Source organism: Cydia fagiglandana, chromosome 25 (assembly GCF_963556715.1).
Source record: "Cydia fagiglandana chromosome 25, ilCydFagi1.1, whole genome shotgun sequence".
NCBI classification, from domain to species: Eukaryota; Metazoa; Arthropoda; class Insecta; order Lepidoptera; family Tortricidae; genus Cydia; species Cydia fagiglandana.
The window spans coordinates 6,538,879-6,597,447 of NC_085956.1; the positions used below are offsets into that span (position 1 = coordinate 6,538,879).

A 58,569-nucleotide genomic window follows, 5' to 3' on the forward strand; every position below is an offset into this window, starting at 1 on the left:
TAAGCAGTTGGGTTAAAATCTTATAATATTTTGTTAACTATTAACCCTTTCAACGCCACGCCGCTTGGCGTGTCATCTTGAACTTTATCGGAATGCACGAAGGTTGATATTGGGCTGTATAGTTCGTTTTCTTAGCATTAGAAAGAACTTGGAAGAAGATAAGCGATTTTGACATGTCTTTTAATTCAAAAACGCTTATTAAAAATCAGTAACTATTACTTATGAAAGCAGAAGAATATAAATGATCGTTTTAGATTCATAAATGTTACATATTTGCCGTAACTTATTTTTAAAATGTGTTATTCAATTAAAAGACGCATCAAGATTGTTTACCTTATTTCTAATGCTAAAAAAAAAACGAACTATAGCCGCGCGCGTCAGATGGCGCCTTTGACGGCAAGGGTTAAATAAATCTAAATTGTAATGCTTTCTTCATGTTCTGAAATGTTCTGGAAGATACTGGATGATTATTACATTTATTACTGTAGAAGTGTACTAAAATACAATATAGGTGATATCTGCACATTTTTATTCTAATTTCATTTCTTAAAAAACAACCTGTAAGGGTTATATTTTTTACAAAATGGCCGCTCAAGTGTGTCTTCGTTTCATGTACCTAACGGCGTATTTTGATTTTACATATTTAGAAAAATCTGTATATTAAATACATATTACCTAAGTATGTCCCTCTTATGCAAGAATACCCACTCAAAATAAAATAAAAAATATGAGTTTGAACATAAGTTTTGATCTTCCTTATAAAAAATGTGATTATAATTTTCATTTCCACTTGAAATATGTATAAAAATTTAAAAATGTAATTATATTACATTCCATTAGTTGGCTTATAAATACACAAACATAAATATTGTTAATATGAGAAATAAATTTATATAAAAACAAATCTAAAATGTCTATGGCGTAAGGCGACGCTGAAATGCTTAATTAGTAAATAAAACGTATAAATAATTGTATTTAGCTTATAAGAAATATATTTTATGTTACAATTATTATTCGTTTATTTCATAAATAAACCTTTTAGACTTCATTAGATCATTCAGATTTATATTGGTTTGATTGGAGGCATACAAATAACAAAAAAATCCAAAGTAAAGAAAATTATGATCCAAAAAAAACACCCGAAAATCGAACAGACCAGCAAAACCACCCCAAAAAATTACACAAAAGGGTTAATTTGATGTCATACTAGTAACGCCATCTATGTGTCATCTTTCAAACTATTTTTTTTTATAAAAGCGCCATCTTTTATCAGATCATCGAACTTGCAAGTTGACAATGTAAGCAATCTTAGGAAAATCAAATAAGGCTACACCACTAGTTTCGTTAGTTATGCTACTGCCCGCTAGATGGCGTTATAATCAAATATGTTACAGCTTAGAATAATCACTACTCGGCAATAGATGGCGTTACTGGTCACGTGCAGCGAAGGAGTTCATGTATTTTATTTATAATTATTTTGTTAGTATTTTTGGATTTCTTTACGTTTTTGTGATTATTATACAAACTCTTGTGTCGCTTTACTGAGAGGACGCCAGAAGTCCGCCAGATTCATGTCGTGGCCAGTCGCGGGGCGAGGTAATGTGAGTCGGGGCGGGGCGGTGCGTGGCCGTTCTGTATGATCATACTATTACTTATTCTGTGGCTCTTAGTAAGACTTGGTAAGACTTATATATAAGTTCAGAGATTCATTCTATAGATATCTGCCTCCGTCCACAATGTTTCTTGGACCGTGAAATAAACATTAATTTAGGAGCTCATCATCATTTAAAACAACATTACGGGTAACCGCAACTTATTTGCATTTGTAAACTGTTTGTAAGTAGGTACTTGTACCTACCTACAACATGGATGCCTAATCGAGGATGACGTTGCAGGCCACGTAGCCAAGATGCCAATCGCTTACGCTCCGTAGCGATCGAAACGCAACTGTCACTGTCGCACTAACAAGGAAGAGTGATAGAGAGACAAAGCTTTTCGCTGTCGAAGCGATAGCGATTGTAACCTTGGCTAGGCCGGCTGGTATTTTATTGAGCGATCGAAAAAGTCTGTCAGAATCCTGGTGGTTTGTACACTGTATACCGGGTGTGGCCTGTATCACGAGCAAATAATTAAAACATAGATTGTACTCCTCAAACGGTGACACTTTTGTTCAACAACTTTTAAAAATTATGAAGTATTTAGCCTCCTTATTTTTCATACAAAATAAATATTATCTTCAATGAACGACATCGCCACGCCATATCATTGTGATTGACCTTGCTTGTCACGCCTTAAGACGAAACAGGAGCTGAGTTTTAAATATTTTAGGTAAATATACCTACCCGTGTCGCTAACGGAAGCGGCACCTAAAAGTTGGCGATAAGGATAAGGCGAAAAATCCTGCGTAAAAATCTCAAAAATCGAGGTTTCGTACTCCTCTGTTTCCTCCTCCAAAACTTAACCAATCGTAACCAAATTTGGAAATCTAAATGATTATGAAATTATCTGTGTCAGACCGTTTTGCTTTTTTGGCTAATTGATATTTGATATCAGTTTTGAATGCCACGCTTCTCATTGCGGCATAGTCAATTAGGCCATTTTGGCCATTTTTGAAGGGCTCTAGAGCGCCTTAAAAAACAAAAATATCAAAAAAAACAAAACGGTCCGACACAGATATTGACAATATTAATCTGTGTTGAAAAAATCATTGCTCTAGCTTCAAAAACCACGGAGGAAAACGAGGAGTACGTTTGTATGGAGAAATGACCACCCCTGTTGGCTCTTAAACATAACAAAATTCGCAATACATTGTGTCTTAGAAATAAAGAAATAAACAAACCACAAGTTATTTATTTTTAAAAGTTGCTGAACAAATGTTGGTCAGTATGAGGACGAGTACAGCCTACTGTTTCATTTTTTGCTCGTATTACAGGCCACACCCGGTATAGTATTGCTAGTAGTAATAGTATTCATAGTACGTAGTCTCAATAGGAACTGCGCCTCAGTATTGAAATGAGTAAATATTGAAAGAAAAAAATTGGTGACTACAAAACTCTGCTATTGTATATTTTATTCTGTGTTTAATTTAATTTATTTTATTTCTTTGGAAAACTTACAGATATAGTAACAAAACTAGTAAACGTACTAGTGCTCGACATGCTAATGCCCACTAGATGACACCTTGCTGTCACCTCTATTGATAATGACTTAAGTTTCAAGATGACGTGTACTGGGACCCAGTGGCGGATTTGCAGTCTTTGCCGCCCTAGGCCCCAAGCCCTGTAGCCGCCCCTTTCAAGGCACCCATAATATTTACTACATATATTCAAATAAACTATATTAAAAAAAATCTAATTATATTTACCTACTTATAAATTATTAAGTATTACAGATGTAGTGCAAGTGCTATTTATACGTCATAATTTTATAGAAGATTGACGTTTAAAATAACACTTGCACTACGTGTGCTAACAAAATCGTTGCAGTCTTTTCTTCGTCTAAAGCCCGCTCCACACTCGTGCGCGAATCGCGGCGCGAAGCCGCGAACGCGAGTCTGGAGTCGATTTCGCATATCAGCGAACTAGACTCCACACTCGCGTTCGCGGCTTCGCCCGCGATTCACGCGCATAGTCTGGAGGGCGCTTCACTCTATCATGACATGTGCGGTGTTTCTACAATGTATATTTTTGCACTCCCTTACCAGTAAGCAAAATTCACAATATCACATATAACATTATTGAAATTACTAGGTATTCTCCGTAATAATACAATAGGACATGACAATATTCCGTTTTGCAAATACAACATTACTTTTCGTCGGGTGACAAGCAAAAGTCACTAAGTACTATCAAAACATTTAAGTAACAATGCACTTTATTACAATTGTAACACGGTTTATAGTCCAATAATTTCAATGGTGTTAGTTAGTGACTTTTGCTTGTCACCCGACGTTTTGTCAATGTAACCCACAAATGACCGACCATTGAAATGACCGTCCGCATAATAAGGATCATTTGGAGAAACTTGCCAATTTGGCTCAAGTAAAATTATACGAAGGAAGTGGTCAATATGTGGGTCATATTTAATTTCTGAGCAAATACTTCGCTTGGACAGTTTGGGTTCGGTTGGAAACTTTTACAGGGACCGTGTACGTTTTAGGGTCTGCCATCTTGTGGCCTGAATCGGAAACATATGTGCACATACATTGCCAAAGCAAGTGCTACCATCTACCGTTCCCGTCGATACATTTCATTGTGCATAGTAGGTTCTGCAATCTTGTGGGCTACATCGGAAGCATAAACGACACATTTACGCCTCGCGCCAAAAATCTGACGGCTCCTATGCTGTCTCCCATAGTTCATGCACGGGGCCTATAGAAACTAGTATAAACATGGGAAATTAAAATATAATAAGTATGAATATGAGAAGTTATTGGAAATAATTTCTACAGAACCCAACCCGCTACGATAATAAGAATAATTCGCAATAATCAACAAATACGGTGACCACAAGCATCCGAAGCATTTAATACCCAGTCCGGTCGCCATCTGTGACCACAGCGCTGACCAATAATTTGAGGACATACCTTATAGCTATTATTTGCACGACTTCTTTTATACTTGTCTGGGTATAAAAGAAAGAAAAAAAATTCATTTTTTTACGTGAAACAAAACCAGTTAAATTAAAAACAAGACATAGATCAGATGGATGTTGAAAAGTACCCCCACTCAGCGTAATGCTACGGTAAGCCTCAGCGCTGATTTTCAGTGGGGACCTAATAAAGACAGTGGATCAAATAAGCGGCCAATGCAGCCTATTCATGCTTGTAATTTTAGTGCAGTTAGTTCTTCCTCTCGTTATCCCGGCATTTTGCCACGGTTCATGGGAGCCTGGGGTCTGCTCGACAACTAATTCCAAGAAGTGACGTAGGCACTAATTTACGAAAGCGACTGCCATCTGACCTTCCAACCCAGAGGGGAAACTAGGTCTTATTGGGATTAGTCCGGTTTCCTCACGATGTTTTCCTTCACAGAAAAGCAACCAGAAATATCAAATGATATTACGTACATCATCATCATCATCATCATTTCAGCCTATATACGTCCCACTGCTGAGCACAGGCCTCCTCTCATGCGCGAGAGGGCTTGGGCTATAGTCCCCACGCTAGCCCAATGCGGATTGGGGACTTCACATACACCTTTGAATTTCTTCGCATTTCGTACATAAGTTTCGAAAAACTCATTGGTACGAGCCGGGATTTGAACCCGCGACCTCCCGATTGAAAGTCGCACGTTCTTGCCGCTAGGCCACCATCGCTTTTATTTCTAGTAGAGTGGAGCTTTATTGAGCTTACTGTGATTAGATAATATTATTATTTATTTATATGTCTTTCCCATCACGGAACAATGGTGTCCTGGACCTTTAGGTGTGCGCGGAGCAGAAGCCAAAACGTAGAGTCCCTTTTGACACTTTAAAGAAACGTATTTTATTACGTAATGCCAGTTTTTTTTAATCACAGAAGAAATGTAAATATGGGAACCGAAAGCGTATAAAAAATGCTACATGTGTTAAAAATACTTCGCAGATAATAGTCTGTGCGGAAAGAGGAGTCATGGAATATAAGGGAGCCCATATATTCCACAACTCTTCTCTTTCCGCACAGATTCTACGAGTATATAGGTAGATAGATAAACATAAGTACTATAGGAAGGATGTACAAAAAATAATAACAGCCATTTTGAAACTCGCAGTATTTAGGTATAGGTACCTACCTACAGTAGTAGGTAACCTAAGTAGGTAGTTACTTTGTACTAAATAAAATATGTTAAATATGTGCACATATTGACATCTTCTTATTTTGTATGTTTACAAACGATTACCTTTGTCTGAACTACAGAATGAATTATCGTCGAGTTAGGAGTTAGAGGTATTAAATAGTTTAACTTATTGCTTATCGCTATAACTTAAGAAGAATTCATGTACCTAATAAATAAATATTATTTGAAGAACGTAAAGCGCTACATAGCAAAACGCTTTTGTAATAATCTCTGGCTTTACTTAATTATAAAATTACATAAATGTCTCAGGGCTCGATTCGGATTTTGAAATAGATATCTATTAGATATCTTTTAGACATCACCAAGATACGATAACGATATGTTTAAGATCTAACCTGTCAAATTTGACATTTGCACGATTCTGGAGATACTCTTGAACGATTTCCACAGGATATGACTTAGAGATCCAATTCACATCTAATAGATATCTTAAACTATCTTACGTAAAAGTGACATTGGTTGCCCGAATTGCGCTGCAAAAGAGAACTAGTTGATATCTAAACTATAACGTATCTAGAATGGATCTAGTACGTGTCGCCTCTTGTGAATATCTTGAAGTTCGAATACGGCAGTCAGTGGTCGTAGTTCAAATCAAACTTTAGTCCAAAAAACTGTTCTCCGCCATTTCAAAACTACCTTTTCCCGCAATAATTCCACATCGTGCATAATTACAGCCTGGCAAAAAAGAGTAGAAATTAATAGGGGCGCCACTGTCGCTTACATGGCAACACAAATAGTACGACCTAGAGATATTGATACTTGGGCCATGGACAGATTTAATGTTCTTGTTTGTATCGACTCTTCCCAAAAGTTATGACTATTGGTTATTCGAATGCCAAATTTGCACACACCCAATATTTGACAACGTCGGAACCGATTTTGGATAATATAGGTAAGTCAAGAAAGTGGACTCCACTCTCATCAGTCTCATCAGCAGGTAGGTACTGGAAATACAAATTTTGAGTTTTTGTTATGTTCGTTTTTGTTAGCATTAGAAATAAGGTAAACAATATTGATGCGTCTTTTAATTGAAAAACACATTTTAAAAATAAGTAACCACAAATTATATCTAACAGTTGTCAATCTAATATGATCATTTACGTAGGTCACTCAATAAATTTTGACATAAAAAAAGCTATTGATATTAGTATTATTTAGTTTAAATTTTTTTTCAAAATACTCTCCATTACTCTCTATACAAAGTTCCATTCGTCTGAACCAACTTTGGAAGCACTTTTGCCAGTCTTCATCAGATAGGTCCGAAATTGCTTCTTCATATGCAGCCACGGCTTCTTCAGCACTTGAAAAAAACTTCCCTGTTATTTTTTCTTTCACCACCGGATACAAAAAGAAATCGCAGGGAGCTAAGTCAGGACTGTAGGGTGGATGTGGTAAGGTTTCTATCCCAGCTTTCTCAATAAACGCCTTTGTTCCGAGGGACGTATGTGAAGAGGCGTTATCGTGATGCAGCAAGATTGAACCGAAGAGCATGAAGTACTATTCTCAGGTGTTCCCGGCTACCATCAAAGCCCAGGTCTTCTTTCACTATCGGAAGCAGACTTCTTAGAGTTGGCACCTGTGTAACTGAAAAAGGTATATTTTATTATATTATACTACATTGAATGCTATAATTTTTATTTAATATTTAATACAATTATGTTTACACGGCATTACAGTAAAAATACCAATGCGCCGAGAAACGTATAATAGTGTAGATACATATTAATTAAGGTTGTAAGGTTTTTTCACATACCTGTTTTTTCACCTTGTAAAAAAATTGAACCTTTTGCCTAATGGCACACAGGTCGAAATTATCCAGTTTCTTTTTTGGACGCCCCTTCCGGCGTTTTCCAGGCGTTGCAAACACAGCATTGTTAAGGTCATCTTCTAATACAATTCTGCTTACAGTAGTTTACCTGATTCAATAAACAGATTTACCTGATTGAATAAATATAAAGAAGAGTTAATTATAATTTCTAGTTAATACAGTTATAATAGTCACATGTTTAATATAATTTACAAAACATTTACATTATAACGCAATATATCGCAAATCGCAAGTACCAAGTTGGTTGGTTGGTTAACATATTACACATAACCTTAAAAACATAACCTTTGGGATTGATTGAATTTTCAAGAAAACAGTTATTAAAAGCTTGAAAAACATGGGGATTTTGTAAATTACGCCAGAGTTCACCATTTTTAGTATTCTAAAATCATTACAAACCTGTCATCTCAGCCGTTCTTTGGTAAACATTGTCCAGTTCCGACAACAAGGTTTTGGCTTCAAATTCTGCCAGAAACCGCCTGTAAACGTTATAAATAACCTGGCGGGTGCCACTTCGGATCGTCCCGTTCATCATTTGCCACAATAACAACAGTTTACTGACGATAAATTTAAACAATACAATAAATACGAAAATAAACTAACACTGTTGACAACATAGATACTAACAACTGACATATTAAACAGTGTTGTAAGAGCAAAAAAAAATTAGTTCCATATCTACTCTTTTTTGCCAAACTGTACGTTACCTATGTCTATGTAAATCTTTAATTTTATCTAAAAAACACCTCAACCATTAATTTGCATCCATTGAAGCCTTCAAAATCGCAAAACTGACACCACAATCAAAACATTTTGACTCCGCGACAAAATTTATAGAGGCGGCGCGTTTGTCCTTTTTTCGCCCACTTTTTCACCCACTGCTGGGCTTTTGTGAGCTGGGTGGTCGCAGGCGCCAAAGTGACATAAGTCACAATAACGCCGATGGTGAATTATGGCTAGTTTTGAGATGTGCCGCTTCGCCCCGGCCTTTTATTGTGTTTAGTTGTGATCGACGGATAAGATTGAGAAATTTTGATAGGGATTATAAAGTAGATTTTTAAGGGTTTGATGTTTGGAGGGACTATTAGAGATGACATAGTTGCGGGGTCCCTTTGTTTCACATAAAGTTTTAAGTCATAATGTATTTTTTGTCACGTTATTATTAGTCCTAAAACTGAAACCGTGAACTTTTCAGGATTTTCGTAAGGTTATCCTATAGATAGGTTAGGTTAGGTTTGCTTTATGGGAATCCTGAAAAGCCGTAACAGCTACTGCGGGCTCAGCACGGTTCCATTTTTATCGACTATCACTATGCGCGTCCCTTTCGCACTTCCATACTTGTTAGAACGTGACAGGTATGGTGACAAGGGATAAAAACGCCACCGTGCTACGCCGCCTGGAAACTCATTAAATTATTTACCGTATTTCGTGCAATAAAAATGAAAACTAGTATTTCTTCAATATCTGTTGCGGCTGTAGAGTAATATTTCTTATGGAAGTTTTTCATGATTGCAAGTTTTTAACTTCCTCCATGTTTTTCAAATGGTAACTAATTGATTTTTCAAACACTTCCTGAAACAATTAGCATTGACTTGAAAAGCAATCGTTTAAATTAATATTAATGATAATGTTAAGTTTTTTTATGTGACTGTCGATTGTCATGCAACTACATAAGTTTTATAATTGGACTATTTAACAGTCCATATCATGAATTACTAAATCGGTTTTAATGAAACTCGCGCAAGATCGAATCATAATTACATAAAAAGAGAATTATTGTAATATATTCATATTGTATGTAACACCGTAGCTTCTGAAAATAAGTGGACACCATACATAACAGAACATTATTCATATACATATAATGAATATTAAGCAATTCTAACGATGTTTTACAAAATTACATACTAATCTTATGCATAAGCAGTGGTGGCCGAGTGGATATGACGTCTGACTTTCAATCCGGAGGTCGCGGGTTCAAATCGTACCAATGAGTTTTTCGGAACTTATGTACGAAATGTCATATGATATTTACCACTAGCTTTTCGGTGAAGGAAAACATGTGAGTGAGGAAACCTGCATATATCTGCAAAGAAATTCAAAGGTGTATGTGAAGTCCCCAATCCGCATTGGGCTAGCGTGGGGACTATAGCCCAAGCCCTCTCGCGCATGAGAGGAGGCCTGTGCTCAGCAGTGGGACGTAAGTATATAGGCTGAAATGATGATGATGATGATGAATAGATATAAGTACTTAAATAAAATAACATAAGAAGTATCTATAGTCTGTATCTTCAGGTATTAAAAAAGAGTAAACAAAATCTACCTATCTATGAAAACATAACATGTTAACATGATCAAATAATGTAGGTTAAAGTCAGGTCGTACAGTGACAGATCCAGGTGGTTTTGTATTTGGTTGGTTAGTCAATAAATGTTATAAGTACCCGAAAATTTACAAATTATTTGTTTACTTTTATTTAAGTACCTAAAGATACAGAATATGTATAGTGTAGCATATCATTAATTGTACTTGTGTGTCTATGTCTATTACTTGTCCATAAAATTCGTTTTTTTTTGTTGTGTAGGCTGCATCATACACGATAATTATGACATAAATTCCTTATGCTTTGTGTTTCTGCTTTCTAACATAGACTAGGATAATTTCTTCCAATAATTTAACCCTCACATCATTCAACTGTAAGCCCTCAAAGATCATAACAATCTCGTCTAATACATATTGTAATCATCATTTCCAAAAAAGTAAAATCCATCCGAAACATCCCGCGTTAATAACGCAAGGCGTGCCATAGATAATATAGATCGTGGCCACAGATCATATAGAGTCATCCCGCGGCGGGTCATTACGGCAAGATGGCCGACACCATTGACAGTAGGGTGACCAGGGGTAATGGGACCGGATTGTGATAAAACAAACTAATGATCAATAGCATAGTCTAATAAAACATGGTCTTCTCTTCCCAGAGTGACACAAGCCTACGTCACAATAACATGGCCGCTATATATAGCGCTATCGCATATTATCATATACCTCTGTCGCATGATGACGTAGGCTTGTGTCAGTCAGGTGACCTAGAAAAGACGGGAAGAGAGTACCAGGCGGAGTATATTATTATACCATGATCAATAGGAAAAAACCGGTCAAGTGTGAGTCGGACTCGTGTTCCAAGGGTTCCATAAGTCCATCTCACGCTTGACTGCATATTTCTAATAGGTTTTCCTGACATCTATGGGTAAAGTGCTATTTTGTGTATTTTTTTCAAAATTTTAGGCTCAGTAGTTTCGGAGATAAAGGGGCGGGGGGAATGGTGACAGACGCACGAGTGATCCTATAAGGGTTCCGTTTTTTCCTTTTGAGGTACGGAAACAGTAGGTACAGCCAGGGTCACTAGAGTTGGACCAAGAAAAGTCTGCAGCGGATTTGATAGCCCACGCATTGGAAGTGTCATTTATACGTCATAATTTCATAGAAGTTTGACGTTTAAAATAACACGTGTACTGCGTGGGCTATCAAATCCGCTGCAGACTTTTCATGTACTGACTCTAACCACTAAGCCAGACTGGTCGTCAATATATGTAGGTACCTACTATCATTCCTGAATACTGCAGAATAGCGCAGCAAGAAGCGCTGGTGGCCTAGCGGTAAGAGCGTGCAACTTGCAATCTGGAGGTCGCGGGTTCAAACCCCGGCTCGTACCGATGAGTTTTTCGGAACTTAAGTACGAAATATCATTTGATATTTACCAGTCGCTTTTCGGTGAAGGAAAACATCGTGAGGAAACCAGACTAATCCCAATAAGTTTACCCTCTAGGTTGGAAGGTCAGATGGCAGTAGCTTTCGTAAAAACTAGTGCCTACGTCAAATCATGGGATTAGTTGTCAAGCGGACCCCAGGCTCCCATGAGCCGTGGCAGAATGCCGGGATAACGCGAGGAAGAAGACCTACTATTATTCCTCAGATTTGTCCTAGGACAGCCTCGAGCCATACACACCCTACCCAATTGACAAAAAAGTAAAATTGAACCCAAAAGATAATTATTATTTTACGAACCCGAAGTAAATTATATGTATTCTGGCCTAGACCCTTTTCCCACCAAATATAACTAGACCCTGGGCCCTATTTGAGACCCATATAACCAGAGGTCAAACTAAACTGGTGCATTTCGAGTTATTAATTTCTTTTCGGCTGTCCATTTTGGGCGTGAAAAAGACAGAGGTAGGTTATTAGATAGAGTTAGAGGAGGACAGAAGAGTTTTTTAAGGTGAAGTGTATGGGCGGTGTTCGTTTGGTGATTATTGTTTTTTCTATACATGGTGTTTCTAATTTTTAAATGTGTTTTTTTTGGTTTTTTGTATTTTGGTCATGGAGGAATTGCAGGATGGTAGTATGTATCTGGTTTTGTATTTATGTATTTGTATTCAGGCTTTATAAATAAATTAATATTATAGGACAATTGTACACAGATCGACTTAATCCCAAATCTGTGGGATCCCACAGTAAGCTCAATAAGGCTTGTTTTGGGCATTAGACAACGATGGGGGGTGGGGGGTATAAGGAAACCACACGTGTATTTTTCTACAGTACTTAATCGAAACAAAGAAAAAAAAACCTACCACATGAGTAGATACATACTTTTTCTCGGTTTCGTTAAACATAAATCTTCACTCTGTACTTAAAATAACGAGTCTATTTAACGAAAATATAAAAAATAAACAAGATTTTCTATATACAATACTATTAATCTTAAAAAAAAATATTTATTTGTTTATTTTATTAATTAAGTCGATTGAAAAATATTAAAAAAATACACGTGAGATTGTATGTGGGCGGTGGGGGGGTAGGGTAAAAACCTCACCAAATATCACCAAGGAGGAGGGGGTGGGTCAAAAAGTAGTCGAAAACACTTCGCATGATTTGTGTACAACCCCTTACATATTTGCCGTGACTTAATTGTTTTTCAATAAAAAGACACGTCAAGATTTTTTTTACTTTTTTCCACCTTTTTTCTACCTATAGGTACTGCTAAAAACGGACTATAGCTACGATAACAAAGGTATCAGCCATTATAATATAATATATTACGTAAATGTTCATTTCAATATAATTAATTTTTCGAATGTATTTTAAAAATGAGATCGTAGCGTAATACCGTACAATGGCGGCGTCTAGGTCCGTATGACTCTAAGCATTGTACAATGCTACTACCTTGTACTTACATTTGGTTATCCGGTACGCGATACCGATCAAGGTTTTAAAAGTTAGACTAGCTTTTTACGGTATTTATCTACTGGCCACGAATTGCCTAAAAATAAAGTTTTATTACGGCACCCTGTATAGAGAAGATGAGCGCGTCACGGCGAGTAATGTTTTTATTTATCGCGCCGGTCCGATTTATCAATTATCCCGGCCCCGAGGGGCATGGGTAAGTAACTTGCATTGTGAACTGGTGAGCTCTATCTACACACAGATACCTACCTACATAAGAATCATAACCAAGGGCCCATTTTTCGAACGATATTAGGCCCCCCCCACATCTAGCGTCTTTCGAGCGTCGGCGTCTGGTCAGCGCTATGGAAATTGACGTCGCTGCGCAGTTGCGTCGACGTTGCGTCGAGCAGCGGCCATAGAGTTATAAAAGCCGACGCTCGAAAGACGCTAGATGTGGGGGGGCCCTAAGTCTAATATTATTAGTGTGTTGTCATGACAACCCATACGATTTTACAATTATTCGTGGACTAATAATATTAGTCTAATATCGTTAGAGAAATGGAACGTCGTCCAGACGTCGGATTCTAGGAGGCAAAAATTATCGATAGGTTAGGAGTTTCTACCTATAACTATAAACTATATGTTTGGACCAGGATTGTCTCATTTCAAACAAAGACAGAGACAGAGAAAATTATAATGTCTGTATCTTACGATTTTACTAACATCGGAAAGGAATGAGTATAATTTTCCTGGTTTTTACTAACTGACAAGTTGTGTTTGCCAGACTATATCGATAAACACAATTATCGATATTTTTCTCGTATACTAGTGATCGCTGTAAGTTGTTTGTGAAAATATAATTTTGTTGAAAGTAAGTATATAATTGAATCCATTGTCTGCATGATAAAGCGACGGAGCCGACAACTTTCAACGCCATTTATAATATTTATTATTTTATAAAACAATACAGTTCTATTGAATTTAAAAATATACATACTTTCTTATTTAAACTCGAAATTTTTTAATGAATAATTACCTGCTTTATGTAGGTAGGTACCTACATATTAGTAAAACCATACCACTAATACCTAACGATCTGTACTAAACCTGTTTTACTTTAGTAAGAATATTATAATTAAGTATACTAAAGTTTCTTTATTATAGATCGAATAATTTGACCTATAGTTTTATCCCATGCTCTTACAACCAAGTATAACCAGAATTAATACTTTTATTGAATTCTTTATCACTTTGTCACATAGTTCTTTATTCCGTGACTCAACTACATATACAAGTATCTATGGTCATATAGAGTTATCTTATCGAGTCGAGTAATAAAACATTAAAACAATAAAATAAACGAACATAAATAACTTCTAAAATTGAGTTCTTTTTTGTGTCAACTTTGTAACTTCTATAAAATAATTAGAAAAGTTTTATTTATTATATTTTCGTTTCACATAATCATGAGGCACTTAAGTAAAATATGGAATGCAACTGGTAGATAGTTAACTTTTTTCCGTCAGTAAAAAGAGCGGCAAATTTAAAAAAGGTAGGCGCGAAGGATTGTCCTCCCATAGAAAAATTGAATTTAGCGCCTTTTTCTACTGACTAAGTAGGTTTGCCAGAGTATATAATAGTAGTGTACATATAGTTTGTCTTGAAATTCTTCGTAAGTATTTAAATAAAAACTAAGTATCCACTTGATCAATAATCTTTCACAATTACAAAATAAAATAAATTAGAAAACATTTTTAGCTCAGAAACATTTAATTGTCATTTAAGGCAATTTGATACACTCACCTAAAATCGACAACATAAAAAAAAACAAAGTGAATTTACGTAAAACTTTGAGAGCCAAATAATTTGCTCAATTTATTACGATAAAGCACTGGCCGCAAATAAGTCGGTAAACACTTTATCGCACAAGCCGTCGTCTTAAATTAAAAAAAAACGACCCCAACAAATTTATATACAGCGGCGGGAGATTTGAATTCGAACGTTCTTTTTTTGAAAACTAAATGGTTTTCGGCGGCGATATAATGTTGGGATAGGGAGTGAATAGAGCTGACTTCAGTGTTATTTAACCGATTTCAAATTCAAGAAGGAGGTTCTATAGTCGGTTGAGGCTTATGTTCCCCGATTATTTACTAGGCTACTTCTTATATTTGTTACAGCCACTGCTAGGGAGACAATTACTCTTAATTTTTTTTTTCAAAACGTTAACTAGTAGGCATGCAATTAACAATTTACAAGTTATGATATACATGTTTTTCAACTCATTTCACAAGACAGATACAATGTTGGATTGGAAAATTGGAATACAAGTTATATTACAGGTTCTCGATCATACCATTAACTCTTTAGTCATCTTATATTATTTATAAAATAAAGAAGATAACCATCATTCCAATTATAGCTTTCAGAGGCTTGTCTTTAGTTTTTCTTTCCCCATGTATCGCTTAAAAAATCGTAATGAATACCCTTTAAAATTAAAATGTTAAAAAATTAACGTAACAAAAGGATGCAAATAAATTGGCTCCACACTTTTCGCTGTTCTAAATCGTTTCTGATTTCTAAATCCGGTAGGGCCGCGCGTATCGACGCGATTTTTCATTGGCCCCTTTTAAAAAAGGAACAGCTTTTTTTTCAATTCGTTTTAAGACCCCGGCACCAAAGGCTCCGGCCAGGTATGTTTTATGTATATTTTTTTAATCACAAAAGAGGTTTAGGTGGTTTTAAGGTTACATAACTAAGGAGTCACTTAAGAGTTTAGGTAAATGAGGGAGATCACCTGTTTTATGCTGTTTATTTTATAAAAAAAAACCGTTTTTTTTCAGAATTGGTATTTTTTTAGCTTTAAAATATATTTTGGTGTAGGTACCGTAATAAAAAGTTATCCAAAATATTACAATTTTTTTTTGATGCTACTTTTTAATTTGATTCAAACAAATTACATACACTTTACATCATTCCAATAACTAAAATCAAATGGCGAAAAAATGTAAACATAGTCTGTCAGGCCATTCCCGTCAGTAGAAAAAAGCAGCAAATTTAAAAAAATGTTGGTGCGATGGGTAATCTAATCGCCCCATAGAAAATTTGAATTTCGCGCCTTTTTCTACTAACAAATATGATTGAGCGGCTATATTATGTAAAGATTTACATCAATTTTATTAAAATAAGGGAATACACCTCCTAAAATATTTCGTCGAAAGTTGTGCCGTCTAAAGAGAATTTGGCGTGAAATTCGGCGTAAAGGCTTTCAATGAAATAAAAAAAATGTTACTTCATTTTGTTTACGGTCAGGTAAGAATAGTTAGATTGTTTATGGTCTCCGTTGACATGTTTGAGGTAAACATTAAAAAACGGAAAGAAGCGTACTGCTTAGCTTCATATAAATATGTTTATATGTAATCCCAGATTAATAACTATGTAATTAGTTCTAGTTAGTTATTCAGGTCAAACCAATAGGCCTTACTAATATTCGATTCTTCTTCTACTGCCATGCCCTAGCGGGCGTCGGCGGCCACTTTTGCAAAGTCTTCTCTATTCTCGGCCAGTCTTGTTAGCGTGGCCGCGTCTTTGATGTTTGTCCATTTTTTGATGTTGTCGAGCCAGTTCATCCTCCTTCTTCCCCTTCCCCGTTTTCCCTCTATTTTTCCTTCTATTATAACTTTCAGCAGATTATACTTTTCATTTCTATGTACATGTCCAAAATATGCAATCTTTCTCCGCTTAACTGTGGCTAGTACTTCCTTCTTCTTCTTCAATAAGTTTTAAAAATGTCTACATAGAACATTTTCGGAACCTTCTTACATTTTTGTATGTCGATTGAAAGTTTCCTTTATTTCCTGTAAAATGTTCCTGAACTTTTCCGCAATTTGCACATCTTTATTTGATGGTGTGTATTATCATGCCGCGATCAGAAAGGGATTAGAAATAACAGATTTCCATACACTTACGTCAAAATCAATATGGATTGACAGCTATCTCAATCCCTTTCTAATCGCGATTCAGTAATATTGTATGTGTATAATTTGGTAAATGGTGGTAAATTAGGATGGCACATCTTTATTTGGTCTCTCCGGTTTGGGTCAAAAACAAAACTGTGTTCGCGTCTTTCCTGTAGACATACACAAGAGTTAAGGACTATTAAGGTTAATTTTCTTATTTAACCCTTATCCACGTGAAAAGGTCCTCCTTTTATTTAGAGAACTATGATAAAATCATTACTTACATGCCCACAAGCTGTTAACTATTGCCCACAGGAGAGAAAACTAGCGTGTTCGCGCGAACTGTACATTTTTCTCTCCTGTGGGCAATAGTTAACAGCTTGTGGGCATGTAAGTAATGATTTTACTTGGAGGACCTTTTCACGTGGATAAGGGTTAAATAAGAAAATTAACCTTTATAGCCCTTAACTCTTGTGTATGTCTGCAGGAAAGACGCGAACACAGTTTTGTTTTTGACCCGTTTGGTAATTAGAATGGTATAAGAATACAATTTGTAGAAGTATGATCTTGTTTTTTCAGAGTCAATGCATTAGGCACATTTTACTTAAAACCTAACTTTAAAAACAACAGCAAAATAGTTTTTAATTGTTTGGTGGCAACATGCAGTGCGTGACCCATATGGCTTATGACCGCACACTATAGAGATGGAGCATCAATAGTCGTGATCCTCAGCAATGAGGGACCGAGGAAGAGACCTTAACGGCTCGGCCACGACATTGAGCGACTAGCGACGGCGGCAGCGACAACCATAGGATACGAAAGGTCCAATCGCTGTGCCTCGCTCCAACCTATGGTTATCGCTGCCGCCGTCGCAAGTCGTTCAATGTTGTGGCCGAGCTGTAAAAAACAAGATCTTGTAAGTATATCTAATTAAAAACGAATATCGAAAAACCCTAATTACAACCTATTCCCTGCACAATTACTTATATCTTTGACAGATGGCGCGAGTGTTGCCATTTGATGCGCTCGCGCCGGCCTCATTTAAAAAGAATGCCGATAAACGAAATTAAGTCCGCGGTTTTCACCGACAGAATTCGTGATTACGAATCGACAGTTCGTTATATCGCTAAGAAATATCTGTATATTGTAATAACAAGGCTTGAGTATATTATATTAACTTGATATAATATAAAGCAGATTAGCAAGATGTCCATTTTTTTATATTGTCTTAATGATGTTTTTCGGAAGCCGTTAAGTTATCAAAACATTTGAAAATGATTATTATATTTTATAATTATTCTGGAAGACGAGTCTCAAAAAAATTGGCAAACTTTACGAGAAAAATACTTCGAAAAGTTCTAAATTACACCATAAAAATATGACGTTTACGTTCTTGTGTATTAAATAAATAGCCACATGGTTGTCATGTCACGAAATATAGTTAAAACAAGCCGAATCAGCTCCCAGGCGCCCGACGACGTGTGTGGCCCGCTTTAAAGTTCCGAATTTGAATTTCTTTGGCATTCGAAATTTAAATAAAGATTCGAATGTTTTGTGTTCGGTGTTAGTTTTTAACGGTCAATTAGCTTTGTGTAGATGTTGTATGTTTATTTGTAAACATAATATCATCATTAGGTAGGTATATTTTGATTGATTCCTGTTATGTTATGTAAGTAGTTAAATAATAGTTATAGAACTTATATACCTACCTTCCAACATTCTATATATAAATTCGGTTTGTTTTCTATTTTCAAGCTTAATGGGATTTTCATTAAGCATTCAAAGTTATATATCAAAAAAAAATATTGAGTGCACATTATTCGGAATATAAAATGGAGGCCATTTTAGGTATATGCCGCTGGCTATTTGTGCATATTGATTTTGTGTAATTTAATTTTGCTAAAACAACTTCATTTTTGTATACATTAGGTATAATATATACGAATCTAGGTACTATCGCCCAAAGCCAAAGTACCTACTAGAAGGAACAGAGGCATACATTTCTTTTGAACATTGGCCTGAGAGGGTTTCGAGTTCAACTATGATAAATCGTGTAAATTGTAATAAAAATGATTTATAAATTTATTATATCGATAAATGAGGTTTGATCACGCAAGTTTGCCTTCTTTATAAGATTAGAATGATTATTAATTAATGTTTTAAAACCCTAATATAAAGTTTAAAAAAGATTTCGTGCACGTATTTTATTATAACAAGATTAATTGCTAAAAAGTGTGACAATCAATTAAATAATCATGATTAAGCATATTCGTTCCTTATTTCCGTTGTCATTATTTACTTTTTTATATTAATCAGAATCAACGTGCCATTTCGCTAAACTGTCACGCTGACATTCGTTTTCCCGCCACTGCGACCATAGATAACGGGCTTATTTTTTATTGCAAGGGTTGCGTTCTGATTTCAATTTTAATACTTTCATTCCTATTCTCGTCACAACGGAAGCTAGTGGTTTTTGTATAATCGGCCCATAATACTAGTTTATAACATCCGGTTGTTCAAATGGTCTCGGTTCGCGGGGTTGGCATTATGTAAGAATTTTGTTTTGTTAAGTTTAAATTGTCTTTATTGGTTAATGTGTGTTCTGTGAGTTGGCATTGGAATAAACGATTAGATGTTAGATAGTGGTTTTATTATCTGTATTTTTGCATTACTGTTCGTGTTTTTGAATATATTTAATGAAATAATCATTTACATTTGTATTTACATTGATAATGTATTTTTAAGTGATTGTGCATGGATGTTATTTGTGACTTTGATTCATCCAATGTTAGTTAAATACCTATTCCATTGTTGGCTTCTTTGTTTGTTTTTCAAACATAAGTACCTATTATATTTAATTTATTAATTGATTTTCACTACAATGTTGAACATACCTAAATCGGACAAACATTACAAATACCTACTGTTATTTTTTAGTATATTTTTTACGCCCTAGATATGTGTCAGTGATATGTTATAAAGCTTAGAATCCACTTCCATTGTCATCAAAGCTTTGATAAAGAAATCTAATCTCAATTTGAAAATTCGAACTGACTTATTACCTAAATTAACTGACAACACATCTTTATTTTCCGTTAAAAATCGTATCATGTATATAAATCTTGGTTTATTCTAAGCTAAACTAAAAGCAAATATAAGTTTGTCAAAGACACTTTGATCACAGGGTTACGGAAAGATTTAAGTTATTGTTAATTCAATGTCGCTTGAGGCAGTTTGGAACAGTGTCAAAACACTTGACATGCGTAAAAATGGCTGTAATTAAATTTGGAAGAAAAAACCAATTTTAAATTTGTTCCTTTTTAAATTTCGAAACAATGGGCCATTAGAGGCGTAGATAAGTATCTAGAGGACACAATTCCTTTTTTGAATTTCGGTGTTCGGTCGGTTGGTGTATTTGGCGCCGAAATAGTGACTTTTTGTGATTCTGTTTTGAATTCTTTGATAATAGGTTAGCTTAGGTCATTTAAATACATATATTTTTGTAGAAGCCATATTAGATAAAATGTGAAATTATTGTAGGTATTTTTACGAAATTTTTATTTAATCACACTGTCAATAAAACAATAAACAAGTAAGTACCGGGCTTACTTTTATCGAACTGACGAATTGCCTAAACCTTAACTTACTTCAGAAATGCAATAAGTAACGCGTTTTAGTCATTTTACGGAACCACTGAGAATTTTTATTTTATTTTATTTTATTTATTTTAATAACCTTTACTCTTGCGATGGTGTCGATTTTTACGTAAACTTTGCTCCCAGACCAAAAGAAAGACAAAGTAAAACTAAACCAATACAATTTTAAGCTCAATTCACTTGCATTAAGAATCAAATTAGAACAACACTGTTTTTGATTTAATACTTTTGCGCTTATGTGATAGCGTGGAATGGAACGCAGCCAATTATTGGACACAGTCATATGGAAAGCCATTTTGAATTTTCTAAATCTCATATTTCGAATGCCTGTAATTAAATTCGCGATAGCTCTATTTTTTGTCTTTTTGTTGCTTAATTGGTAGAGTTTGTGTGTGAAATAATTCGGGTCAGTATTATAAATATTATAATCTGCAATACATGCAAATACGATATCAATATTATCAATGATTGTGACGACCGGTCTGGCCTAGTGGGTAGTGACCCTGCCTATGAAGCCGATGGTCCCGGGTTCGAATCCTGGTAAGGGCATTTATTTGTATGATGGATGATAGTGGATGATACAGATATTTGTTCCTGAGTCATGGTTGTTTTCTATATATTTAAGTATTTATATATCATATATATCGTTGTCTGAGTACCCAAGCCTTCTTGAGCTTACCGTGGGGCTTAGTCAATTTGTGTAAAAATGTCCTATAATATTTATTTATTATTTATTTATTTATTTAATGATTGATAAAAACTATCCTATATCCTTCCGGGGATCTCAAACTATCTCCATACCTACCAAATTCATGTAAATCGGTTCAGCGGTTAAGCGCGTGAACAGGCAACAGACGGACATACAGAGTTACATTTGTATTTATAATATCAGTAAGTATAGAAATCAAATTTAACCTAAATAGAAAACTATATACAACTGTAACAATTACTGACATGAAATGTGCAGGTCACTTCGAAAGTGCTACACTAAATACAAAGCAACATAAAATCATAAAAGCACCAAAAAACATTGTATGGACGTTCCCCGCTGACCGATGTCACCTGTGCCATAAAACTCCGGAAATAAATACAAATTGCACCAAACTGACGTGAATAACAACAAATATACCGCCTCTAAGCGGTACCTACTGCCAAAGGAGTCTCCCGCTGCTCTGAAAAAGTTAGCCAAAGGTGTCTATGGGCCATGGATGTGAAGAAATTGTATTTATGAAAAACTGTGTGCGCCATTCAGTTCAGTTTTAAAATGTAAGAGAAAGGTGAGAAAAAGTAATAGTTTTTTTTTCTAATGCGTTACTAAACTAGTATCTACTAGTACAGTAGGTAATATGATCAACAAATACTAAAAGTAGAAAAAATATCGATCTGTAGTGACCGCAGTATTAAAAACTTCTAAGGCTAAAATATGGATACCTACTTATCTATTTCTAATAATGTCAGATGTCTAATTTGTACGTCAAATCAAAATTATACCAACAAAAAAATCTGATAAGTATTTTAATACGAATATGCAATAACCTTAAAAATACGACACAAGGAAAATCACCCAAAAAACCATAGGCAAAAACCTTTTTCGCAGACTCAGGTAAAGGTAACGGCCACACAGCCGCGCGGCGTGTCAAAGCGGCGTTCCATTTTCAAAATATTTTGACGTTAATAGCCACTTTTGTGGACCAGTGACATATTGATTTTTTTTTTCAGATGCCGCCAAAAGCAAAGGTATCAATGCAAAGTGACTTGCGCGTTGATGTGTTGTTGCTATTATGGTTTTCTTTAATTGTTAGTATTGTGGGCGGTTAAGTTTTGTTTAATAAGATTTGTCAATGTAATGGATACTTGCGAGTATGGGTGGTATGTTTGGTACAATTTTTTTTTAACTTAAAAAAATTGCTTTATTTAAACGAGGATCGTGTAAGGGAATTGTGTAAGATTACTTATGGGATTTAGTACCTAATCTCATATTGGTTAAGTGAATTTTATACAGAGTCAAGAATGCTTAAGGGATTCGACAAAGAGATGAAGCGACTGTTAGTGAATAACATATAAATGCAGGTATTTTGGAGAGTAAGAGTAATTTAGGAATTAAAAAAAAACTAGATCTTCAGTCTTATCTTACCATAGCAAATTATGCCGTAAAACTGATTATTGACTCATATAACTGCTAACTATATTCTGAGAAATTCACCGTTTTAGGGTTCCGTACCCAAAGGGTAAAACGGGACCCTATTACTAAGACTTCGCTGTCCGTCCGTCCGTCCGTCCGTCTGTCACCAGGCTGTATCTCACGAACCGTGATAGCTAGACAGTTGAAATTTTCACAGATGATGTATTTCTGTTGCCGCTATAACAACAAATACTAAAAACAGAATAAAATAAAGATTTAAATGGGGCACCCATACAACAAACGTGATTTTTGACCAAAGTTAAGCAACGTCGGGAGTGGTCAGTACTTGGATGGGTGACCGTTTTTTTTTTTGCTTTTTTTTATTTATTTTTTTGCATTATGGTACGGAACCCTTCGTGCGCGAGTCCGACTCGCACTTGCCCGGTTTTTTGAGATTGAATAGGCATAGACATAGATATCGTCCTTAAAAACTTAGCCCTCTCTATAAATCATTTAAAACCACAGATAATAAAAAAAAACAAAGACAGTAAATACGGACACGCTTAAAATTCAAAACCGGTAGCAAATCGCACCCCAAAAGTGAAGTGCTCTTATACAAACAATTGTTTATTGTTTAAACAACAAACAGAGCAAACCGACTTACACTCGTAGCACGCGCTCAAACAGACCAAAAACCATTTAAAAAAGACCTCCAAATGCTTGCATTTCAATTGTTTCATAGTTCTTTTTAAAATGGGTGCTTTATACTGCCAACTTTAAAAGATCTACCTTAAGTTCTAGCAGCCATATCGACAAGGTAGCTATGTAATTTGGTCGCCGTCTCCAGTTTAGCGTGAGCCGTGTAGATTTTCAAAAGAGAAAAGGAAGGCGTGTTTAAATTAGACAAGGATACAATAGGATTCTTTGTAGCCGTCATTACTTTGGTCAGTTTGCGGTTGACAGCTGATGTCCACGTTCTTTGTAATTAGACTTTTAGGTTATTTTCTCCAAAAGCGCGGGAAAGCTGACGGATATTTTTTTTTACTTTTTTCTTTTGTTAGTGGCCAGTTGTGGCTTGTATTGAACAAAAGTTGGACACGTGTTTTTGAATAAAAAGCCATACCAGGTGTTACTCTCGGTAAATAATGATGATTTTGAGGCGTTTGCATTTGTTGTAGAGATTGTACAAAAGAAATAAGTGTAAACATAATGGAAACATGTGTACCATTTGACATGGCTCGTGGCCATCTTTGATTGATGTTCAGTTGGCAGTCTGTAAGTATTGTCTTCGGTTACCGCGATAGTTGCTCATGAAATAAAATTATGTAAACTGATTATATAGCGTATAGTGAATTCAAAATTCATCCTGACGTTTCGAAACCTTTACAGCGTTTGTGGTCAGCGGAAGATGTATATACAGTTCTGTTAAAATTACAATGTGTATAACTACTAACATACAAATTTAATTAAACAAAAACTATAACAACAAATACTGTAACATGACTGTAAGGTCTGTAAGTAGTAAATAAATTTTACAGTACATATGGTCCTATTTTTCCGCACTAGTGCATAAAATAGCACTTTTCGTGCGATGTCAAAAGTTTAAAGGGCCATATGTACTGTAAAACGTTGTACGATACACGTGCGAATAGATAATTCGCAACTCGTGTCGATTTAAAACACTCCCTTCGGTCGTGTTTTAATTTGTCGCCACTCGTTTCGAATTTCCTCTTTTACGCACTTGTATCGTAAATAACTATTGTTAGCTGGTAAAATGACCTTTAAAGAATACCTACTGCCTAAATGAATATAATAGAGCTGTTGATTTGTGTGCGAATTAAATTTTGTATCTATTTTAAAACACTTACTACCTAACCAAATTTTACGTAGTATAAATAGATATACTTACATACCTAGATACTAATACATACCTATACAAAAGATGTTATTTACTATACAAATACATCTTTTCTTAGTCCCTACATAAAGTTAATCAAATAAACACATTTGATTTGATCTTTTAACTTTTATCTTGGCAAATTGAAAAAAAAATCGTTCCTCACTTGCGCCTGAGAGAGCACAAAAAATGCTATGAGAAAAAAATATACAAAAGAGGGCGTAAAATAATGTTCTGTATCTTCTAAGGTACATTGCCAAGAAGAGGGAGACTACACCTAGATTTTTAATTGGTCACAAAATGCATTGTCTAACTACCCGATTCGAATTTTAAGATACTTCAAATATTACGGCTAGATACGATATGGATTAGATATGTCAGTGTCAAAAGTGACGTTTTTGTATGAAGAAACGACACTTTTGACACTGACATATGTAATCCATATCGTAAGTATCTAGACGTAATATTTGACGTATCTTAAAGGTCGAATCCGGCCATAAAATACCAACCCCAAACACCACCAACACCATTGGATTATGAGTTTATGAGGGCAAACATAATAAAGCAAAATAAATAATTAGTCTATCCCCCTTGGACCATCATTTAAAACGACACAACCTTTTTGGTCTATTAATGTAAGTATTTTTGCGGGAGGGCACAATGGCCACCGTTTAATGGGTTTCAGAGGGACTAAGGGATGTTCTAGGGGTTGATAAATAAAAATATAAATATTATCAAATATTTCACTATTTAACGTTTCAGGAAATCGGATAATTTACGACATTAAGGCATTATTTATTTGTGTATGAAATCTGGCCCCACTAAATATGTATATTTTTATGTTAATAAATCAATAAATAAATAATAAAACCACTTTATTATATTTGTAAATTGTGTAATTAATCAGTGGTAAACAAGAGTCTGCCAAATTTCATAAAAAAAAAATACACAGCCACTGGCAACACTGTTACCAAATGTCAGTTTTCTGTTTCGCGCCAACCGTGATTCGTGAACGTATCGTGAAACCGTTTACGGTATGTTTTCGGTGTGATAAAATAGGTTTTAGTTAATTTAGAGCAGTTATTATGTCTAAAAGGGTAAATGGAAGTTTAAATTACTACAAAAAGAAAATGTCATGAACATGAAACACGATCAAAATTAAATATGAGCACTACTTTGAAAAAATCTCGTATTCTACTCAAATTTGGAAACTAGCAACTCTGTATGCACCACATACTTACAATTAGATACTACATTTTTCTTTTGATTGAAAGATACCTATCAGTATTTTTCAAAGTAGTGCCGAATGCCGATATATCTAGGTACCTACTTATGATGTTACATATACCGGGTGTGGCTTGTAATATGAGCAAAAAATTAAACTGTAGGCTGTACTCCTCATACTGACCAACATTTGTTCAGCTACTTTTAAAAGTAAGTTGTAGTTTGATTTTTAATACCTGCACTTTAAAGTTTATTCTAAGACAATGTATTGCGCATTTTGATATGTTTAAGGCGTGACAAGCAACGTCAATCACAATGAATTGGCGTGCCGTGGCGTCCATAGAAGATAATATTTATTTTGTATGAAAAATAGCGAGTTTAAATACTTCATAATTTTTAAAAATTGTTGAACATAAGTGTCACCGTTTGAGGAGTACAATGTTTTAATTATTTGCTCATGTTACAGGCCACACCCGATATTTACTATAACTGACATTGCCACACTCGGCGCACACACAAAGTCAATACAATGGCTATAGCGGGCGCTGCGGGCGTTGTATATTGCCGCGCCCGGAGGCATCTAATGGATTTCCGAGGGCAGGTCAAGGGACGTCCAGCTGTAATAATTAAGGTGCGATTGTAGGTACATGCTGTGTATAAATAGGTAACAATGCTTAACACAAAACTAGAAAGTATATATTTTGCCAAACACATTTAATTAGTATGTCGGCGGCCGATCGTAAGATCAGGCGGATCGTAATGTTCCTGTGTTTTGACCATAGTTACATTAAACCAATAAATAGGTAGGATAGGTTCGTTAGGTTGCTTCAGATGCCCGAAGGGCAAACTGCCCAGAAATAGTCGACTCAGGGGAAGAGTTAAAGATTTTCACGTTTCACGATATGCCTAGGAATTTCACGATATGCCTGATCGTACGATCGACTGGCAAGTATATTACGATACAAGTGCGAAAAATAGGAAATTCGCTACGAGTGGCATAATTTTAAAACACGATCGAAGGGACTGTTTTAAATCGATACGCCATCCGGGCTCATTCACATACATAGAGTTATTTAGTCCAAGAAAAGTTTGCAACGATCATAATAGCACACGCAGTGCAAGTGTTATTTATACATTAGTTATAATTTCATACAAGTTTGACGTAATAACACTTGCACTGCGTGTGCTATCAAAATCGTTGCAGACTTTTCTCGGTCTGATTCTACCAGTAACTTAACGAACAAAATTACATGTTTATATTACCTGTGCTATTTAATTCATAATAATTATTATCATAATTCAGCCTATATACGTCCCACTGCTGGGCACAGGCCTCCTCTCATGCGACAGAGGGCTTGGGCTATAATAGCCATTTAATTAAATTGTAGAAATACCTATTACATACATACAAGCATGTTTATTTACTCGTAATGTAACATATTCCAAACATGTTCAGGAGAATATGCTATGAAAAAAGCCAAATAAAAACCGCAACCCTTGCACGCAAGGCATCTTGGTCGCCATCTTGCAAAAAGTAAGACAATAGTTTCGATGTCCAATCATCGTCATGTGTACCAGTACATGGATTCTTTTGCTTTTGATACAACACATCGGGTAAATTCAACTTGTTTTATTTACAGCTTAAAAACATTTTTTTTTAATTGAACAAACATTAATTTAAAATATAACGGGCGTGGCCTGTAATATGAGCAAAAAATTTAACTGTAGGCTGTATTCATCATACTGATCAACATTTGTTCAGCGACTTTTAAAAATAACTTGTAGTTTGATTATTAATACACTTTAAAGGTTATTTAAAGACGCAATGTATTGCGAATTTTGTTATGTTTAAGGCTTGACAAGACAAGCAACGTCAATCTGGTCAATCACAATGATATGGCGTGGCGATGGCGTCCATTGAAGATAATATTTATTTTGTATGAAAAATAGGGAGTCTAAATACTTAATAATTTTTAAATGTTGTTGAACAAAAGTGTCACCGTTTGAGAGTACAATCTATGTTTTAATTATTCGCCCGTGTTACAGGCCACATCCGGTATATGTGTAGTGGTTTAATCACGAAAATCTTGCTCTAAATTAAACTAAATAACATCCAAGGTAAACACATTCAAAAGATTATTCGCGAAACTCGGCCCGCTGGAGGGGTATCAGAATATATGAAAAAAAGTCTATCATGCTTGCAGCGTTGAACTGCGCTGGACCTACCCATCGTCAGGCGTGGCTCACTCCGCGATTTCGTCGCTTTGCTACAGGTAGCTAAAAGTACATCCGTTCCACCCGAATTTTGGGGAAAGCCATAAGCCGCGCGTGGCGCTGTCGCCACCTAGCGGCCATATCTGTGCTGATCGTAACAGACTATTATTTATTCTGTGCCATCGTGAACGACCTGGAGCGAAGGTCATGACAAGCGTCTGTCCACTTCCTCAACAAATGCCTGAAGATCAATATTCACAACAGGGACAAATAAGAAACGAACAGGATACACTTTAAGGCCATATACCGGGTGTGGCTTATAACATGAGCAAATAATTAGAACATGGATTGTACTCCTCAAACGGTGACATTTTTGTTCAACAACTTTTAATAATTATGAAGTTTTTAGACTTCCTATTTTTCATACTAAATAAATATTATCTTCAATGGACGCCATCGCCATGGCATATCATTTGTGATTGACGTTGCTTGTCACGCCTTAAACGTAACAAAATTCGCAATACATTGCGTCTTAGAATAAACTTTAAAGTGTATTAAAAATCAAACCACAAGTTATTTTTAAAAGTTGCTGAACAAATGTTGGTTAGTATGAGGAGTACAGCCTACAGTTAAATTTTTTGCTCATATTACACGCCACACCCGGTATGGTGACCAAAGTCACAAGTTATTATAATAACAAGTGTAATGGGGCCCCGGGTTATAATTGTCGGACACCACGGGTGGTGGTTTTACGTGTTACTTATAGTCATAATTAAAAATCGACATTGTTGCGCACATGCTGACATACATACTAATGTATCAATAACTGACTAAGTGCGTGACGGAACTACGAATCAACCTTTCATATTTATTTATTTATTTATTTTTGCACAAAAGAAAAACCTTATAGTAGTACAAAAGGCATAATAACACAAAGACATAGAGTCAGACGGAGAAAAGTCTGCAGTGATAGTCCAAGTGTCATTTTAAACTTCAGACTTCTATGATATTATGACGTATAAATAACACTTGCACTGCGTGGGCTATCTAAGTTGCTGCAGACAGTCCTTATTATATAACAATAGTACAAAATCTGCAATACAAGGCAAGTATTTTTTTTTCCATTTTCAATGGGAAGGACACTTATTATTAAATTTTAAGCTAGCATTGAAATATACAAAAATGTCAAAAACCAATGGGTACAGATTCGACGGATAAAAAAAGTTTTTTTGTGTACTTATTATTGACTTATCATTACCAATACTGTTTTTGTTAATTAAGACTTAAGAATTAAGAACCAATTGATTAGATTCCATTGTGTTTATTAATTATTTTTCAATTGATCGCGAATCGATTTTTCGCTGAGCCTAGTCTCTAAGCATTTTAAATCATTTAACTTCTGAACGCAATGAAACATCTTCTTATTTTTATATTGGTAAGTTTTAAAAAGTTACTTTAAGTCGGATCAAACATTTTTTTTTTGATCCTAGGGCGAGAGCGGATTAACGAAATACGAATAGTAGGCGCAATAACGGCTCGGCCACGACATTGCGCGACTTGCGACGGCGGCGGCGGCAGCCATCGGTGGGAACGAAAGGTTCGATCGCTATGTCTCGCTCCAACCTATGGTTGCCGCCGCCGCCGTCGTAAATCGCGCAATATCGTGGCCGAGTGCGCGGATTTTAAATGGAGTGTGCCCGTTCCGTGTTCTCGCATTTGTCATAATCTCATAGAAGTTTGACGTTTAAAATAACACTTGCACTGTCTGGGCTATCAAAATCGCTGCCAATTTCATCATCATCATCATCATTTCGGCCTATATACGTCCCACTGCTGAGCACAGGCCTCCTCTCATGCGCGAGAGGGCTTGGGCAATAGTCCCCACGCTAGCCCAATGCGGATTGGGGACTTCACATACACCTTTGAATTTCTTCACAGATGTATGCAGGTTTCCTCACGATGTTTTCCTTCACCGAAAAGCTAGTGGTAAATATAAAATTATATTTCGTACATAAGTTCCGAAAAACTCATTGGTACGAGCCAGGACTTGAACCCTCGACCTTCAGATTGAAAGTCAGACGTCATATCCACTCGGCGACCACTGCTGCCAATTTAGCTTGGTCTAACTATAAGTTACTATTGTTACTTAATAAATAAACATACATATTTAAACAATTGCAGGCAATTCCTTTAACGTTAAGTCATTATGAGTATGGCGAAAAAAGGAACAACATTGAACCATATAAGTTGAATGACAGTAAGTACCTATTTCCATACTTTTATAAAACTTGCCAGTAGCTTGTCATACGTCGCCAACGCTTACGGCTCGGTCACGACATTGAGCGACCTGCGACGGCGGCAGCGACAACCATAGGTGGGAACGAAAGATCCGATCGCTGTGTCTTGCTCCAACCTAATGGTTATCGCTGCCGCCGTCACATGTCGCTTAATGTCGTGGCAACAGCAATCTCATTGCTGCTAAAAATTACTGTCGTGGGTGAGACTTGAACTCACGGCCTCTGGATCTATACTCCAGCGCCCTGCCATCTGAGCCACCAAGACCTCATCCATAGCCAGCAAATCTTTCCACCATATTATGGGTCAAGGGGATGCTAGCGACATCTACTGTAAGAGTGTTACACATCTTAAACGGCTACCGGAATTCCAAGTCATATTGGAAATTCACCAGTTACAATGTGCTAGCTACCCATACTGATGATGATGTGATGTGGCAGAGCGCTGGAGTATCGATTCAGAGGCCGTGAGTTCAAGTCTCACCCACGACAGTAATTTTTGCGTTTGCGTTAGGGTAACATTCCATTTATGACCGCTGCACTACTAGTACGAACGCGACACGAACGTTTTGAAATAGACATCTATTATATATCTTTTAGTCATCACCAAGATACGATAACGATATGTTTAAGATCTAACCTGTCAAACTTGACATTTGCGCGATTGACATACTCTTGAACGTTTTCCACAGGATACGACTTAGAGATCCAATTCACATCTAATAGATATCTTAATCTATCTAACGTAAAAGTGACATTGGTTGCCCGAATTGCGCTGCAAAAGAGAACTAGTTGATATCTAAACTATAACGTATCTAGAATGGATTAGTACGTGTCGTCTCTTGTAAATATCTTGAAGTTGGAATACGGCAGATTGTCAATTTCCATAGTAAAATGAATGGTGGTGCTGCTGTGGTTGGAAATGGACTGTCACCTTTAGCCCGCTCTTAATGAAAGCAATGTTTTACGATGTTTTTCAGGTAAAGACAAGAAAGACAAAAAGTGTACAGCAAAAGGTCGGTTTAAGGGTGACGATGCCTGCAATTGGTGCTTTTGTGATAAAGGTGCAACCATGTGCACTTCGATGCGTTGTGCTAAGAAAAAGGAGAAACTAGGTACCTGATTAAATTTACTTTTGGTTTACCTTTTCTAAAGTTGCTATATAAAAAATGGTATATCCTGACAAAAGTGTGGACATCATCCTAAAAGCCCCTGTTTCACCAACGTGACAGGTGCGACGAATTGTAAAATCACTGTTGCTGACGTCACAGGCATCCATGTGCTACGGTTATCGCTTACCATCGGGCGGGCCGTATTCATGTTTGCCACCATCATTGTATTATTAAAAAAAACTTTATGATATCGGAAAAAAACACATATTTCTCTTGCTAAGTTTATGACAATTGTCACAAGAAACACTATAATTCACGAAATTCCGACATATAACTCATTACCTGTCAAGAATTACCTACAATTCTTCTAAATCTTTGACAATTGTCAGAAACTTCGCAATCGCACCTGTCACCGATGTGAAATTGGGGCCTGGTTGGTAATTACTCCTAACATTGGATGTCATTTTGCTCCCCTGTGACACAATCTACTACATAGACTAGGAATCCTCCAGACGGAGCGGAGTTTAGAGCAATTATTTCATGAAACCGATGCTGCCAAAAATACTGGGGTGCGGGGGGACGAGATGAGCAAGTCCCGTGCCGTCATTGGTCCGTTCAAAGACACGGACATCACACAAAGACACTTTTGACTCGAAAATGGAGTAACACTACCGTATATTGTAGCAGAGCAGAGCTACTATGTTGTCTGGAAGATGTCTTGTCTGTGATTTACTAGAGTTAGACCGTAAAAAGCAGCGATTTTGATAGCCCACGCAGTGCAAGTGTCATTTTAAACGTCAAACTTCTATGAAATTATGACGTATAAATAACACTTACACTGCGTGGGCTATCAAATCCGCTGAAGACTTTTATTGGTACTATATTACAATGTTCTACGTTCTACACCACAGTGTCAAATGTTGAGGCCTGTAAGCAGAAACCGATGGGAAGATTCAAGGCCGAAGACGGGTGTAACTGGTGTTACTGCATAGACGCCAACACACCTATCTGCACACAGATGGCCTGTTACAAACCGAAGAAGCTGAAAAGGTCGAAGGGTACGTTCTTCTTCTTGTTAGGGGCTATATAAGGCTCCACAGTAGAGATGCACCGGATATTCGGTTACTATCCGGTATCCGGCCTGTCCGGCCATTATTTTACTATCCGGCCGGATACCGGATAGTAACAATGCTTGATTTTGGAGTAAACAAATTGGATTTAAGAAACAGACACGGTCATAATCGTACTTGTTTATTATTTTAAAACATTTAAAACATTCCACTGACATGCACGCGCACTCATTTCGAACCTAGAAATGTATCCGTGCGAACGTTCACTAGGAAGCAGGTCAAACCTGCAGAATGCGCACCTGTAAAACCGAAATGTAGGTATAATTCCGCTGGCCGAATATGCGCGGCCGGATACCGAATATCCGGTATCCGGCCAAACAACTATCCGTTGCATCTCTACTCCACAGCCTATATATGTATCACTGCGACCATCCCTGATATATTGTGATCGCCACCTACTACAACTCTCGATCCAAACCTGCAACTTCAAACAGCTGCAGGATCTTTTTGATCTCGAGACTTTAACTCCTCTGGGCGCAATATGTGGGGCATTGTGGACCCAGGATTAAGTCATGAGTACGCATTAGGCAAGGGCACTCTGTGAGGATGTGTAAGGGCGTCTCCTCTGTCTCCATACAGAGTCTGCACCACCTTAAGGGTAAGTACGTTAAAGCTGTGGGCAAAAATTAAAGTACTTTTCGCTAATATTGTCTTCAGTTACCGCGATAGTTACTCATGAAATAAAACTATTGAAAACGGATCATATTGCGTATATTGAATACATACCACGAACGCTGTAAAGGGTTCGAAACGTCGGGATGTAGTGTATTCAATATACGCGATATAATCCGTTTCAATAGTTTTATTACTTTTTACTAGCTTAAGAACTGTCTCAGATGTAATCTTTATCTGTCTGCCTGTCATGTCATAGAAAGTAAGCGCCGGAAGCTTCAGCCCGGCCACGGCCCGGTCTAACGTGAGTCATCCTTTACTTATTGCTGGATTAGCCATAGATTTCAGTAAGGCGCATATTTATGTTTGCAGATTCCAACGTCTGTGAAGCCAAGGACAGAAAGCCAGGCAGAGTTCTGCACCCAGACGGATGCAATTGGTGCTATTGTATCGGTTCCAAACAAATGATGTGTACTATCATGGGCTGCCCCAAACCGGCTGGACAGACAAAAGAAGGGATAAGCACGCAGTTCGTGTTCCAAAGTGGAAATTTCCGTTTTGTCGATAGTGGAAATTATACCATGTGTATACGAGTACCTGGGAAAAATAAAGGTAATGGTTCATTGGATTTTACCGTTAATTAACTGCTAGATAGATTGAATACTCTTCATTGGCACACCTCAGTAAAAGATACAGCTTAACCTCCTGAGACCCAGAAGCAATTGTTTCGTTCTTGAAATTGAAATCATTAGTTACACAACACACTCTTCTTCTTCCTCGCGTTATCCCAGCATTTCGCCACGGCTCATGAGAGCCTGGGGTAGCAATGTACAAATTGCAGAACATTCCCAAAAAGCGGAAACGTTCTCGAGAATGTTCTCAGAACATTCCTGCAACATGGAAATTATTGTTTAAACAAGAGAATATCCTTGAAATAAAGTTTAAATAGGCATAACTTAAAACTAAATGTTATTATGCATATATTATTGTCTATTACAGTTAGCTATTTTGTTGATGTGATAAATTTACCAATAAGTTGCTTAAATTCTCACTGTATATCAGAGAACATTTCGACTTTCGCCAATATTTTCCAAATATTTTTTTTTGTTTAATTAGAATCTAGAGGCCTCTATCTCCCGCCGTGCCAAATCTCAGCGCGCTCGGACCAACTTGAAAAAAATTAAAAAAAAAGTCGGCCGTTTTGATTTTTTTTTAATGCAGATTGTTTTGTCTCGGGGCCCTCTATGACATTTGGTCGAGCACCCCCCACCTATCACGCACCGTTTAAAAGTTGCCATACAAAATAAAAGTGGCCTGTTTTCCCACAATTGTAGCATTTTTCCAAAAAAAAATTTTTCATTGGTGTCTAGGGGACCCCGAGATTCCGTGACCAAAATTTCAGCGCGCTAGGACAAAATTAAAAAAGTTTAAAAAAAATGTCGGCCATATTGAAAAAAAATGGCGGCGTCAAAAACTGCCAGGGTCCCTCTATGACATTTGGTCGAGCACCCCCCAGGTAAGTCTGACCGTTTGGCCGGGCCGTCATACATTTTTCTGACCGGAAGCGGACGACCAAAAGTCGGAATTTTCTGGGGGTAAGGACTACACCTAAACTATCGTGAATATTCATGGTATAAACAACGATAAATAAATAAATTCTCGTTCTCGAGAACATTCTCAGAAGTTACCGAGAATTTCTCATGTGGAAAGTTTCGCAACTTTGGAAAGTTCTCGTGCGTGCATTGCTAGCCTGGGGTCCGCTTGACAACTAATCCTATGATTTGAAGTAGGTACTAGTTTTTACGAAAGCGACTGCCATCTGACCTCCCAACCCAGAGGGTAAACTAGGACTTATTGGGATTAGTCCGGTTTCCTCACGATGTTTTCCTTCACCGAAAAGCTACACGTTACAGAACACACTATACTTTTGTAATTACGTTTAGATATTGTGTTGTAATTACGTAATTAAATAATATATTTCTGAATAAAGGGATAAAAACGCTGAAGAAAGTGACAGATTATTTCACTGATTATGTTAACACGGATTATACGGACGATTTGTTGCGGCCTAAGAAGACTAGATTAAACAAGAAGTTAAAGAAGGAATCATTGAAAGGTAAGATTTCAGTAATAAAGTGATAGAATGACATTAAAGCTCTCAAAGGGGCCTCTGCTTATTGGATCTTTATCCCCACGTAAGCCTATCAAAAGACCGGGATTTATAGGCCCGTGAAATCAAAAAAAAAAGTATTTTTTTTTCTATTAAAGGAAGAAAAGTTCACCGCATTCGGCCAAACTCTTGCGATCTTTTGGAGCACGTGGTGAAACTATTTTCACACATTTGTATGCAGAGCTAATAGCTTTATACAATACAATACAATACTCTTTATTGCACACCTCACATACATGTATTCATCATTCATTACACGTATTCGTCATTTATTTATAATGTAGTAGTTGATATTCATTACATAATATACAACGTGTCCCAAAATTCAACGATAAGCTGGCACCAGGCCCCAATTTCACATCGGTGACAGGTGCGACGAATTGTAAAATCACTATTGCTGACGTCACAGGCATCCATGGGCTACGATTACCACTTACCATCGGGCGGGCCGTATTCCTGTTTGCCACCATCATTGTATTATTAAAAAAAACTTTATTATATCGGAAAAAAACAGATATTTCTCCTGCGAAGTTTCTGACAATTGTCAAAGATTTAGAAGAATTGTAGGTAATTCTTGACAGGTAAAGAGTTATATGTCGGAATTTCGTGACAATTGTAGTGTTTCTTGTGACAATTGTCATAACCTTAGCAAGAGAAATATCTGTTTTTTTCCGATATCATAAAGTTTTTTTTAATAATACAATGATAGTGGCAAACAGGAATACGGCCCGCCCGATGGTAAGCGGTAACCGTAGTTCATGGATGCCTGTGACGTCAGCAACAGTGATTTTACAATTCGTCGCACCTGTCACGTTGGTGAAACAGGGGCCAGAAGTTGGACCTGCCCATGACTACTGGAGGAAAAAAAATAAAAAGATATATAACAGAAATATTTGAAAAATTGTAGACATGGTCGTTAAAAATACCATTAGAGGTGATGATTTTTTTTTGTAATTCCATAATAAATTGAGATATCTTTTTTTCATTTTTTACCTCGAGTAGTCATGAGCAGATCCATCTTCTGGTGCCAGCTTATCGTTGAATTTTGGGACACGTTGTATTATTCAGTCAAAATAATAGCCGCAATTTCGCAAAAATGCGGTATTTCTGTAAGATCCCCACGTTACAGGCCTAGCGTGGATTACTGTACCTACTGCTTTTATTGAAAATTCTGCATTTCTTGAAATCATTTTTTAGGGTTCCGTACCCAAAGGGTAAAACGGGACCCTATTACTAAGACTTCGCCGTCCGTCCGTCCGTCCGTCCGTCTGTCACCAGTGTCGGTATCTCACGAACCGTGATAGCTAGTTTTTAATTTGAATCTCTCATGGAATTATTTATTTCAGAAATGGCGCAAGCGTGTAAAGCGGGAAGCAAGTTCAAAGACCCTTTAGGATGCAACTGGTGCACTTGCATCGAAGATGGCGTCGTTATTTGCGATCATGACGACTGCAAATTTAAAAAAGAATTAAATAAACAGCCATCCTAAGAGATCCCAAAGATCTCCTTTCCTAAACTGAAATAAATGTCATATACTAAGAAAAAATGACCAAGGCACCTGCCGCGATAGCAGAGGACGCTGGTTCGATTCCAGCCTGGGGCACTGGAGGCCTTGGTCATTTTTTCTTAGTATATGACATTTATTTCAGTTTATAATTTATATAGTAGTGTTTCTACTTGATAAAAACAAATTAAAATATTTCCTGGAAATAATTTAATTTGTTCAAATAACTACTTCATTGTACCTATCTCCTTTCCTAACTTAGAGTATAGGTTTTTCTGAGGATAGGTCTAGGCCGAAAATTATCGGTCGTTGTGGAGCTAAAAGAATTGTATTGTAACCCGTTGTTTTTAGTTTTTGCTGTAATTTTCATGTTTTGTTTAATAAGTATATATTTAATATAATGCTATGGCAAAAAAAAAATACTTAACATAATTATATTCTTTATTTTTTTACCCCAAAAATAAACAAAATTGCGGCTTACACACAGATGGCAAAGTGGTTGTATAAGAACCTTTATAAGATAAATTTACTATAAAATTCGACACTTCACTTAAAAAACCGGCCAAGCCGAGTCGGACTCGCGTTTCTAGGGTTCCGTACATAAGTCCGACTTACCCTTGACAGCACATTTCTTATAGGTTTTCCAGTCATCTATACGTAAAGAACTATTTTGTGTAGGTATTTTTTTCAAAATTTTAGACCCAGTAGTTTCGGAAATAAAGGGGGGAGGGGCGATGGTCATTTTTTAGCTATTTTTTTAAATAACTTTTAACCTATGTATTATAAAATTATAAAAAAAACATGTCCATCTTTGGGTTACTAATTTACATATGTGTACCAAATTTCAACTTAATTGGTCCAGTAGTTTCCGAGAAAGTAGGCTGTGACAGATGGACAGACAGACGCACGAGTGATCCTATAAGGGTTCCGTTTTTTCCTTTTGAAGTACGGAACCCTAAAAACAGATTAGTTTATGGTTGCTTAACCGTTTCAAAAAAACCCAAAGCCTAATCTTTTATTTCCCACAGCATTGCGTAACTATAAACCCAACTTTAAGCCAAACTATAAGCCACCAAAGTCAATTACAAGATCCAACGACAATAAACTTTTTTTTTTTTATTCACGAGTTTAACAAGACTTGGGTCAACAAAGCCCTACCGCGCTCAAACGCGCCGCAAAAGAAAGTCAAAATTGTTTATGGGCGAAAAAAACGTATTGACATTTTAAAAGTGAGTGGATTTACTTACTTTTTTTTATGTCATACTTTTTCTTACTCTCCTTGCCCCATTTTGTAAGTACATGTCTCTGTTTGACCTGAAAGTTGACTTGTAGATAATGCCGTTAGGCAATAGGCATTAAGTCCGCCATTTGTAAACATATTTTCGTATTTGTGCAGTATAGATTTATTAAATAAAAAAACCGGGCAAGTGCGAGTCGGACTCGCGTACGAAGGGTTCCGTACCATAAAGCAAAAAAAAAAACTGAAAAAAATGCAAAAAGAAAACGGTCACCCATCCAAGTACTGACCACGCCCGACGTTGCTTAACTTTGGTCAAAAATCACGTTTGCTGTATGGGAGCCCCACTTAAATCTTTATTTTATTTTGTTTTTTGTATTTGTTGCTATAGCGGCAACAGAAATACATCATCTGTGAAAATTTCAACTGTCTAGCTATCACGGTTCGTGAGATACAGCCTGGTGACAGACAGACGGACGGACGGACGGACAGCGAAGTCTCAGTAATAGGGTCCCGTTTTACCCTTTGGGTACGGAACCCTAAAAATTAAGGATTAAAGTAATCGTGATTCAGGATTTTGAATACACAGAACAGCGACATCTAGCGTACAATAAAACAAACTTTTGATTATAGCGAAGCGCAGTTTTCACTACATATCCATTTCCTTCCACACAGCATTTAGGGAAACATGTCCATAAAATTTACATTATATTTTAATCACCAGCGGACTTAGACAAAACACAGCCCCAAATTTGAGGGATTAAACCGCCCAAACCCACAATCAGAGGACATTAGGCAGAGCCACGGGATTGTAGTCTTTATGTGCTAGTAATAAGACGGTGGGTATTGAGTTATTTTTATGAGTTATTGAGCGACAAAAACGGCCAGTGAACACGCAAGTATGTTTATGTTTGATCTGTTTTGTCCAGGCGGGATTATGATATTCAGTATTCATGAAAACTAGGTAAGATGATAAATAAGTACAAATATGTCCGATTAACAATACAAAATAAAGAACATACATAATCACAAGGTAGCTACATTTTTCCCGTAGATGCCTCTCAATAAGGCAATTTTTCTATCATGTTAATATTCAGAGAGTTACGTTTGTATAGAGAAGCAATCGTCCGCTTTCTTTTTTAATTTACTACTGAACTGAGAATGTGTTAAACACAATACGTTCTATACGTGTTTTAACAAAGTGGAAATTCTTATAAAAAAAATCGGCTCTTTTAAAATATACAAAAAAAATGACCCCCATAACTACCTAGTCATACAACTGTACAAGTCTCAATTAGATAATTACTGACTGAGGTAAGCTTTTAATACCTACCTAGCTAATTGAGGCTTATAGCTCGATTATGAATAAAGACAGAATAAGAGTGACATTCCATTTCCAACTGCAGCTGCAATACTGTTCATTTTACTATGGAAATTGACAGTGATAGCGACGCGTGTCCATAGTAAAATGAACAGTATTGCAGCTGCAGTTGGAAATGGAATGTCACTTTACATGACTCACGCTAGACCGGGCCATGGCCGGGCCGTGGCCGGGCCGGAGCTTTCTATGGAAAGCACCACGTGGTCACCGATCAGCCGTCATAGAAAATGACATGTAGGACGTCCCGGCCCGGTCTAGCGTGAGTTATCCCTAACGTTATTAGACAGCCTGGGTCCAGCCGAGATGCTAATCGTTTGCGACGCGCGACGTAGCGAACGATACGGTCATGTCTCTCTATCACTCTTCCATATGCCACAGAAATCACAGGATCATTAGCGTTTCGTTTGCTACGGGGCGTAAATGATTTGCATCTTTGCTAGGCACCCTCAAGTATGAGGCTTTTAGCAATGAAATTCTAGCCTCGGCTAGTCTGTGGCCATGAGTAAGCCCATTCATAATAAAAAAAAAAAAATTCTAGACATTACTGAAAATTGCTCTTTTTTAGTCATCCCGACCCCTAGCCTCAATTTATGCATAAGTAATACGCAATATACAGTTTACAGTGTAATTTGGAATAATAATTTAATTCCCACCTGGCCCCAGAGGAGCGTGCCGTATCGCGCCTCGCGCCGCACAAAATCAATTTGCATGGTAATGCCACTTTTACGGCCAAGGGTGACAAGTGGCTGTTTTGGGGCCGGGGTAATGCTTCAAAAAATGGAAATAGATGTTGCGATGTACCTATATGTTACGGAAATACGTGGAAGCATCAACTCCATAATAACGCTGGATATGTGTTAGTATTAGGTCACAGAATAAATACAGAAAGTAACCTTCCTACAAAACCAAAGTTTGACAGCGGTTCGGGGTCAAATCATGCTGTCCCTTTCTAATACAGGCTGTTACTGACCATGGGGCTTTAAATCCAGGGCTCGATTCTACTCGCTAAACTGAGCTACTTTTATTATGGCACCAACCCCGAAATCCCAAAAAGAAATTTTACTTTTTCATACATTTTGGCTGATCAGATGTCGACGTTTTCTATGGAAAAGCCATAAATTTTTCCCTGATTTTGTGTTTGGTCCCATAGTAAAAGTAGCTCAGCTTAGCGACTAAAATCAAGCCCTGGAATTAAAGCCCAATGGGCAGACACATACTGTATATGGCACTATCCTTTTCGATTAATTAGGGTTGTCAAAATTCAAGCCATTATCTTATCTGAGGTCGTGCATGCAAAGGGACGTCAAATTGTGTCAATCCTAATAGTTGCTCGGAGCAATGCTGAGCCGAAGGAGCCGTGTCAGCCGAGTTTGCCCGAAGGGAGGAGTTTCGCACCCCTGATTAGGTGTAGTGTATGTAGCGCTTCTGGTCCAACTAAGTAAAACAATAGGTAAGTAAGTACTTTAATATTAAAAACACCAAACGAAACAAAAGTAAAAGAAAATCCCAATCAAAACTTACCTAAACCAGAGATATATATAACTACGGATAAGATAAATAAAGTCTAAGATAAAAACCTGCTTCGGAAATCAAGAAAAAGTCATTCTCGAATAGATGGCGCACACACCTTTGGCCTATTCTCAGCTAGATGACGACACCGTTTGATATTTAACAATTTTAACATATATCAGTGAAAGAACATGGGTCAGTATGGAACAATAAAAATTAAAAATCATTTATCCATAAACATATTTTGATTAATTAATACATTTTCAAATTTTTTTAAGTTTTAATCGTGTGTCGATAGATGGCAGTAAATGTACCGTGACTACAAAATTTACTTTGGCAATAGCCCTCTATTCTATCTATTCTCTTTGGCCAAACGAAACAAAAGTAAAAGAAAATCCCAATCGGAACTTAAACATATGCAGGTATGGACATAATCACCTGACATCAGTCATCCCCGTACATTTTTCTATTGTCCGACCGAAATCGGATTTTTTTGCCGAAATTAAAACCGAAATCGAGAATTCAGTTTTGTTTTAGTTTGTTCCGAAATCGAACCTTTGACCGAAACTTGATTTTTATGCTGAAACCGTAACTTCGGCTAGACGGAAACTACCGAAATACAGTTTCGGTGCGGCCGAAAGGTTCGGCTATTTTTTGTCCGAAATCGAACCTTCCGCCGAAACATGAATTCCTGTAGAAATATTTTCTATAATGTTAATATCCAAAGAGGAAAATGGGAATTACGTTATAGAGAAGCAATCGTCCGCTCTCCTTTTAATTTACTACTGAACTGAGAATGTGTTAAAACACGTTTACGTATAGAGTGGAAATTCTTATAAAAGCTGAATTGACGGTAGAGTCGGGATCACATAAAACCAATTGTTTATGGTATCGCACGATTGGGGCTCTACTTTATTCTAATTGGTCCCACTTTTAGGGACCCGTTGTCTTTTTTTTTAATTTACGTAAATAAATAAATTTTAATTAATATTGTAGGACAATCTTACACACATCCACCTAGTCTCAGAGTAACCCACTGATTAACAGTCCGCCGGACGGCAACGGCCTGTCAGTTGTTCGGAACTGTCAAAATTTTGTTCTAACTGACAGGCCGATACCGTCCGGCGGACTGTTAATCAGTGGGCCCCTGTCAGTGTAGATGAAGTTATGTATAAATATTTATGGTATTGGTTATTGTTGGTTATAAATATTTCTTCCTGGGTTGTGGATGTTTTCTATATATTTAACTATTTATCTATCTATTATAATATACCTACATATATCGTCGTACCTACCTACCTACCCACGACACAAGCCTTATTGAGCTTACTGTGGGACTAGGTCGACTTGCATAAGAATAAGATCGACCGATAATATTTTATTTATTCAAATAATAATGTCATGCAATTTAAAATATTTACATCACAACGGTTACACTCATTTGTATTTTAATCACTATTGGCGACATGTTTCGGGCCCGTCGGGGGTCCTTCTTCAGCCTCGATGCTCGCGACAGTTCTTGCAATTGGGCCGCAAATGTGCCGACGACGGAACCCTGAAGGACTTACGTACAAAACCTCCCAGTACCATCGTCCTCACTGTTAACTGTGGACCTTATGCCTTTTGTAATAAGGTCCACCGATGTACAGTCGCCATCAGATATATCGGAGCGGCCAAGGTGTTCACAATATCTGAACACGCACTCTAACGCCTTGACAATAGAGGCGCGCTCTGATATTTGTGAGCACCTTGGCCGCTCCGATATATCTGATGGCGACTGTACAGTTGAGTTTTGCTGTTTGTACATAAGCCATTGACACGATTGTATCCACTCGTAAAGCGATATAATTAACCGGAGTATATAAAAATCCGTTTTTACGCGAATTCTTGAAGGCAGGTCGGACGAAACTAATTGAAATTTAATAAAAATTGAGTGTATAACACTTTTACGGTACATTAAGAGCTTCGCCGGTAATTGGTGGAGTCGCTCAGGGTCGGATACTTGGGCCCAATTTGTATCACATGAACATTTCAACGCATTTTTTTTACAAAAATGTGGTAAGTGTTATTTATAATTTCTTTCTTAAATATCCTCATGTAAGTACTAACTGTCTGTTATGAACTAATAATGTAATTTTTCTATAATACCACACGTTTTCATAACTCAGTGGAAGATTTTTAAGACATACTGTGACGTCCCACGAGTAAAGGAACCTTAAGGCGGTTGGCGCTTACGCTATTATTAACGCCGCTCCAATTATTGCGGCGCTATGCGACGTAAGCGCCAGCGGCCTTATGGTACCTTTTGTCGTGGAACGTCACTAGTGAAATTGCGATTATTATGTACAGAATAGGGATCTAATAACAAATAGGCTTTTTAAAGCTCAAGATATATTAAACAGGTACCTAGTTTCATACATAAATAGTCCGGCTCATGAAATTTCCACCAAGAAAAATACGGTTAAGTCTAGATGGGGTAAGAAAAGCACTGGGGCAAGAGAAACACTTGTAGGAAAACCTCATTCTGTTTCTTTTGCCACGTGCAAAATAAACTGTTTCTTTTACCTCACATGATATAGCAAAGCAAATTTATTTATATAACTTAGCTTCATACAATTTTAAACGAGTATTTTATTAAGTACGAGTATGTATATAATTTTGACAACAAATAGCCATAAACATTGACTATGAAAATATATGAAATAAAGAATATCAAAAGATGAAGACAGCGCAATTAAAACAAACACTACATTGAAAACAAATTGATTTATCCGCGCACAACGAGCGAGCGATTATTCTCTTCGGTACGATAGCTGGGGTGAGAAAAGTTTTTGAAAGAATCCAGTTTAAGGCGAGGAGGCGTATGCTGATTGTAATAACGGGTTATGAATTCGATCAGGATTTGTTATGGATATGGTTTGTCAGAAAAACTATACCTACCCTGGATATTATGTTATTTCAGAATATCTTTTTAAAATGAGAGCGTAATTACGATTGAATGGCGGCGGCTAGGTTCGTGCTCGAGAATACTGTTACTTGTTGACTATACCCCTATATTTATATATACATGCAATAAATAATTAAAAATAATATTACGATCATTGTTCCTATAGTCGTGTCAGCGAACGGTCTCATAGCGAAGAGTCTCGACCAACACCTAGTGAGACTCTCGCTGGGTGGTTGGATCATGGGTCAGATGCAGAAGGCGGTAATTTTGGAGACAGCGCGTATAGCATACGTCGATTCCTCACTCTGCGGCCCTGACCACCGGCAGCTTGGGCCCTGCCCCGCTGCCGGCGGCACCCTAGGTTAGGTTTTTTATAATGTGGTTATATGTATTTTTTATTGTGTTTTATGTGCTTTTGTATTTTACTTTTATATTCATGTTATAAACAACCTAACTTAAGATCAAAAATAAATAAAGGGAATATTACCACTGACACTGGTTTGCCTACGCCTCGCGATTCCTCACCAAGCGCGTAAAACAGAATGGCGGCACACAAAAAACATGGCGACAAAGGGGCTCACAAATTACAACGCGCATTTACATAGAAAAAGTGACAACAGCCGACGCAAAACATTTGTTAGTCTCCATTGTGTTCGAGTATTATATCCTCCCTTATTTATATTTATAAGTGTACTTATTTGGTGCGACTAACAAGACGGTGTCAAAGTTACAGACTTGTAAAGTGTAAGAATATGTTTTTTCACGGATCTTCTTTAAGGTTTTGTTTGTTTTGTGTATATATATATATATATATATATAAACGTGTATACGTTTATACGTATACGTGTATACGTATTTACAGTGTACGAAGGGAATGTTTTGTGTGGTATGTGTGTGTATTCGTCTTTATACTATACGCGAAATTCAAATTTGCTATGAGACGATAATCCCTCGCGCCTACATTTTATTAATTTGCCGCCTTTTTCTACTGACAAGATTTGCTTGACCAAGTATACATAGATAGTAGTTTGCGTCAAACTGAGAACTCGCGGTTCGCCAAAAACTGTAATAAAATAGATTCATAGACGTCTATTTAATTTCGACGAGAGTCAATTTAAAATGTGTAATTTCGAATATGTATGTAACATGTTTTATAATATAAGTACCGTCAACCTTCAATAAGGATAGCTGGAGTGAATAGGGACAAAACTTTAAATGTAATTTACCTGACAATTTCTAAAAAAATACCCACAAAAAATGTATAGCTAACTATTAAAATAATAGTAGATTTTGCATGACAATTTGTGTGGGTAGTTAAGGAATTGTCAAGTAAGTTATAAGTTTTGTCTCTATTCACCCCAGCCATCCCTATTCACCCCGGTTGACGGTACGCTACAACTGATGCTGACTGTAGTACCTATATATCTAAAGTTAAACCCAATAACTAGATATTACACTTTTAGCCACATTCAGCGGTTTGGGACAATTTCCGAATCCAATAACGCAAGAAATATGAGCTAAAAAAAAAGGTTCTATCTTATATGGAATATTATGTCACTTACGCCCTTCTTCTATATTGCGTTGTCATCACAGCTCAAAAAGGACCTATAGTGTATAGAATATTATGGCACTTATAACTTTGTTTTCGAAGGCATTGCGTTGTCATCGTTCACACGTGTGGCATAATGGATGTTCGCTTTATGTCATATCTTCTTGATTCCACTTCTGAAGTCCGCAAAATTAGGTAAGATAAGAAGTTATTCCTTTATTGCATCTAATATATATCAGTTCTAGATGGAAAGCCACGAGTAAGCAGTTCTAGATCTGAGGTTCTTCCGCGATCTGCCTCTTTATCACTCTCGTATATGCGAGCGATAGAGAGGCAGTTAACGACAGTTTGCATTTCGATTTTCGCGGTAGGTCCTCTGATTTGTTTCGGCGAAATTAACAATATGGTAGCTTACGAAGACAAGAAATCAATTTGAGTAGATTTTATATTTAGGATAATTCCTATGTACTGTGTTTTCTTGGTTACCCTAATATTGTGTAATGAGTTAAGGGGCCCACTGATTAACAGTCCGCCGGACGGTATCGGCCTGTCAGTTGTTCGGAACTGTCAAAATTTTGTTCTAACTGACAGGCCGATACCGTCCGGCGGACTGTTAATAAGTGGGCCCCTTTATAATTATAACGCGAGTAACAGTGGCAATATATAACTTAGTTTATGTTTTATATGGATATTACATTAACAAGCAAACATTCCATATAACAATTCACGCTCACCCACTAAACTATCATCGCAATAACACGGCAATAAACAAATATGGCAAATAAAACTTTATCTCTGCCCCATACATATTGCACAAACTTATCAAACACACTGACCGCAGCAAAAACTAACGTAACTCCTATACATTTACTATGAATTTCCAGTCACTACCAACGGTAAATATAACTTTGCAACAACTACACATGTTACGTAATACTAGACAATATAGACAATATTAACTGACAGATGCACGGAATGTTCCGGCCATTCCGCGCCGACCAATCACAGGCCACTATTTTTTTTTCTAACCACAGACAACAGCTGCGTGTTTTCGTGTATTAACGCATGTTATTGGGCGTTTTTATAAATACATTTCGCGGTATGTTTTTTCAAACGATGATTTGTGAACGATGACGTTGGGGGATATTGTTAATAATGTTAATTTTGGGGTTTGGGGTTCGGGGGCCATCTTTGGTGTGTGGATAACAATGGATTTGTTGATTAACTTATAAGATAAAAATGTTGCTTAATTGAATCTTGTAATGACATTCCTTTTCTATTTTGTTAAGTTTTTTATTTTATCTCTTAGGTATCTAAGGCTTTTTCAAAATTCAAATATGGTCTACAAATTCAATATTTAATTGAATATCAAAAGCAACGTCAGTTTTAGTATTTATCTCTTGGGGTGTTTCTTGTATTTTATAAAAATTATTTGCATTAGAACTAAGTCATTTAAATAAGATCCACACTTAAATCAAGATATTAGAGTTAGTTTTGACCCATAGTTTTGAAATTTAGGGCTATAGTAGGATGGCTTCACGGTACATATTTCATTTCCAATAATGTTATAATCCGTCCAGTAATTTTAGGGCTAAGTTAATCGCTGGGAAATCGTTCAATATCACGGTAATCATAGACCCAAAGCAAAGGCGTGGGAAACCGGTTTAAAATTTACCTTCATTAAAGATACTTCCCTTAAACTTTTAGCTCAAAGGAAATTAAACCTCTCTATAGGAAGCTGGGGGCTGACGAGTGACGACGCCATATTTAAAATTTTAGAAGGTATTTAGTGATTTAAATGGGTAGATATTATTTCATTAATTGTATCTTATCCAATATTTCAGCTACCTAGCTGAGGGTGGTATTCCATCTGTCCAAAATCTTTAAAAAAATTTAGGCACGAAGGGTGAATTTTTAATTTTGCGCCTTTTTCTACTGACAAACTTGTTTGTCCGGCTATAGTTTAGACGGACTATAGATATTACAAAAGGGTGAAAATAATATCGAATCTTGTCAATACAAATAAAACATTCAATCTCGAAGAATGCACTCAGGTGTAATAGAAAGAAATTCTTCTGGAGTCGGCTAAAAGAAATCCAACCTCTCCCTTATTCAGATTCGAACCAATAGACAACTATTCCAATACCACTTGGTTTTTAAATGCAAATCTCTGAATATCCTATTTCAAAGAGTCAGCACGTCAAATCTACATTCTCAACCCTCAGGCGAAGTAGTTGTATGTATAGGGACCGTGCGCGTTGGAGGGTCTGCCATCTTGTGGCCTGAATCGGAAACATATGTGCAGGTGTACATTGCCATTAAAGCTAGTACTATGTTTCCTTGTGCATAGTAGGTTCTGCCATCTTGTGGGCTACATCGGAAGCATATAAACCTCACATGCTTACGCCTCCTTTGCTGCCATAAGCATGCACGTCCATAGTACTATCGGGTGCAGCGACGGTTGAGCATTTCTCAACGAAAATCGCTTGCACCCAAAACTTTAAAACGTCACGCCTTCTTATATTACAAGTATTACAACCAATCACAGTCGTGCCTTAAGTATATTGCATCGATATTGTTTTTGGGTTCTTACCTGACCAACCCAAACATGTGTTGACCATCGTTATCAAATGCATTTTAAAGGGCATTCTATGTTAGAAAGATTACACATCTGGTGCCCGTAAAACAATTGTGCGACCAAGAATACGTGGAAACTTTTTTTAATAGCCATAATGTTTGTCCAGAATTGTTAAATTTTGCGCACTTTGCGTGCAGAGACCGTGCGGCGTCTTAACTTAACATCTGCCCGCTTGAACGAATTTTAAATTGTTTAACGACCCTTACTTTTTTGGGCACGTATTTAACCGGTCAACTAATTAATCGGATTTCAGTAGCTTAAAAAATAGAAATAGGTACTAAAATGAATACCTACTTTGGCAACAAAAGCGTTAAAACATTTCAATATGAGCAAGCTACCAATTATTTATTTGGCAACTGAATTATTATGACTCGCGCACGAAGGATTCCTTACCATTGCGCAAAAAACGGCAAACAAGTCACGTTTGTTGTATGGGATACCCCACTTAAATATTTATTATAAAAGTAGTTAAGTATATTTTATTCTAACCTATATTATAATATAAATTAAACACATCAATAGTATTATTTATTGATCTTTGTTGAACTCGTTAAGCACTCAACTTTTTTGAGACTTAGATAAAAAAATGTGTCTAGAAAAAAGGAAAGTCGTCAAGAGATTTAATTTTACAACCGAAACTGCGAGGTAAGGAATTTGAGTTGGGTCATTAGAATGCATTCAATTTTAAGTGTTACTAGCCAGATGTTTCTTGGTGGTTTACTTATAAAAAAAGGTAAAAAAAGCTACTCCTTTCGATTTCATATCCGTTGCAAATTGTACCGTATTGTTAGGCATGTTACGTTTATATTAAAAATTTAGACTTACTGGTCAAAAATTTTGGACTGTTCCCATTGGTGGATAATGTAAATAAGTGACCGCGTCTGGGGTGCATTTGAAATCGAACTGTAGGATGCTCAACCGTCGCTGCACCCGATACATAGGTGCATCATCAACACCGCATTTTACTTTTGTAGAGCTGAGCGAAACTGTGCAACAGTAAGTAATCTATATCTTTAGAGGTATTTAAATAAAAGTAAACAAAATCTACCAACAAATGGCTTCTTAATAAGCCAGTTGAGGGTAGATGAAAACATTACATGATCAAAATAATGTAGGTTAAAGTCAGCTCGTTCAGTGACAGATCCAGGTGGTTTTGTATTGGGTTGGTTAATCAATAAATGTTATAACTACCCGAAAATTTACAAATTATTTGTTTACCTTTTATTTAAGTAGGCTAAAGATACAGAGTATAGCTAGAGTCAAATGTTTGGTAAGCAGAGACAATAACGCTCAAGTTATTTCGGGTCAAAGGTGAAATTTGAGCGGAACTTGAAAGAAAAACGTGTGTTGTCTATGGATTTTCTTTTTTAAAGTGTCATTGTGTTTTCGATTAAGACATTGTTGGGTTTGTTTGTAACGAAAGGCTTTTTGATATGCGATTAGGTGAAGAAACTTAAGAAATGTCTTGTATCCTAATAGAGTTCTCTCCTAATAGAGTACACTCCTAATAGAGTTAAAAGGTATTATCCCCCTATTTCTGTTCCCTTTGCATCCTCGAATTACAGACGTAACAGTTTCCTTATTCGTGCGGGTAGAACCCTTAACAGTCTGTCAAGAGAGCATGATATTGATGTGTTTAATATAAATACGCAGTCTATACGACGTATTTTAACGCTTAAATTCTTTGAGTGAGCTTGACCTTTCTATCTTGTCTGTAATGATTTTTGTCCTCAATAGTTTTTATTCTTAATTTATGTATGTACTTGCTTAGTCTACGCAGAATTGTAAACTATATATACTTACTTAGCGAAGTTATCTTCTATGTAATTTCTATCTGTGAAAACCTATAATTGGCCTTCGATTTTTATACATAGTGCTAATATGTTTCATGTGCTGTTGGTTTTCCAATAAATAAATAATAATAATAATAAATAATAAAGTATATATGTCGGCGGCGGATCGTAAGATCAGGCAGATCGTAATGTTCCTGTGTATTGTTTTGAGGATAGTCACATTAAACCAATATATAGGTAAGATAGGTTCGTTAGGCTGCTTCAGATGCCCGAAGGGCAATCTGCCCAGAAATAGGAGCCCCGCGTATCGGGGCTCCGTCGACTCAGGGAACGAGTCAAAGATTTTTACTTTTCACGATATGCCTAGGAATTTCACGATATGCCTGATCTTACGATCGGCCGCCGACATATATACTCAGTCAAGCAATTTCCGTCAATAGAAAAGAGCGTCAAATTTAAAAATGTAACTAAGTATAGGTATAGGCGCGAATGATTATCGTCCCATAGAAAATTTTAATTTTGCGCCTTTTTCTACTGACAAGCTAGTTTGACCGGCTACACCTATTACCTAAGTTTGTTTTTTTGAACTACAAAGTACTTACGGTACTGCCCATAGGAATAAAAAGTATAGGAAGCTCATTTCAATCAGTCTCTTTACCAAAAGTAAGTAGCATGACAATTACGAACGTTTCCGAGAAAATACGATGGAACACAATTATGCACTATTCTTTATAGGTACTCGTCTCGTATCATAAATATAATTTCGTCATGTTGATAACGTGATAAATAATTAGAATAAAACAAAATCATAATAAATGCTGCACGAGTCCTTCTCAGAAAAACACGAGCGAAACTTCATAATTCTAAATAAAAGATAGGAACCTAAGGAACCCCTTTTAGGATTCCTTATAGTGTTCGACCGCAACCGAAATTTTTGCCTAAATTGACTCCAAAAACTATAGTTTCTAGTTTCGGCTGAAACCGAACCTTCAGCCGAAGCCGATACTTCCGACGAAGCATGATTTTTATTTAATTGTACAACGGGACTTAATCGCGTATTTAAGTTTTAAGATTTACCTCCGACGTTTCGAGGACGGCGTTGTCCCCGTGGTCTCGGAGAAGACTGGCTAAAGTTGACATCAACATCTAGCCGCACGAGTTTCTCGAACTACCCCAACAACGCCGCCCGCGAAACGTCGGAGGTAAATCTTAAAATTAAATACGCGATTAAGTCCCGTTGTACACTTTAATAATGTGTAATAATCGTGAAAGTTTAAATCAGCATGATTTTTATGCCGAAACCAAATGAAACTAGTTCCGTACCTTTAAGCTTAGAAGCCGATTACCTATGTTTACCTATTTTATAGGCATTTTAATTGATGTATTAGTTTATTATAGGAATTGAAAGCTAAACAGTAGGTATTAACAAAATAAATAAACTAAACATTAAAATTAAAACTAAAACTAACAACTATATACCTATTTCCATATAACAAATGGGAGCTTAGCTCGACGCCGGATGGTATATATGGTGCCCAGAAGGCTGGTGGCATTGGCATTTTATTAAATAATATATTTAAATAACTAGGTACTCACTAAACTAATTCCGAATTATCTTGTAGTAGGTATCCTTTGAACGTTTATTACTTCTGTTTATTTTTATGTGGGCAATGTTACCCCATAGGGCTAAAGTAGCTCGCGAACACGGTACATAGACAATTGAATATAAGGAGGGTGCTAACTGGCCCAAATTACCCACATCCCAGGGGATGAAGGGTGTAGGGCTCCATTTTAAGCGGTTCTACCCTGACAGATAAAATTAAGATAATAAATTGAATGTAACTAAACTGTACAGTGTGTGTCTGACCATGGGGCTTTAAATCCAGGGCTCGATTCTACTCGCTAAACTGAGCTACTTTTACTATGGCACCAACCCCGAAATCCCAAATTTTTTATTACTTTTTCATACATTTTGGCTGATCAGATGTCGACATTTTCTATGGAAAAGCCAAAATTTTTTCCCCTATTTGAGGGTTGGTCCCATAGTAAAAGTAGCTCAGTTTAGCGAGTATAATCAAGCCATGGATTTAAAGCCCCATGGTCAGACACACCATGTATAATAATTTACTGTCAAAACTTTACAAACTGCATGTAAAAATAACTACGTACTAAAAACCCGTCCTGGGCTGTCCTCGACGCAAAGATACCCATCACGCTCGCTGCATTGCCGCGTTGGATTACGATGCCTTTGCATCAGGAAAAACCCGAAGCGGGAGGTCAAGGCCTCTTTCAAACAGGCGACGACCCAGCTCCCGGAGGAAGGTCCCGCAGCACTCTCCAACAGATTGTACTATACAGCTCGATGGTACTATGTATAATATTGCATTGTCACCCGACTTACATATGTATGCAAATTTTCAGCTTCATTGAAAGTCGGGAAGTCCAATTTAACTTGCAAGATTTGACCCGTACACATACAATCAAGTTGCAAGTCAATAAAAAGCTTTTAAATAACACATTTTCAGTTACGTCCTAAGCAAGGCAGAGTCTGCAATTTCATGTATTTCATCCGCTGAAAATCAACCCCAACTCATCCAATAACCCCGCCGAGGGGTGCAAAGTGCCCCGCGGTTTATCTCACCCTCTGCGATTACAAATTATTTACATTTTATGATCTCACCTCAAGAGTTTTGTACTTAGGTATCTGTGGTTACATTTATTGGCTAAGCGGGGTCTAACGCAACTTAGTAGTCTTTATATTTCATTTAAACACGTCAAAAAATTCTATATTTGCCAGAGAAAGCCTCAACGTAAAAGCTGGCTCGATAAAAAAAAGTCACGAAAATATGTATGACTAATTTTCATTTATTTTTAATTGTAGGTATATCGTTATTCTACGTACCATAGCAGTACCCATCTATAGTTTTAGTACACAAAATAGCTTGTGATATAGACGAGGGAAAACTTTGAACAGAAGTAAATTTTCAGAGTAGGCAATTTAGATCTTAGGTAACCACGCGCGATTGCCATATCTTCCGTCGCAAGTTTCGCGCGCCATGGCAAATCTTTTGTTATTTCTTTTGTGTTTTACAGTTAGTATTTTCACGTTAGTGTAATAAAAAATACTCTCTGTAGCAAAATTTGTTTAACCTCCGTGCCTAGAAAGTCTTGAAACCCTCGCCACTCTCAAAATACCTCTTTTCGGACCACTCGCTACGCTCGTGGTTTGATTATGCGATCTTTCGCTTTCTTGATTATCAATATTATGAGGAGTTAAACAACAACTTTGCCCCCTTGTAAAACAAATAATGACAGCGTTTTACACAAAAATAAAACGCTAATTAAATAACTTACCCTATTCGGAACCTAATAATAATATTGAGAGTGGCAACACTGTTGTCGGTCGTATTGTCCTTTTCTAGCATATACGTCCCTCTCTCTCCCACACTCCCACCACAGCAGTTTGCTTTTTGGCGGTTGTCGCAAAAACAAATTTCCAACTCATTGTCTCAAAATTTTACATATTTACACCAGGCAGGATTAAAACTTTAGGTTCCGAATAGGGTAAGTTATTTAATTAGCGTTTTATTTTTGTGTAAAACGCTGTCATTAAACAACTGTACCGCTATTCGGAACCTAATAATAATATTGAGACGTGTTTGTTATCGCCTGGTGGTGGGAAGACGCCAAGCCAATGTGATTATACATGTACTTATTATGTATATGTAATATTATTATATTATGAGTGTTTAATTAATTATGCAGTACACCCTTTATTTTAACACCTGTGAGGAGAGAGGTATTTAGTAAAGCATACAATTTGATATTCCATTATATTATGATACTAACTTAACATTTTATATACGTACTTAATGTACTTATAAATGTTCAAAAAGAATAAGTGAGTCACCACAAGGGTGCTATACTTAATTACTTAAATGTATGTGAAAACTAGGTAAAAGAAGATGTGATAAGTCAGTCTACTCTTCAAGGAGCATACACATCTGTTATAAGGAGTAATGTAATTCAAGTATGAAAAGATAAAAATAATAAAGTACTAGAGTAGTTTTTATTTATAAGTCGCAATTATTATCAAATTTGATAATAATTATCTATAATAGTAAAGTAAGCAGTTGCAGGAATATAACAAGGACAGGACATTTCTTATTTCCAGAATCCCTCGGGATTAAGTAGACGAATATTTTAATTATTCGTTATATCACTATCACCACAAACAGAGTTAATAAAATTAGGTACTTATTGAAATGTCATAGGGAATCACTAAATTTATTTAATGACTGTAAGCCATATACTTGGTTATAGGTTATAGTTATAGCTATAAAATGCATTTAACCCTTTTAAACGCTTTACTAACGAGAACGCAAGTCAGTGTACATAAATAAACCTTGCTTAAAAGTGTGAAGGTTACTATGAGAGCTTAAGCCACAACACTCATGTGTTCACTGCGCTGTGGCACTAGTTATGACGCTTTGTGGTGTTCTTGTGTAGAATTGCTACAGAACTTTATCAATAATATTTGCAGAGTCATTCTAATTAAATTCATGTTTAGCTATCATAACCTTAATTTTACTCAATAATTTGTATATATGTAGTAAGAGTAGTTTCTTAGTGGTTTACTTTATCTGGTGCCTACTGGTAGACATAAGCCTTAAAACTTTATTGGTTCTGACCGCTAAAGTGGCTAATTTTCTGTAAACTATTCATAGACATTGCTTAATTTTGAATATTCAGTTTTCTCTATTCAGTGTGTAAATTATAAGGAATCAGATACTTAATTCGAAACCCTAGCTCATCGCATAGGTGCTTTTAACCGAAATACAAATTTATGTGCTTATTTCGTGATTTTACATTATTTGCTGTGGGAAACCAGGGGGTTCCCTATTACCATTTGCCGGGCGCCTGTGGCCCCAAAGCCAACAGCGCAGAGGCCCTTTAAGAGGGAGCTATTTTATCCAATGCTAGAATCAACACTTTGTCGAATCTATTAGATATTTAGGTATACTTATCCTCCTTATGAACTAAGGATAATTGTTACTTGTTTATATTTCAATAATAGCAAGATTGTAAATTATTTTATATTCTGAAATATAATATTACTTAATTTGGGCCAGTGTACTTTTGTATACTATATCTCTGGCCTACTACCTACTATAGGTTAGTCTAATAACATCCCGCGTCCTGGGAGGCAATATACAGAGTTCTTGGATATATATTCACGATATCGCTAAGTGTGTGGACCTAGTTTTCCGACACTTGACTGCATGAAATTATTGTGTACATTTTTTACAGGTCTCGAGCAAGAAGGGTACCTATATATAGGTTGAGGTCCTTAACTTGTGGATTTGGTAATAGGAGCAAGACACAGACGGGGTGTAAATTAATTGATCCACCATGTTTCAAGAGATTCATGTGCATTGATGCCTTCAAGTTACACTGTACAGACAGACTATATAACTCTTTTGCAGAGTTTTGCTAACATATTATAATAAATGACTGCATTTGTTTGGGTGTACTTGTTCCACGACAAAAACATATTTATATATATTACAATGTATTTTTGAAAAGTACTCGCCTTTCAAAATAGCTTCGCCTTTTCGCAAGGCTTGCTGCTGTTTCACATTGTGCAAAGCAAACAGTATCGCAATGCTATAATTTTGTATAAATTGAGAACTAGAGGGTCATGCCCTAGACGTGACCGCCCAGAAGTTATACTAGAATCGTTCGTGCAAACCATTAAGTCACTGTTTATTAAAAACCTTATGACTGGGTACATTACATTCTACGGTGGGTACATTTGTTAAACGTATAGTATCAAACTATGACGAATAATGATAAGTGAATTAAGTGATAACAATATTTGGTCCGTGCATAGAAGCACGTGCCCTTGAGATTAGTGCATGGGTAGTTTAAAATAAACTTAATCTGTGCATAGGAGCACTTACGATCAAGGTGATTCGAATCCTCAAGGTTCACAAGGCAGACATAAGGGTGTAAAATAAAGCATTCATAAACGCCCAGTTTGGTCAGTTTTGTATATTTTTATTTCCAACATGCTTGTGCAGCACATGACAATTTTCCTATACCATGCCAGTCAGGGATATAATAATTAAATAGGTAACCTTGGTTATGTCGTGTACCTACATAGGTAGGTACTCGTAAAAATGTTAACTGAAAGACTAGTGCTCTCGAGGCAAATATAATTTATATTAATTTCGAGTCTGTCATAGCAGGCATAGACTTCAAAGGTTTTTAGATATTCATAGGGCCGCTAAACGGAACCCTTTGTACACCTTGAGCAGGCTGTTTGTGCTCTTGTAATTTTATTTTCACACCATGAGTGATATTAAAAATAGCTTATTTCAGAATTGAACCGTAAGCTATGTTGTGTCGTGAGCTTAAGTGAGCCTGATTTAATTAGAGTCCACAGATTATCTGGACCTTGGAGGATTGACCACACCTTATTCTAAATATCAATATTCTGCCTGGGCTTATGGTCGAATTTAGGTGACTAAATCTCTTAGTATTATCCATGCCACCCACGTTATGAGGCTTAGCGTCTCCAGACCACAATTTTATATTAGGGTGCAAAGATTTTTTCATCTTTAAAATAAAAATGAGTCGAGATAGGCCTGGAATCTTAGGTTATTTTATACCTATTATATTATAATTTTAGAAATGTTAATTAGTCCAATTTTGGGTTTAGCCAATAGGGTGTCCGGGACCCTTAAAATAGATTGGTAAACAAAAATGAAACCTCGAATAACGAAGCCTATTTCGACTGATTTTTACCCAGAACATTATTTTGTTAGAACCCTTTTCACTTGTCCTTTGTCCAAAAGGATGTATTTACATATTCATCTTTGTTATATTTTTATGATTGTGGCCTACTCGCTCGCCTGTGTTATGACCATATCATTTAATTTCTGACATGCCTTGCGCAGGCTTATATTTATAGGTTGTAATATCATCATCAATAACTTGATATCAGTTTGTGAATGAATCAAAGATTCTTTGGCACACCTTACGCAGGTGGAAACATGGCAGCCTTGCGCAGGCTTAAATAGGTACACAACATATTGGTTTCATCACAAATAACTTGACGTTAGTTTGTGCCTGAATAAAAGATTCTCTTAGGCACACCTTACGCAGGTGGAACCATAACAGACATAGCTTAAGAATATCATTCAAATGAAGTTTATGGGTAATATTCCCTTAGTTGAGAGTTCTTCGCTCGACAAGGGGAAAGGATTTACTTTAATAGGCACTTTTAGAAAGTGTCATTCACGGTGACGAGATTTGCCATAACTAAACTTTAACTCTACAGTTAGCGAAAATAATTTGAAATTATGAAGCAAACCATGCGTCTTCGTCAATGAATCAATCTAAACATTCCCATATAGTTAATGCCCTTTCAAGTCACAGGCTTCCGATTTTATTTAAAACGTTTACAAGTGTAGGTACTATTTATGTAGGTAGGTAGGTAGGCTTAAAGATTGACCGTCTTGTATGTACCTATAGTTACATATAGAATGAATAATCAAGTTATTCAAATCCAAAATAATACAAGCACATATAGCAACTACATGCAAGAGTTCTTTTAAGCTGTTAGTACCTGTTATTTTTTTAAAGAGATACCTATCTACCTACATTTTAACCACCTTTTTTTTTTTTTTTTAATCAAAGATCTAGTTGGAGAGATATAAATTGGTAGATAAGGAGTGAAATACTTAAGGATTTCCATGTCATTCTTGCGCAGAGCCATGCTAATCTCTCTCTTTATCTAGTCAGACTTAAGTTTACGTACTGCCGAAGTACTCACTTTCCACAAAAATAAATGCAATGCTTGCGATGTAGGTTTGTTCGTTACCTTGTGTCCCTCAGAGCGGAAATAGAAGCCCCGCGAAGCGGGGCTTCATCGACTCCTAAGCGGGTACACGTTATTTATCAGCAAGTATATTACCAAAAAAAATATTTTGCAATATTATATTTAACCCGGAACGGGATAAACCGACAAGTTGCTGATAGATACTTGGACAGATAAACCCTACACGTCTATAAGCTTCTACCTTAATACGTAGGTTCTACGTAACACGTATTAACTATCCGATCCTTTCGTATTCGAAAACACAAATCACTTGAAAACTGAAGGGTATGCCTCCACACATCACCATTTAGTTAAGTGTTATACCTAATTTCAACCGTTATTATAGACACACAAAGATTTAAAGTAAATAAGTAATAAGACTCAGAAGAGACTTAATGTAGGTATAATATTAATTAAATTCTAATGGTGACAAGTGCACGCTTTACCAGCTCGATGTGTTTTCTAACATTATGTGTTTTAGTATTTTCATTAGCATAGCCACGGTGCGCGCAGGCAGCCTTTGAAAACTTACACATTACTATTCCGGATCGTTTTTATTTGCTAGATAGTTTAACGGACACTAAATTTAAATATTTATTTCGAACGGCAAAAGCCGTTAGAAACTGTTTTTCAATATAGTCAGCTAAACTGGGGTACAAATTCAAAAACTCACCAGCAGTTTAGCTTCACGACCTTCCAGATGGAAAAACAGCAAGCCAATATGAGTTGGAAATTTGTTTTTGCGACAACCGCCAAAAAGCAAACTGCTGTGGTGGGAGTGTGGGAGAGAGAGGGACGTATATGCTAGAAAAGGACAATACGACCGACAACAGTGTTGCCACTCTCAA

At 36.6% G+C, this 58,569-nt stretch overlaps 1 protein-coding gene, 1 long non-coding RNA gene and 1 other non-coding gene across 4 annotated transcripts; 1 reads left to right on the forward strand and 2 right to left on the reverse strand.

Annotated features, from left to right (window-relative positions):
- Positions 1-6,844: 6,844 nt before the first annotated feature.
- On the reverse strand, positions 6,845-8,341 carry LOC134677172 (uncharacterized). 2 transcript variants are annotated; one of them, XR_010099997.1, is made up of 3 exons: positions 8,065-8,341; positions 7,591-7,753; positions 6,845-7,421 (listed from the first exon to the last, which is right to left on the reverse strand). It is a non-coding gene; the product is annotated as an uncharacterized LOC134677172 (long non-coding RNA). The 2 variants fall into 2 exon arrangements; XR_010099998.1 differs by having other exon boundaries at positions 7,591-7,775.
- Positions 8,342-29,333: 20,992 nt separating this feature from the next.
- LOC134676750 (U-reduvitoxin-Pr21-like) lies at positions 29,334-33,752 on the forward strand. Its single transcript, XM_063535135.1, has 5 exons — positions 29,334-29,395; positions 30,142-30,217; positions 31,235-31,369; positions 32,278-32,424; positions 33,481-33,752. The coding sequence occupies exons 1-5, from the start codon at positions 29,369-29,371 to the stop codon at positions 33,750-33,752; spliced, it is 657 nt and encodes a 218-aa protein (XP_063391205.1). The 5' UTR covers positions 29,334-29,368.
- Positions 30,450-30,522, reverse strand: Trnay-aua (transfer RNA tyrosine (anticodon AUA)). Its single transcript has one exon. It is a non-coding gene; the product is annotated as a tRNA-Tyr (tRNA).
- Positions 33,753-58,569: the final 24,817 nt, after the last annotated feature.

What these genes read in the sequence shown, in the direction of transcription:
- LOC134676750 (XM_063535135.1), top strand. Translation starts at nt 29,369, where the DNA reads ATGAAACATCTTCTTATTTTTATATTG. An exon ending in ACCATATAAGTTGAATGACA is followed by an intron (nt 30,218 to 31,234) that starts GTAAGTACCTAT and finishes GATGTTTTTCAG; the next exon opens with GTAAAGACAAGAAAGACAAA. An exon ending in GAAGCTGAAAAGGTCGAAGG is followed by an intron (nt 32,425 to 33,480) that starts GTACGTTCTTCT and finishes TTATGTTTGCAG; the next exon opens with ATTCCAACGTCTGTGAAGCC.